Consider the following 67,633-nt stretch of genomic DNA (forward strand, 5'->3'; position numbering starts at 1 on the left):
CATTTAGGAATGGGAAGCAGCTACTCCTCCCATACGGTTTATTGAGGATCTGTTTCAAAGCACGAGTAGCAGTGAGGCCCGTTATTCTTTCCAACATGCAAAAGGCACAAGAAAGTCATAAACGTGATTCTGTGCAAAGTGTCTCTAAGAAAACACACAGCGAGGAAATGACAGAAAAGAGCCCCCAATGGAAGAGAAGGCCAAAGTGTCTTCAGAAAAGTCCTGAAAGTTCGGAAAACGGTTGTACTTTTTCAGAGTCCAGGTATGCTCAGGCGGTGAGAGATGCAAATCCATGAAAGAAAACTCAAGACCGAGCCAAAAGGCTAAAACAATAATTCCCTTTGTGTGCCAAAATTCAGGGTGGAAGTCAAAACAATTTATCTCAGGAGGAAAGCGTGACAGTTAAAGACAGACGTGAAATTCTTTTCTAAAAAAAAAGCCCACCAAAACCAGACGTAGAAAGTGGATAGATGCTAAGAGTAGCTTAATAAAAATATTCTTTTTAACGAAAATAATTTAAAAATGGGAAATTGAAGAATGCAAATCCACCTTGACCGTGACCAGCTACTGCACCCTGCTCCCAGGAAAGCCTCCGAGCATGACAGAATGGCTTCTAGAAGAAGAAAGTCCCCACTAGTTACACTTGCGAGATGTGGCTGGTGAACACTTCGGAAACAGACGTCGAGGACCGATTGTCCGAGTCCTGTGGTGTTCCCATCTCTCCCAGTGGAGCTGGCCTGCACCAGTGGCACTTCCCAGTGGGCACGGGGAGCCAGTGACCCCCTGAGCCTCTCGCTGGCGTTGAATACTTAACCCTAAAAAAGGCATTTACAAGTTGATGCTTTTGTCGTTGTTGTTGTCTTATTTCCTTGCAGTATACTTTTCTACTTCTAGACTATGGAATGTTACATTAAACAATATAATTAGTCATACCTTGCTTCAAATTTCATTACAGTTACTGAGGCTTCATCATAATTTCACACAGCACAGAGACACCAAACTAAACACCAAGCAGCCAGCATTAGATGTATTTTTTCTTTAAGTACCAATAAGCAAAATATCCCATTCCCCCCAGCGATCCCATCAGGAAGGAGGCTCCAAAGAAGGAGGGAGGTTTCCGCTTGACCAGCCGGAAGGCATTGGGTACCACCGCTGAGAGCAGCGTGGTGTGTATGTCTCCCAAGACTTTCCTGAAGGCAAAGCGTTTCTGTATCCTGTCGAAGAAGGACTGTAGGTTAGGTCTGCTGCCGTCTTCCCAGTATTTCTTAGAGAGTCCTAGAAACTTGAGGCGATGCAGGGTAGCTCCTAATAAGACATCAGCCAAAGTGAAGACGCAGCCGCAGAGCCAAAGCTCACACTTCTGCCCTGGAGAAAGAAGTGACAGAGGTAGGATGAGAATAGGTCCTTGGGTGGGCACTTAGAGGCTTGCTCAAAAGCTCCATGGAAGGAATAGGATTTGGATTAGGCTCCCAGTACTTTTTCTCAGCTCTCTGATGTCCCAAAAGACCAAACCCTATCTATCAGGCTGATCATTTTTATATATATATATATATATATATATATATATATATATGATCATTTACATATTTTATATATATATTTATCATTTATAACCTGCATGAAGATACAAATCACTCTGTGAAATGGCTTTTTGTGGTGCAGCGAGCACTTCTGCTGTGTTAGTGCTCAGGGAGCGTTTGTCCTTGGCTGCCGCTGGGCGTTGGGAGCTGTTTGAGAGGTGGCATGGTAACACGTCCTATTTTAGGGATGTGAGAAATCCTCGGGAATCAAAACTGTTTGCTGGCCCAGCCTGGCTGCTCTCCCTGTGTGCTGTCTCAGAGGTCCTGCCTCTGTCCCCCTTCAGCTCTGGGCCCCTGCTCAGGGCCACCAAAATTTGTGCAGAGAGCTGGACTTTGTGGGGAGGCAGAGCTGGGTGTGAGGGAAGATGCCACAGTGCTGATGGCCCCCAATAACAGTGACCCTGATAACCTCACCTGGGATATGTCCAGGAATAAAACAGGCTGGAAGAAGCTGGCTGGGGTCAGGGTAGTGTTAAACGCACCCCTGGTGACCTTTTGGTACTAACGAGCAGGGCAGGGCTAAGGGAAATAATGGAGGTGCAGGTGAGGAAGAAAGCACAAGGGTTACAAAACCTGGGCTCCCCCTCTTCCTCTGCTGGGGCAGTGTGCTGGATATTGCTGCTTGTTGCACCTTGCAGGCAACTGCTGGAGCCAGCAAATCTGGGAGGCCAAAGAAAAACGTGGTAGGCAGCAAGAAGCCTGGCCCCTGCCCTCCCCAAGCTGGAGAGGGACAATGTCCTCCCTTGCTGGATCAACATGCAAAGGGAACCCCAAAATTTTGGGGTGCACAGAGGAGGGGAGGCTGGGAGCTGCCTGTGCTGGCACTGGGGAGACCCGTCTGTGCTCTGCTCCAGCATTAAAACTCCTGGTTTGCCCCAAATCCTTAGTTTTGTGGCTCTGCCTTACAGGTGGGGTGAAAAGCCTGCGTGATGCCCTTTTGAAATCGGGGGGAGGTGGGAGAGGCCCCCACTGCACCCTGTGCAGGCCCTGCTGCAGCTGGGCTGCCAGAGGGGTCAGGTCAGGGGAATTACTGGTAATTAGCAGGCCTCGTTTGTACCCGCCTGGCAGCCGGCCTAGTCCTGCCAGAGGCACAGCCCGAGCGGACAGATTGCCTGTGCCTAATTAGTCAGTAAATATTTTCAGTGGCTAATAAAGTGTGGGGGTGCTGCAGCTGGAGACTGCTGGGCCCCAAGGATGCCGTGAGGGGAGGGGCGGGTGCTGGCCTGCCTTGTTCCTCGGCACCCCTGTGGTGTGCTGGGAGGTTTGGGGGCAAAAGTGGCTTTTCAAGAGCAGCCCCCACGCTTCTGGCACCTCCGAGGGCAGGTAATGAGGTGAATTCAGCTGGCCTCTCCTCTGGGATCTGCTAACGAGGGGGTTTGTTGGATGCAATTAGGTCAACGCACCGTGCTGCTGTGGGCTTCCAGCAGGTCCCCAGCCCCAGGGCTTTTTGGGGTCTCGAGGGCCCCTTGGTGCCGCCCTGTGTGATGCATGGCTCCCAAGTGGAGGTAGCTGTGGAGTCACCCCCTTGTTAGCATGTCTGGGCTGTGCTCCATCCCTGGCACCTCTGGGTGTCCTGGGGATGGGGTCAGGAGCCCTGCTCAAGTGGGACTGGGGGGGATATGGAGGTGGCAGCAGGACAAGTGATGCCCAGCTGTCAGGGCTCTGGGGGGGCTCTCAGTAGTGCTATTTGATGATGGGGGCTGGCTAGAACAGCTCTGTCTCTCCTTCTGCTCTCTTATGTGGGCTCTGTGCCTCTCACACTTCTCAAGGGCCCCCAGGTTTCCCTGCCCTCATGCAGTGGGTCAGAAGTGGCAGTCCTGGGACCTGGCCACTCGGTCCCTGCGTGTGCCATGGGTGCTCACCAGCACCCAGGGGCCGAGGACTACGTCCCTGCTCCTGGGCTTTCAGCAACCTGTGCTCCTCATGGCACAAGAGCTGGGACTGGTCTGGTCTTCCCAGAGCTGGGCAACCAGCGCTGGGTCACAGCAGGGCCTGCACTCCTGGGGATAGAGGGAGCCAGGAGGGCGAGAGGACTTGCTGGTGACACGCGTCTATGTGGTGACACACAGTGGCACAGGTGCCAAAATCGTCCTGTGCTGCCAGAGGTGATGGAGGGCAGAGCAGAGGGGCAGGGGACCAGTAGAATTAGTGGCTGGTTGGTGGGTCACTGGTGGCCCTTTGTTGGGGATGTGCCATCATGCTGCAGTGACCTTGGATCTCCTGCAAAGTGGGTGTGAGGACAGAGGAGCTGCCTGTCCCCTGCAGTAAGCAAGGTGTGCGGGCTCCCAGAGCAGCCTCTGCCTGATCCATACAACCTCCACGGAGCTCAATGTGGTCTTTCACTGGGCGTGAAGCCATCAGCCCTTCCCAAAATCATGCCTGGGCTGAAAACTGCCCCATGCAGGCAGCCCTACCTTGGTACTCCAGCTTCCTCTTCTCCAGCTCCGCCTCAATCTGGTCCAGCACCATTCCCAGCTCACCGAGGATTTTCTTCAAGTAGTTCACATTGTCGTGCTCCAGGATCTTGGCCTGGGTGGAGAGCGGAGGTGAGGGTGGGAGTTGGATGGCCGGGTGGCCATATGTCCCTAAAGCCATTCCCCACCACCTCTGAGCAGCTTACCATGAGCTTCTTCTGCTTGGAGAGGTACGGCTCCGTCAGTGGCGGCTCCTCCTCATGGTCCAGCTTCATCAGCTCCGTGCTGGCGTTAGCCAAATGTCCTGGAGGGAGACACGAAGAGGGGCTGCGGGGGTGTTTCCCCCCCGCTGAGAGGTGCTGGCTGTGTTTGGTGGGGTAGGGACAAGCTGGGGCAGGCAGAAGCTGAGGCTTTTGGAGGTTTCCCTGGTGAGCTGCAGCCTCATAGATTTTTACAGCAAGAAAGTACTGTGTTTGGTGAGCTCAGCGGGCTGAAGGTGCAGTTTTGGAGATATGCTGTCCTGCAGGTGAGCCTGGGAGGCAGCTGAGCTCCCTTCAAAGAGCTTGATTAAGGGGGATTTGCAAGCACAGTTCAGCTGTTTTGTTTGAAGAAGAGACTTTTTGATGCATTAAATGGCTTTGAAGTGCTGTTCCTCTGCTAAAAAGGAAAAAGAAAGGACCAGCACGAAGGCTCCCTCTGGGGCCGCGTTCCCTGGCTCTGCTGGGAGCAGGGCGGCTCATCCCCTTTGCTGAGAGTGTTGCATGGGGCGAAACCAGGCAGAAAACAGGTGCCTGCCCCAAAGGGCTCGCAGAGAGGCATCCAAAAACTGGGGAGAGGGGTCAGGTTTAGGCAGCACAGCTGAAGTTTGGTTCAGCCTGGCTCAGTCTGCTAGCCCTTTCCTAACAGCAAAGCTCTGTGCCAGATGGAGCAAAACTCAGACCTCAGGTCCTAGGCTGCTGCTGGGATCTGGGCAGCAGGGATCAGGGCTGGTTTGTTGCAAGAGCTGGCGATTGCCTAACGCCAGCAGACGTGTTCACACCAGCCTGAAACCACGCAGACTTTGCCTGTTGCAAGAGCTCCTTGCACAGAGCAGCCTCTTCTCCTCTGCAATGCACAGGCAGAGGGATTTGGTAGGAAAAGACACAGGGGAAGGGAGAAGGTAGTAAAACTGCACTAATGGGGGGTTCCCAGTTCTTCTGCTCTGCACCTTCTGCCATTGCCAGCCCAAGGTATGCCCCTGCCCAGAGCGGAGGCCCTGGGGAGCCAAGGTGGCTGTTTTACTGTTGTTGGTAGCCTTGGAGGTCAGACCTGTGCTGTCACCACAGGTGTCCCTGCCCCAGCAGATGGGTCCCTGGGCTCAGCTCTGTGCATCTCCCAGCCCAAATACAAAGCTGCCATCCTGAGCCATGCCTCACCCCACTGCCACAACGGAGCAGGAGAGGGACTGAAAGGAGGGCATGGAGCTGTGCCTGGGCTGGGAGCAGAACAGCGGCTGCGCTGCCTGATTTACAGCCCCCTGGCTTACATCAGGTGTGTCTGCCACCTTTGCAAGTCATCCCGGAGCTGCTGGGATGATTTCCCTAGGGAAGACTCTCAGCATTTCACCACCAGGGTGAATTTGCATCCCGGCAGCATTGCCTGCTCCTGCCCTGCACCCTCACTGCCCACCCAGCAAGGCCCAGCCCTGCTCTCCCCAGTGCACCTGCTCTGCTCGGGAGAGCCTGGCCCTCGGTTCTCCTCCTGGGGACACATTTCCAGGCCCTTCCCCAGCATGGTGGGGCTGCCAAGCCATCCCCTGGGGCCATCAAGGGCAGCACCACAGGGAAGCAGGGCACCCCCAGCACCAGGGCACCTGAACTGCCCAGCCATCGCACAGCCCCTCCTCTGCGATGGTTTGGGGAAAACGCCACCAGCCAGGAGCTGTGGAAGGCGAGAGATTTTGAAACATCTTGGCAGGCCCCGGGCAGCATGGTGAGTCAGGCGGGTGGCGTGAAGCAGTGCAGCAGCACGCTCTGGGGAGGGGACTGGGCTCTGCGTGATGCCTTTATCCAAGGCATGAGTGTGGGTCCCTCCTGTGGGAGGTAAAACGTGACTTTGTTATGGGAACTGCCTGGGGCTGGAGCCTGCTGGAGGGGGGAGATGTGGGGCAGGTCGGTGCCGTCCAGACAAAGTCACTTTTCTGGAGAGGGGCTCTCCAGGAGCGAGCCCAGCTGCTGAGTTATATTGAGCATCATCAATGTTTCATGAGTGCTTGGAGGCTGCGTGCTGGCTGGTGCCAATTCATCCACCCTCTGCAATTCAACCTCGCTCTGCTCCCCCACCTGCACCCTTGGAGTCACTGGAGGGAAGAGGGGGAGCGGGAAGGGAGCACCCCAAAAAGAGCTGCACGAGGATGCACTGAGTGTGGTGACGGCACTGCTGGGGAGGGAGGCAGCCAGGCACCCAGTGCCTTGGGAGAACCCTTGGAGTAGGGGTGATTGGGGGCACCCCAGGGCCAGGAAGCCCCCCCAGGGCACCTGCAGCTCCCGGGCAGCTCTGCTTTGCCATTTTCCCTGCCTTGCCTGAAGGAAGGGCCGCGGTGCCATCCCGCCAGCCCCCTGCCCCAGAGGCGACTTACTGCGGATCTCAGCGGTCGCGTACTTTGGGATCATGGAGTCGGTGGTGAGCTCGGGGTGCAGGATGCAGCCGTGCGTGTAGGCGTCCATGGGCAGCGAGTCCAGCAGCTCCCGGTACTGCAGCACCCGCGAGTGCAGCGGGGTGCCGGGCTCAGGGATCAGCTGGGGGACGTTGTCTGAAAGGGGCAAAGGAAAGCTGTCAGCAGTGCGGGGCTCGAGGGGGTTAGCCCCTGCTGGAGCCCAGTTTGCAGTCCTCTGGTTTCACAGCCAAGCAGGGGAACGAAACATTTCCCTTCTGCAGAAAGGAGCCCAGACCTGCAGACTCTACACCAGTGCAATGAGATACCTCATTTTTTTGAGTCTCCTTGAAAATCCCATTCAATATAGGTAATGAGGGTGACAGAGCAAGGAGCCGAGCACCTCTCCCCTCAACTCTCATCCAGTGCTGAAACCACGGGAGCATCCCTCGTCCCAGCAGCATCCTCGGCCCGTTGTGCTTTCCTCGCTCTCACTGCATGGCGGTTTGCGTCCTGCTCCTTTATTTCATTTACAGCTCAAAATGCGCAACAGATGACACCGGGAGGAGGGAACCATTCCTGTCGTCTCCTCCAAGAATATCAGGCCCGTTTCTTTATGGGATTGTAAAAGTTTATGGCTTTTGATGATAGTTAATAAGCCCCCAGATTTACTGCTGGGGCTCAGCAAGCCGGGCTGTCCGTGTGTTCCTTGCTGGCCTCTGGGGCTGAGCAAAGGGTGCAGCAGCAGATGGACTTTTGCAGATGTGGCTGATGCTGCTCCATAATTAGGGACCCAAAATAATGATTCTGGCACTGCTGGTGGTGGGAGCGAGGCAGGGCAGAGGCCAGCCCAGCAGGGACAGACAGCAGAAGCTTGGGCAGCCTGGGTATTGCAAACCTTCTGGCACCTCTGACCGGGGGACTGGGTGGGGGGTTGGATGCAGACCCCACAACACACAGCAAGGGGAGGTGACAGCAAGAGCAGAGGCACCCGATGTCCCCCCAGCTCCCTTCAAAGCAATTACACGCTGCTGCCTGTGCTCCAGGTCTCCAACTTTGGAGTTTCCACAGGAGGAAAGCTCCCGGCTGAATGCAATGGTGACGCCCAACCTGCAGCCTGCGTGCTCCCTCCTCGTGGTGCATGGTCAGCACCCAATGGGCTGGTACCAGGGCTGGAAACCAGTGTGCCCAGTGCCACAGCCCCGTCCAGCAGCTGGAGGGAGTGACCACGAGGAAACAGGAGCTGCTGGCTGCCAGCCCACGTCCTTCACCATCCTGCTGGGGGGACGGCGTTTGTTCAGCCTCTGCACGCTGCAGCTGATCTGGGTGGTGCAGGTGCTGTGGTCAGCAGCTGATGGCCCATACAAAGGTGGCCCAAAAAAAGGAAAAATATTGCTTATCGTGCTGGCATATAATGGTAGCTCAGCATAACTAGCAGAAAAAGATTCCAGTCCTGGAAACAAGCTCTGTGACTGCTCCTTCTAATAGAGGCATTCCCAAGCCCTGCGTGTTGCTGCAGGGTGGGCGATGCCTCCTCGGACCACCGCAGTGCCACCCTGGTGGTGCTTTTTGTCATTAATTTTGGTGGGCCACGGCTCCAGAGCAGGTGGTGCAGAAGGGGGTGATGGCCCTGGGCCATCCTTCCTCTCCCCAGGTGCTCCCCTCATCACGTTTCTCAGTGGAAAGTTAAGAAAATGCACCTGGCTGGAAGAGCTCGAGGGCAGGAGTCTCCCCAGAGCAGCGGGGAGGGAACACCGTGTTCCTCCACAGCAGCAAAGCTCAAGCGACAGTGGAAAGATTGTGTTGCCAGCTCCTGAAGAAAAATACTTGCTGTGTTTTGGAGGACGAAGGAAGAGGCAGGAGCAGTCTCCCTGGTACCTGTGCTGGCTCCCGGCTGCTGCTGCAAGGGGATATTGCTGCCTGTCCCCCCAAAAAAGAGCACAACATCCCCTGGCAGGGCCACAAATCCCCACCATGCTCCGAGCTGTTCCCTGCCTCGGTGTTAGCTGATGTCCCTCCCCTGCTGGGGCAGCGTGCTGCCAGCAGATGCCTCGTCACCTGCTCCTCGCAGCACCCGGGTGACGGCACCGAGTGGTGCGGGGACTGCGGCCCCACGGGGCGGTGAACCTCGGGGCCCCCAGGGTGTGGGGCTGCCCCCTCCTGGGAGCCGCTGCTGCCGAGGTCTCCCCCATGGGATTTGGGGTGTCCGTCCATCTGTCCCCACGGCGGGGAAGCGCCATTCCTCTGCTGAGCAGCACGGTGAGGCCGGGAGAGGACAGCAGCTGAGGCTGGCAAGGCGCCCTTGCTGGGGGAGCTATTTTGAGATGGTTTTGATGTCTCTGTCGCAAGGGTGATGGATGCTGGGGCGAGCGTCGTGATGCTGCAGCCAAAGCTCCCTGCTTGGCTTTGAAGTCCCCCGGCTGAGTGTCCCAGCTGGGCAGCTGCAGAGTTGGGAGAATGAGGGCAAAGGGGCTCGAGGTGCTGCTTGCCATACAGCACCGCTCAGCATCCTGGGGTCAGCCGGGCACTGCAGCCCTGCCCTGTTCCCCTTCCCAGTCCCCTCCTCTGGATCCGTGTCACATCACCCCACAGTCTCCAGCACCGCTCCCTTTGTTTGACCTCGCTAGGGCCATTTTCCCCACACCCTGCGAGGCCTCAAGGACATTTTTCATGGGAAAACGTGAAAGCGTTGGGAGGGCTGCTCGGTCACTGCTCCTTTTGGGGACAGCTGAAACTTTGCAGGGAGAGACGGCTGCATCCAGCCAACAGCATCTCACTCAGCCCTAAATCTCCACTGCGATGCAGCTCGGCCACGCGGCTCTGCCCCCCCCTTACCTCCCGTGAAGTTCTTCTCCATGTAGTCGATGATCTGGTTGTAGTCGCTGATGATGTTGTCCCTGTGGATGATGACGGGCACCTCCTCCCCCAGGTTGAGCCGCATGAACCAGGGCTCCTTGTGCTCCAGCAGGGGCATGCTGACGTCCCGCTCCTCGCAGGGCAGCCCCTTCTCCGCGATGACCAGCCGCACCTGCAGCGGGGGACGGGGGGGAACGGGCCCAAGCTGGCCCCAAAAGTGCTGCGAGGCCATGGGGCACGCATCGCCCCTGGCACAGCACCGTGCACAACTCGCTCCCCCTGCAAGGAGCCAAGGTGAGGGTTTCCCTTGCTGGCAATGGATGGAAATATCACGAGGGAGACCCGTGCCCACCCAGAATCATGCAGAATTTGTCACTTCTGTGTGGTTGGTGGCCTGCGTGACACACAGATGAATTTAGGGATGGGGTCCTGGGGCCCTCAGCAGCAGGTGGAGGCAGGCAGAGGTGGCAGCTCCCCAGCTGGGGGGGATCTGTGATGGGGCTGTGGGTCCCAGCTGGGCAGGGCACCCTCACACACCCAGAGAGGAAGAAGAGGAAGAGGAGGCGGCTGCAGCAATGCTACGCCTTGTGCCCAGGGGATGCTTCAGCCTGGCTGGAGGAAACCCGGGTGGAAATTCAGGTATGCCCTGCTCTTGGGGTCAGGCTCTGGCTTTGCTGGGCACATTTTGGAAAAAGGCTGTGTTTTGGGGAGGCTTTCAGGCAGCTGGTGTACTCCAGAAAGCCCTGGGAGCAAGGAGAGCCCTGCCTGTGTTTTCTCCTTCTCCCTGCTGGAGCCCTGCCCTGCCTCTTGTGTGTTTCCTCGGGGCATAGCTCACCCCCTGCACCCCTTTGTGCCTCCTGTACCACGGCACTTGGTCTCCCTGGTGTCTGCTTCTCTCCTTTCCTGCCAGGCTGCCTCTGGGGCAGCCCTGGCCCCTTGTGCAGACAGGAGCCCAGTTGGGGGAGGGAGCTGGGCACAGGGCTGGGTGTAGGAATCGGGTCCCTGCTGGGCCCTGGGGTGCTGTGCACAGCTCAGCATCCTCCTCGGAGAGACTGGCTGCTCTTTCCTGTGCTTGGGGTGTTGTTGAATGTGCACTCAGGATCCCATTTACAGGTTCTGGATTATAAAAAACCTGACCATTGTGAACCAAGTATGTCAGGCAGGCCAAAACACCCCGCAGGGATGTCAGAGAGCCATGTTTCTCAGAACTGCTGAATGAAGGCAAATCACTTGTTTTCCTCCAAGCAGCAGCAGCAGCTAAAAATATGTCTTAACAAATATAAGCATTTCTATGAGCACTTCAAAGTTCCTGGGGAATTAGCCATTAATTATTTATGGGGCTGACAAATTAATATTTTTTTTCCTTTTAAGTCAGGCAAGGAAAAGCCTGCTTCCCTCAATAGGAAATTGCTCCCAGCGTTTTCTTCCCACCCGAGGGACAAACCCTGGCTGGGGCCACCCCAGGTGCCCCCTTGGGCTCCCGCTGTTGCCCCGTTCCCTTTTGCCATCGGGACCTGAGAGCGAGTCCAGCAGGGACCAGGCAGGGGCAGCCTGGGGTGCCGGGGTTCCTGAGGGTGCCTGTGACCCAAGGAGGGGTCCCAGCTGCTAGAGGCTGTGTCAGCAACAACCAAAAAATAAACAAAAGCCCCCCCGTTGCCTGCTGCAGCCCGGAGAGCGTCCCCTTCCTGGTGCAGATCCAGATCAGCACAGTGGGGCCGAGCGTGTGCAGCTGCCCTGCTGCATCGGGCGCCTACGGGCCCGTGGTGCACACGAGCAGATGGGGACATCCCTGCCGTGGGGCGCCCCAGGGCCCCATGGGTGCCCCCCAAGTAGCTCGCTGCCCTTCTGGTGTCAATGGCAGGGGAATGACAGAGGGGCCGGCAGGAGGTCAGGTTTGATACGCCGCTGCTGCGCCGCAAAATGAGCGTTTACCACCGCCCAGAAATGGGGTTTCTGGCTGTATCCCCCCCCCCCCCCCCGCGGTGCCTTGCACAGGACTGGGATTTCCAGGCTGCTGCAGCAGTGCCAGGGCAAAATGTTCCCGGCACGGGGCCGTGTCCCAGGGTCGCTCCCTGCTCCGGGAGGTGCAGGGGTCCCGCAGCCCCCAGCTGCAGGGTGGTCCCGGGCTCAGCCTTTGTCTGCACGCCCCGCCACATGAGAGAGGGTCGGGAGCGAACACAAAGCAGAGGCGTCTCCCGCTGCAAAGCCTGGTCTCAGAGCCACAGCAGGATTTGGCTGAGCCCCCCCCTCCCACATCCCTTCCCCAGGGAGATGCTGTTGAAACGCAGAAATGCGGGTACAAAAGAGCTGACCCGGCACATGCCGCTCCCCTTGCCAGCCTGGGGAAAGAGCTGCTGGCTCTTCCCTGAGCCCCCTCCTCCCGAGGCAAGGGTGAGCCCTGGATGCTGGAGGTGATTCTTCCCGAGAAGCCGGCCGAGCGCTTTACCTTTTGAGAGCTGAAGGACTGGGTCCAGTGGTACAAAACCAGCCTGTCCTGGGCTTTGAGAGCGGGATCTGTCGGATCCTGATTTTCCTCCCCATCCTTGCCTTTCCCCGCGTCGTTTTCCAGAGCCGAGATGGGCCACCAGCTGCAGTTGGTGGGAGTGACATTATTGGGAGTCGCCATGACAGCCTGCGAGCGGAGGGGGATGATGGAGGAGCCGCGCTAGCCCAGCATCACATGGGCTCCCGCCAGCAGCATCACTCCCGGGGCAGCTCCAGCTCCCTGCGCCCCGGCGGGCACGGCGTGGGCACGGCGTTGGCGCGAGTGGACGCGCAGCCCCACGGCTCCTGGCCGCGCTCCCCGGGGAGCGGGCACGCTCGCAGCATCGCCGCGATGGGCGAGGTGGCGCCGGGGGCTCCCGCTGCACGCCTGCTGGCTCAGCAATCCGGGGCAGCTCCGAGCCTCGATGTTTCCCAGCAGGGGTTAAAGGGTTTTCGCTGTCGTAGGTAGGGCTGATGGGTGATAAATGGCTTCAGCTGCGGATGCCGGCTTTAAAACGTCCAGCGGGCGTCTTGCCTGCTTTACAGCCTTGAATGGAAAGCAGCAGCAATGGTTCTTTATGGATATTCAGTGCTTTTTGGAGAGCACGAGTCTATTCCTGGCTAACGGGTGTTGTTAGGGGCTATTTCACAGTTAGCACGGTGGGACAAAGCTGTATGGCAGCGGGGTTTGTGCACTTGGGAAGCTGAGGGGTCCCTGTGGCTGTTGCCCTCTGTGCGCTGCAGGCGTCCCAGCAGGGATTTGCACAGAAGCATCCCAGCAGAGATTTGCACGCCCTTGTGTGGCCAGCTGGCACGTTCCTGCACACGCCAGCCTGGCAGCCTGGTGGTTTGGTGGCACTTGGCCTCGTCACGCTCCGTCTCCATCTGGCTGGAGGCAATTCCCCGCGGGTGGGACTGGCTGCCAGAGAGAGGAGCAGTTTTGGGGGGTATCGGCTCTCCCCTTGGTGTCCGGACGTCCTGCTCCCAGGTGATGGGTGCCAGGGCTGCAAAACCTTGTTGGTGGCCTTTGCTGCTGCCAACCGAGCAACTCGGTGGCTGGAGAAGGAGCCGGCCCCAGCGCCGAGCTGCGTGGTGCTGCCTGTACTCGGCTGGCCCTGCTGCTGGCCCTCCGCGGGCAGGCAGCATCCTCTGGGGATCTTGTCACAGGGAAGGGGCATCTCTGGCTGTAGAAAAGGGAAGGAACAGCTTGGGGAACCAGAACCGTGTCCTCCTGCGGGTCTGTGTCTGGCAAGCTCCATCTAGTGGCACGTTTGGTGCCGAAGCTGCTGCGCAGCTGGGAATGGAGCAATGAGCACCCGCTGCATCCCTCGTGTCCTGCGGGTCTGCGGCCCCTCTGAGTGCGTTCATTTACCCAGCGCCTTGCTGGCCAGAGCAAAATCCCAAATCCTTGCTTGCCAAACCGAGCAAAAGGGCGGGATCGGTGCGGGCGCCTTTAGCGGGGCCTGACCTTGCCTGACCGTGCCATCGTCCTGGCCCCAGCTCCACACGGCGCTGCAGAACTCAGCCACAATCTGGTGTGTTTTTTTTTTTGTTGTTGTTTTTTTTTTTTTTTTTTCCTGGGTGTCCTGATTCAGCGTCTGCTGATGTAAAGCTCAGCCAGGGCTCGGTTTGGCTTCTGTAAGGTGAGAAATAAATGTCATCGATCCCAGGTGCCCTTCTGCATCACGCTTCAGCTGAACTGGCCCTGAAATTAGATAGGCAAGTCGCTTGTAAAATGCTGCGGGTGGAGGGGGGATGCTGAAAAAACACATCCTGGTGCTGCTGATGTAGGAGGGATGGTGTTAGGGCGAGAGGGACAATATTTGTGGGCTCCAGCTGGCATCAGGTTCCTCCAGACAAGCTCTCCTGGCCTTCGGGCAGCCCCCTGGGAGCAGGCAGACCGCAGTGAAGGATTGCCTCGATTGCCTCTGGTTTTATCGACGTTACGCTGCTGTGGGTAGAGGAATGGCAAGGAACGGGGTGTCAGAGGGGACTGAAAACCTGCAGGGGAGAAAAGGAAGGGGAAGAGAGCCCGCAGGCTGCCCCCTGTCCAGTCCCATCAGCAGGTGGGTCTGAGGGCTGCAGCGCTGGTCTGGGCAGCGGTGCTGGGCAGACGTTCCCAGACCAGGGGCTGTTTGCTAAAAAAGCCTGTTTCCAGTGAGAGTTTCCAGGCTGCAGGCCTCACTGGATGTTTAAGCACTCTCACAAATAGCAGTTCGGGCAGGATATGCCACCACTGAGCTTTTGCCTCTTTCCCCCCCCCCCCCCTCTAGCTACTAGTTATCCTGCCTTGCGAGGAACTCCATGGAAACATGCCCAGAGAACCTTTTCTCTCACCCAGTCTTGTGGCAATTTGAATTCACCTCTCGCCTCCCTAAACCCCTGGATGTATCTTGGACTTGCTGAACTTCCTATTTCCTTCCTTCCCCAGGCACATCAGGCCTTTGAAAGAGGAGATGGAAACAAAACATGAAAAGAAAATTAGCACTTTCAAAGTGGAAATATCCTTTGAAAAACAGCAGCAACAAATTAAGTACCTACACATCCCTCTTCCTCCTTCCTAACTCGGAGGTAGGTAAGGGAGATAAGGAAGACAAAACTTAGAAATCAGTTACCTTGAGAGTACCAGCCAATATTGCTTGCTAAGTAACTGTATGAAGTGGCAAAGCTTAAGAGCAAAGTAAGGTTTAATGGTATTCTCACATAAATTTACTTGGATTTCTTAAGAACTTTTCACCTGAATTTAACAGAAGCATAGCGCAGAATTTCGGGATGACCAGAATAAAATCAGAAAGCAATCACCTGGAACGTCTGTGACTTCTCTAGCACAGAATGCAAGGCCAACAATCTGTTACCTATTTGTATACAACTACTTGCAGTTCCTTGGCTTGCTGATCACTGATCTTGAAACATGTAAGTAAAACTTGCACTATTTTACTCGAATGCAGCTGTTTAGCACGTGCTTGCCTCTGACACTGAAAGCAGACTTTTGGTTATTTCTAAAAACAAAGCAAAACCAACCCATTATCCTGGGGGAAAATGAGTGTAAATCAAATTATTCAGGCTTTAATTTGTTGGGTTTTGACAAACATTTATTAATGCAAGTCTCAGCAACAATTTTCTTTTTATTTCAGTATTTTCAACCAGATGGAATGTTATAGCTCTACACCACAAAGCCTGTATGATACACAATCCTTGCTTATCCCAGCTCCAAACTGCTTTGTGTATCAAACATGCACAAACTGTGTATAGATGGCTCCACAATCTCCACGTCTGAGACAGCATGGCCCAAGAAACTGTTAGCCTGCTTTGCTCTCCCTTAAATCATTCCATCTGTAAAGCACAAATAACAAAATATATCTTTGCTTCTAAGAGCTTCACTTATCTGCAGAAAAATAGAACTGCTTAAGAGTGAGCTAGTTAGATTACAAAAGGGTCCAAGCACACACCCACGCACTCCAAACCTCCCCCCAAATCTGAGAGGAGGAAGCACTCCCAATTGATCCAACTAAAAAGGAGCCAGGCAGTGTTCGAGGAAAGGTGATGCATCCTATCCAAAACACTGAATGCCTTCTCATTCTTCTTCCTAGAGCAGGATGAGGAGGACAGAGCTGTAGCCATGAAACATTTTGCTACGTATTGGGACACGTTAAGAATGAACTTTCCAAACACTGCAAAATTTCAGAACAAAACCTAAACGGTTCTTTTCCAAAGACACGGTGAGAACAGAGTACAGAGCTTGAATATCCACAGCACAAACCAAAAAACAAATGGAGTTTGTTTGATCTACAGTGCTTTTGTTAAGGTATTTAGAGACCTTAGTGCATTCTTTTTAGAACTAAGCTCAGAAACTATATTCCATTTTTTATTTTATTAGAAAACTAAACTGTATGATGCAAAGAAACATTTGATCAAACACACAACAGCAAAAACATGGCACTGACAAGGCTATTAGCCCAACCATTGCTCCGAACTCTGAATCATGGTTCTCTATTGCTTTCAGTCAAGTGTACATCATTTCTGCCATGTGGGACATCTTCTTAGGAATATATAAGTAGTATTCCATGTAGCCTGAAAGATCTTCAATAGTCACATCATCCACAAAGGCTCGAGCTTGCTCAGAACACGACCTGGGAGAACCCGATGAGGCCGCTCCACACGGGGACCTGTTCTGACGCGAGCGGGCGCGTGCTCCCAGGACTGCCTTCTCGCACTCAGACAGGACGCTCCGTAACCCAGAGAAAGAGTACACCTCCATGGAGCGCCACTGCCTGCACTGGCACTTCTTGTCCGTACAAGGGCACTGCTTGCCATTGCTAAGCATGGATAAGGACTGGAAATCTGAGGTTTGGCTTGAGTGCAAGCTAGTCTCGAAGGACGAGGAGAGACCGAGGCAACTCTCCCTCGACTTCCCCAAAGGCTCTTGAGTGGTGGAAGCTTCCAGAGGTTCAGTTCTGGCTCTTCTGTCATCACTGGCCTCAAAGTGAGAATCATGCCTGTCCTTTGTACCGTGTTCTGCTGGAACAAAAACGTCTGGAGTGACGTTACTCTTTGACACGTCTGACTGGGTTTTGTGTTTCAGCTGGCCGCTGGCTTTCACGTTGCAGTATGTAAACTTGGGGGGATGCAGGACAGGGGACTTGGAACGTCTGCGACGTGGAACTCTCGCCGATCCTCTCGAAGGCTTTCTCACACACCTGTGGGGTTGTAACGGGTCAACAGGTATGTAACGACAGAATCTACGCCACTGCTCAAAAATGTGGCTAACTGTATATATCTAAATAAATGCGTGTGTACATAATGGTGTGTGGGTTTTTTTTTGCTTTTTAGAAAAATCGGATGACTGGTGGCATACAATCTCTGACAGGAACAGTGGAGAAGCCTAAGTGAACTGGAGCTCCCCCAAAGGAGAGATCCATAACAACCTCCCTGTTTTAAAGGTACCTCCCCCAAAATCTTTTGTTGAAGGTGCTTGTCATCCCAAACTGAACTGGAATGCAGAACCTGGTATCGGTTAGAGCTGCTGGCAGAATTACACTGAATATCCAGGTACTTCAAAACAGAAATAAAAGAACCCCAAAACGGGTGAGAGAAAGATGCAAACATTAAAGACTTGAAGAGAAGGATCTCTGAGGAGATTAGTGGAAAAGAAAGGTTTAGGTACCTTCTCTCTAACAAGAGGCAATATTTTTTTTATTTTATTTTTTTTAAGTATTTGATAAAAGCCTCTAAAAAAATCATATCAAACAGTTATGGTAAATATTTGCAATAGAAAGGAGAGGAAAGATATGTTCAGCCACATAATTAACAACAACTTTCAGTAGAAACAGTACACAAGATTTAAATGTCTCGATACACGTATGGTGCAGCTAACGGGATGTTTTACCCATGCCATGCTTCCTTGGAGCAAACAGACTGTTGTTTGGCTCCATCCACTGCTGTTCTTATCGGTGTCCTGAGAATCGTCCCGTCGCCCACAGACAGAGCTGCAATACATCTAAGTAAAGAGGAAAATGCCACATTACAATGGTGCCTCAACATATGGCTTCAAAGATCTGGATGCAGCCTCATAGGTTTAGATGCTTAGCGAGGACGATTCAGTTTGCAGCCCTGACTTCCTCTGTAGTCAGTGGTTAGAAGCAGGATCTTACGGAGATCTGCCCAACCACCCCTTTTCTGTTGACCACAGTTAAGTGCCTAAAAATAGGTGGGATGTGAGGAAACATGGCCAAAATGCCCAGAGGCTGATGTCATGCCCTATTAGCAACAAGATGACACATTAAAGGAATGTAAACTCATGTTCCAATTATTTTTGTCTGACAATAGCTGTTAAAGATAGACTCCTACTCATCTAAAATGCAAAGTCAGGAACCCACAGCAGCAAGCTGAGGAATAGTCAGAGAAGTGGATGAGGTACAGCAACAAACAAGGAGAGAGTACCAATTTGTTTCTCATTAAAACTTCCAGATAAACGTATAATGGGAAAAAAATAAATACTTCTGGCCCTGGAAGTCCAGGCAACAAACATACCTTACCTTGCGTGCCTTACCACAGTGCTCTGTGCCTAGTTCAGTATGGAAGTGCAAGCAATTACAGAGATGCTTAACAAAATATCAGCATATGGATTTGACAGCCAGATATGTGATTTAGAACACAGGACAGAAAATCCTAAGTACGGTGTCTGAAATTCTATCAGGAGAGCCAAGCACCCTGCCCAAAGTTCATCTTAACAGACCAGTCGGCTGTTCAAAACAAGATCTTTTTGGGACTGAAGAGAGGTCATCGGGCATCAACCAGAATTCCACACTGGCAACACATTAAGAGCAGTATGGTTAGTAAGCACTGCTCCTTGCTTCTCTCAGATCTATAGAACAGGTATTTTTTTTCCACATTTAACAGAAGACATCCTCAAATATAGAAAAGGAGTAGCAAATGAAAATGTATTTTTATCGAGCAGGGGAGGTCATGAGTTCAGAGTATTGATGGCTATGGAGATGAGCTCATAAGCCAACGTTAGTGATCAGTACAAAAGCTTTCCCTTATGCCGGCGAATTCCCAAAAGGCTTCAAGTGAACTATCTCACAATGTATTAGCCTACATCATTTTATTATCTCCTGCTGCAAAGGAACAAGCTTATACTACGTATTATCTATGTATTTGGTGCGTTATCAAATGTTTGGGGTATAAAAATGTCCACAGACATTTTACTCTGTTATCTTCTGAAATAAGAAATTATCAGTGCCCGCATTTAGCCCACATGCTAACTGCCAGTGAGGCCCGGCTCTAGAGCAGCACAAAGTTTGGGTACTCTTCTTCAGAGGCTCTCCAGGCAAATGCTTGTGTGCTACAGTAAACGATGATGAGCCTGAAGGCCCCGGCATTTCGATAGAAGGATGAACAAGTCCCGTGTCTCACAGGGTGACTAAAGCTACCACAGCAGGTAGAGTGGGTCCGGGCGAGTCACGTCACGGTTTCACGCTGTCACTGTGCAACTTCAGTGGGATACCGAGCCAAAACTAGCACCAGAGCGCTGCTCTGCTGAGCGGGCAGTGATAACGACCGCGTTGCGTTTCACGCAATGAAGTTCCCTCCCCTCGGAGCCTTCTCCCAGCCCAGGCAGCCTCCCACCGGCAGCCTGCCCCGTCGGCCCCCCCCCGGTCCCGCTCACTCACCCCGCCGCGTCCACCCGCAGCTTTTTGAAGGCCAGCTGCAGGCTCTCCTCCTCCTCCTCCTTGGCTGCCATGGGGGGGCCGGGCCATGCGCCGGGAGCTGCAACACACAACGGGGGAGGGGGGGGGGGGGGGGGGCTCTGTGAGGCGGCACCGAGCTCCAACGGGCTCCCCCCGGGGACTGCGCCTCAGGAACCCCCCGGGGGGGGGGGGGGGGTTAAAGCTCCCCCGGTGCCGCCGCCGCCCGCTCCCAGCCGCCCCCCGGGGCCTACCCCGTCCCGTGGGGCCCCGCCCCGCTCCGTGAGGCGGCCCCGGTCCCGGTCCCGGTCCGGCCGCTCCGCCCAGGCCGCGCTCCGTGAGGCGCCCCCCGCCCCCCCCTCCCGCCTCGCTGCCGGGGCGGTGCCGGGCCCGGAGCACAACAGGAACTGGCGTCAGCGGCGCGGGGCGCAGCGCGCATGCGCCCTTCGGGGCTTTTTTTTTTTTTTTTTTTTTTTTTTTTAAACTCCCTCCCCCCTCCCCTCCCGTTCCCTTCCGGCCGCGGGTTCGCGTCCCGCCACCGCCGCCTCCCGGGCCGGGCCCCGCCGCAGCGCTGCCGGGTGGAGCTGGGACAGGCGGGCAGGTACGGGCCGGGGGGCACCGAGCTGGCCGCAGGAGCTGGGGAGGGGACGGGGGAGGGCTGGAGGATAAACAGGAGGGGTGGGGGGAATAGCAGGGTTGTGGGGGCGGCAGGAGGGCTGGGGGCAGCCTGGCGCTGTGTCCCGCGGATCCGCCAGCCGGGAGCTGCCGGCGGTGGCTCATCGCTGGGTGAGGGCCCGCAGGGAGCTGGGGTCTGAGGGAGGAGGCTGGAGCTGGGCGCGCAGCTCCGGAGGGTTCCGTGGGGCGGGGGGAAGCCTCGCTGGGGTACGGCCCCCGTGCGGTGTGTGCCCGGCTCTGCGGGAGGTCCGAAGCGCTGCCCTGCTGGGGGGAGCGCCTGTGCTGGCTGCTTCCCCTGGGGTTTGCTCCGCCGTGAGCCACGGGCAGTGCGTGCCGCACCGTGCCGGGACCCGTCCCCAAGGCACGGCCGAACGGGGCCGCGTCCGGCCGAGCAGCGCCACGAGAGCCGCCCCCCCCCGCTCACTGGGGCCGGGAGCAGGGGGCACCGCCCCACACCTCCACAAGCAGCTGAGCCTCTGAGGGGCGGGTGGCTCCTTTTCTTTACCCAGACTTCTTCTTTTCCATGCTACAGAAAGCGCAGAGTGTTTCCTGGTGTTCAGACAGAACTTCTCGTTTTCCAGTCTGTGCCCTTGGCGTCTGGCCCTGTCCCCAGGCACCACCGAAAAGAGCCTGGCTCTGACTTCCTTGCGCCCTCCCCTCGGGTATATTTAGACATTACGATCCCCCCGAGCCTTCTCCGGGCTGAACAGCCCTAGTTCCCCACCTTTTATCACAGGAGAGGTGCCCCAGTCCCTTACTCATCTTTTTGGCCCTACTCTTCCCAGTGGCTCCACATCTCTTCGGTACCGGGGAGCCCAGAACTGGACCCAGCGATCCAGGCACAGCCTCACTGGTGCTGAGCAGAGGGGAAGAATCACTTCCCTTGACCTGCTGGCAATGTTTTGCCTGAAGGAGCCCAGCATACCATCAGCATTCTTTGCAAGCAGGGCACGTTGCTGGTTTGTGTTCCCCATTCAGCCCATTCCTCCAGCCTGTCAAGGTCTGTCTGGGTGGCAGCACTATACCCTCAGTGCATCCACATCTCCTGCCCATGCTGTATCATCAGCAAACTTGCTGGGGCTACTCTTTGTGCTGTCATCCGGATCTTTGATGAAGGTGTTAGGCAAAAGTGGCCCCACTATTGACTGCTGGGGTACACCGCTCGTTACTGGCTTCCAGCTTGACTTTGTGCCACTGTTCCCCATCCTCTGTGCCCAACTGTGCAGCTCATCCGGCCTGTGCTTCATCAGCTTCTCTGTCAGGATCTTGTGGGGATCTTGTTGGAATCTTGTGTTTGAATACCTTACTGAAGTCAAAGTAAACATCCAGTGTTCTCCCCTTGTCTGCCAAGCCAGTCGTGTCATCATAGAAGGTTATCAAGTTGGTCAAGCGTGACTTCCCCTTGTAAATTTTTGAAGAAAAAAACCACACTGATGATCTGCTCACAACCCACGCAGCCAGGCTACCACCAAATGGCCCCCTTTTTCCAGAAGCACTCAAGTCAATCCATTGGACTTCTGTCCTGTTAAAAAGCAGTTTTGCAGAGACCTCAGTAGCAAAATACCTCTGTTTAAGGGCTTTGATGTGTGGTAATGGAGACTACACAGGTGAAAAGTATGTTCTTTTCAAAACGTATAAAGTGAAGCAGGTTAACTGGCCAGGCAAACTTCAACAAATGCTGAGCTTGTGGTGTAGAAATGAGACTTTTTTTTTTTTTCTGAAATTGGGATAGTCTTGATTGCCAAGATGTGTAGAAAATTTCTTTTGGGTGGGTGGTATAAGCAAAGTTGAGGATTCTGGTTGTTCAGATTCTTTCACAGTCTTGACCAGTTTTTGTTGTGAGTTTACTGCTTCTGGTTTATTTAATCCAAATTTGTATGTCTGTATATTGCCTTGCAAACTGAAAACAAAATCATGACAACCCTGGAAATGTTTTTATTGGTACTTTTTTTAAAACAAACAAACAACAACAACAACAAAAAAACTTGTAAAACTGAGGAGTACAGCATGCAAAAATCATCACTTCTGAGTCCTGCTTTACTTTTTCTTTCCAACAGTCCAGTGTGTGTGAGCAAAAACAGATGCAGCTTAACTCACTTTGACTATTTTGGTATAATGTGAATGTAATTAACTTTTTTATTCAACCTGCTTAAATTTGGACAACTTATATTTAATTTTAATGTGTTTTAAAAGCAGTGTGTTCTTTGTCCTTTGGTCCTCCATGGTAGCAGTAGCTAGTCAATCACAGAGCACATCAGGAGGCTGTGAGTCTGATGTGACTCACTGCAGTGTTTCATCCAATTGTAATGTAAGAGGAGAATTTCAACCAAACACCTGGGATCTAGAAATAAGAAAAAAATGTTTAGCTTAACACTTTATCTTGGCTTAAGAAAGGTCTGTTTTTTTTTTTTTGTTTTTGTTTTTTTGTTTTTTTGTTTTTGTTTTTTTTGTTTTTTTTGTTTTGTTTTGGTTTGGTTTGGCTTGATTTTTAATATATATGTAACATCAACTCCCGTAGTTGTATAAAGTTGGCTGTTTCTAATGTTTTTTCTTCTCACCTTTCACCTTTTCTGGAGTTATCCTGGTAGCAGCTCAGACAAATGGAAGAGTCTGTCTAAACTTTATGCAGGATGTTCTTGCCACCAGATTTTACTTTAAATTGCTAACTCATCAATGCATTTGTATGAGAGACTGTTGCATAGTTGGGTATCATAGAGTTTGTTCTGAATCAACTTTCAGAAACGTTCTGTTAGAATGACCTCAGCTTTGTGCAGTTTGCTGTTTGGAGCTTACTTTCATGTATTGTGATGCTGCTGGGCAACTAATGTTTTTAATGAGGTATCAGTTCTTAGTTTGGTATGTCTCTTTTCTGATTTTAGCAGTATATGGTGACTCTGTCAGCATCTGACCGTCCCAATAATGAAAACAGAAGCCAAGGATGGAGAAGAGGAAAGCCTGCAGACAGCGTTCAAAAAGCTAAGAGTTGACGCAGCTGGGTAAGTAACAACACAGGGAGGTACAGAGTTAACATATTACAAACGGACTGGAAGGGAACAACCTCTGTGCTCAATCTGAAGGAAGGAGGTAATTCCAAAAGGTTAGGCACTGAAAGCCTTCATTCAAGTTAAATGGAAATAAATTCACTAGCTGTAGACTGCACTTCTCAAGGAATTGTGATTCGTTCGATCACTATTAGGTCCCAACAGGCTTGAAACAAACCTAATAATAAGGAGCAACTGACAGCACATTTGAAATGAATTTTGGCATGAATCTGGCTGCCAGAGGTCATATCCATAGCACTGGAGCTGTACTCAAAGTTAGCTTACTGCCATGGCTTTAAAGGCCTGTCATGAGAATAAACTCCAGTCTTTTCCCAGGAGAGAAATACTCTTTCCATATCAGTAAAGGAGGGCACTAGCTGCAATGCATGATTCCCACTCAAACTATTTTCATTGATGTTACTTACAAATTTTCTGTTTATAACCAAAACACTAAATGGGAAGGAATGCTTTTTGTGTAGTCTTGTTTCATGGGAGATCTCAGATGTGGCACTTAACCCTGACTGTCCCAGGAAGAAGAACACAAGCAGAATGTGTCTTCTCTGTTAGAGACAATCATTTTTTTATCTAAAATATACAGATGGCTTCTATATAATGCTTTTTTTTCCTGCTGACAAATGGGTGTGATTACATATTTATTAATATATAATATTAATAGATATATATTAATACTGTATATTAATAGAGTACTGAATTTCAGTAAGCTATTGGCAGTGACGCAGTTATGCTGGTGACGGAAACAAAAGTGTAAGTAAGGCAGTATGCAAGTATCAAGTTGGTAATTGGAATTACTTTAGAAGCTAAATGGCAAGTAGAGGGACTTCTAAAATTATCTTTCATTTAAGTAATTAAGCTCATTAGGAATCTATCACCACCGAAGTGCCTCTTGATACTTCGGTATCCTCAGTCCCCCCCCCAAGTCAGGCATACTTTAGTTATGGTAGTTTTTACTGTCGACCTTCAATTTACTACTGTGTTGATGTTTGTTAAATGGAAAATAGCAGGTGCTTGACTGATAGGATAGTCTCTTAAATGTCAGTTAATGCCATCCTACGACGGCGTGCAAAGACTTATTTTCACTTTTCAGGGGATCAGCCCTGCTTAAAAAAAACAATTTAAGAAAAAGAATTTGGAAAATAATTTCCTTGTCCATTCCAGCTTAATATGTAAAAGCACAACATGGCAAAATGATTCCTGGTATTCTTATAGCTCATTGAAAATGGTGGTTTGGAATGGTTTTATAGCACCAGGAAAACTAGTAAAATTTTTTTTAAATGATCCCTAGCTTGAATAGAAGTTGAAAATCTGTCACGATTCTGTTGCTGAAGTGATTGAACTTGCAGTAGTATGAAGAGCTTTAGTTTACATCGTCCTAGACAAAGACATGAGTGTTCTTCAGATAAACAAAGTCTATTTATGTCCAAAGAACATTTATTTTTAGGAAAGAATAGCTTATTTGTCTATGGAAAAAGAGGCACATTTCTTCAGTAGTGTTTTTCCCCCTCTCTGATATTTAGCTATTTTGTGTGCTTCATCACCGAGGTGAGGAGTTTGGATTTGCAATCTGTTTGGTTTGCTGTATGACGCCACCTTCAGCGAAAGCTTGTTATACAAACTTTTGGCATAGGAATGCGTCAGACTTGGGTCATCTTTGTGGGCAGGTTTTTTAAGACGTCATAAATAATTTGGAGTAGTCTCTTCTGGAAAAGAAGTTTCATAAGCTTTTTCATATTTATAATATGAACCAATCTAGGCTGTTATGTTTTCATTCTCTTTTTCACAGATCTACTGCTTCTCTTCCTGTTGGTGAGGGGACAAGTCCAAGAGCAGTAGTTAGAACAGCAGCAGATGAAAACAAGCCTAAGAATGTGTGTACTTCCAAGGAAACCTGGCATGGGTAAGAGAAGCTAAGGATTGTCAGACTACTTCAAATGTGATTGCATTGGAAGTGAAATTTAAATAGGCAGGTTTTCCAGTAACTGGGCCCCTAAAGAAGGGACCCACATTTATTTCATTAAAAACACTATTTAAAAATATTCCGCACTACCCTTTTCTTGTCATATGTGACTACTGTTCTTATGCACAATTATATGAAGTGCAAGGAAACGCTGTTCAGCTTTGGGTACATAAACATTATAGATGTTTCTTAATATAAATGTGAAGTGCTGTTTTTCAGGCAATCTTTTGCAGTAACCATTCAACATGGCAGGTGTCGGTATGCCTTGGGAACTAGATTAAAGAATTTGTTTCTTGAATGTCTGTGCAGAACTTGACACATCTACTGAAACAAAACTATCCTCTTGCCTTGAGTCATTGGTTTTGTGCTGTCATCTTGCGCTTTGTCCTTCTCTTGGAGGTTATTTGTCTCCCATGCTTTACTCATTATGTAATCCTTAAGACAAGCACTTCAGGTTTTATTCCCAGGTGTTTCTTTCATATTTTATAGTGGTGCTTGACTAGAACAATGTCAAACTCCAAGACAGTGGAATACCCTGAGCAAATACTCTGATGTTAAAGCTCTTGCATGCAACACTAGGCATCTTGCCTGACGTTACCTATAATCCAACTAGCCTTTTAGTGAAACTTCACCCACTTTTATCTTTCCATGGTAGGCCTGTGAAGAAGCCTTCAAGAGGAGTTGTGAGAACCCAGCGTCGCAGGCGTTCCAAATCCCCAATTCTTCATACTCCAAAGTTTGTCCATTGCAGCACAAAATCACATTCCACGTGCAGCCAAGTAGTGCACAAGAGCCAGATTGATGCCCCAGATGATGGCACAGGGTTTGGGATGCCAATCCCAAAGGAAGCTTGTGCACATGAACGATGCTGTATTGCTCCAGATGTTGGTCAGAAGGGAGATAATGTTGATTCTTCAGGAGCTTCTGTTTTGCGGTCTACATCAGAGAACAAACAGGAAAACTCTCCCACTGCCATGTCTCTAGAATCCAAAGCAGGCCCAGAGACTACGCAGCTCTCTGACTTTCAATCTGTGTCCAAGCTGAACAAGAGTAAGCCATGTGCCTGTGCAGATAAAGCCTGTCAGTGTAAACGATGGCAAGATATGGAAGTGTACAAATTCTCTGGCTTGCAGAACGCTTTCCCATTGGCACCTGATAGAAAAACAGTTGCTGAGGATCACTCTCAACCTTTGCCATCAAGAACTCCATCAAGTTCTCCACGCTCTTGCTCTGAGCAAGCCAGGGCCTTTGTGGATGATGTGACTATTGAAGATCTTTCGGGATACATGGAGTATTACTTGTATATTCCAAAGAAAATGTCTCACATGGCAGAAATGATGTACACCTGACAATGAGGAGCACTAAAAACAAGCGTGTGGGTGGTTTTAATGTGACCTCAGTCACATTCCTGTGAGATGCGATCCAATCATTGCTCACTGTGCTTGCAATAAAAAACTTTTCTTTGCATCCTAGGTAAAGTTCATTATTGCAGCTGTACAAACACTTCAGCTTAAGCATTATAGTTTATACTTGGAATAGCTATTGAAGTAAACAGTGAGCGTGTTTAAAGAGTATCTGCCTATACTTGAGAGATCTACTGTGGGAAATTCTACCTCGTTTTCAAAATCCTCCTGTTTCAGTTTGTTGGAAGGGAAGTGTATCTAGGTCTCCTGGTAGTCAGAGCTCTTATGAGAGAAACTTGGTGTAATTCAGCTTCTTTGAATCGACTTTGGCCTCAGTTTGAAATGCTTAGGCTTGCATTTTTGGACAATTGTGCCTCTGATTTTATTTCATAAAGCATGATCATTTCCCATCTTCTGCTTGGTACAAATCCTACTCCAGGCAAATTCAGGAGAGAATCTGCTTTTCCTGGGTGGAGACATTGTTATTCCTTTGTGCCTGAAGAGAGGCTTTATTATGGTCACCTAAACAGTCACCCTCTTTCACCTGTCGTTGTTCAGTTAGTCAGGTGAAAGTAGGTTAACAGAGGAAAGATTTGCTTGCTAGACTGCCTGATCAGAAAGGAGATGTGGGCTATCAAGGGAAGGCCTTATTCAAGAGGTTATCCTGATTTCTGAAGTGTTTTCTACCAGAAAACATGAAGCAAGTGTAACTCCTCACTGAATGTCCCAAAGGCCTTAGAGGCTTGTCTTCAGGGGCAGAAATATCCTGCTTTCTTATGGACAATTGCTTCTCAAGGTAACAGAAGTAAAAATAAGATGGAGCCTGTTCAGTGTATTTTTAGGAAGGCCAAAACAGCATTTTCTAGCTTCAGAATAAAATACTTCTCAAATAAGTATTACTATTCCCAAATGTTTGCCAGTAGCAGCCGCATCACCATTGCATGTAACGTGGTAGGTGCCATGGTGATGTGAAGACCTTTTTTGAATATATGTTATTTTAACATTTCTTTGATAATCACCACAGACCTGTACTTGCTGGGTTTAGGATTAAAATGCCAGGTGCTCGATACCACTTTATAGAAAGTGGATTGAAATCCAGGAGGTAGTGTGAAAAATACAGAAAGAGGTGAACTGGTGCAGACTGGGATGGGAAGCGAGTGCTGCAGGGCCACTAGAGGTCACCCCATCCCGAGTAGGGGCTGGCTGGGTGCGGCTGACTCCTTGCCTCCCCAGCCTTCAAAGCAGAGCGTTAATTTTTTTATGCCAAAAAGAAGAAATCAGAGGAGCTCTGTGTGCTGCCTGATTACACACCAGATTTTAGTGTTTCCTAAAGTTTGATTGCATGGCTGATTCAGTGCTCAGCGCAGGCTCTCTAAATGCCAGCATGTGCATAAATTATTAATATTTAAACAGCGGTCTATCAGTTCACAACTGTGCTACGTAATTAGGAAGAGTTCCTAAGTAAATAATTACGTGGTCCTGAACTTGGCATCCTTCTAGGACAGTTACAACATACTTGGGCTGGCAAATCCTGGAACACTGCAGAACAGCGGGCTGCGGGCAGCTGCGAGTGCTGTCTTAACACTTTCAGCCCTGTTACTACATGCTGCTTGGCTCTGCCCAGGAGACGCAAACCAAAAAACCTCCGGCTTTGCTTGGAGAAAACATCAATTTCCAGCCCTGCGTGGTGCAGAGCAAACCTTGAAAGCATGACTAAGTAGTCTGAAAGTTTTGTTTTTTTTTTTTTTTAATTTCTGACATGAAATTTTACATAAAATTGTCAGAAATTTTAAGATCTGATGTTAAAATGGAAAAGGGGTGTCTGGTTCTGTCAAGGGGTGCTTCTGAGTTGTGTCAGTCCCTTATCCAAGGAGCCCATTCCCTCGTTTGGGCGGCTGAGTAATTTTTGAGGCTTTTTGTAATCTCCTTCACGGCGGCGGCCCTCACCTGTGCCCGCACAGGAAGGTGCACAGCTATTCTGTCTTGTAGGTGACATTTACACACATTTAGCTCGTCCTGCAGACACATAGACTTTCTTTAGCACCTCTCCGGCTGCTCGGGAGGCTGTCCAAGGTGCACCACTGTTACCTGAGCGTTGGAGCTTTGCCCCAAAGGGGGGCTCAGGGCTCCGCGTCTCGCCCCCCAGCTCCTGGGCCGGGGGAGGCTGGGGATGGAGCCAGCCCCGAGGGGCGCTCCCTGCCTCCGGGAGGGGGCCGGGCAGCAGCTCGCCCCTTCCCAGGCGCTATTTTCGGCTATTTCACTTTCCCAGCCTCTCCTCTGCTGGCTGCCCGCCCGGAGGTGGGGGGGGGGGGGGGTGGAGGCCTCTCCCTCCTCCTCCTCCTCCTTCATAAAAGGGCCCCGAGGAGGGGGCCGGCCCGCGGGGTTATTTTTGGGAGCAGCTCCCGGCCTCCGATGGCCTTGTTAGGGCAGCGCTGACCTCCCTCCGGGCGGGGAAAGGCTTGGGGCGGGGGCTTGGGACCCCCCTCCTTTTTTTTTTTTTTTTTTTCTTTTCCTTTACCCCCCCCCCTTATCTTTTTTTTCCTCGCCGGCCTCCCACGGCCAGGCGAGGCCCGGCAGCAGAGGCCGGAGCCTCCCAGCATGGGGCAGCCTCGCCCCCGGCTCCTGCCCCTGCCCGGCTGAGGGGGGGGCGCTGGGGGGCTCCCCCCTAGCCAGGAGCCGGTGCCATGAGCGGAGGCAGGTTCGATTTCGATGATGGAGGCGCCTACTGTGGAGGCTGGGAAGGGGGCAAAGCCCACGGGCACGGCATCTGCACCGGCCCCAAGGGTCAGGGCGAGTACTCGGGCTCCTGGAACTACGGCTTCGAGGTGGTGGGCATCTACACGTGGCCCAGCGGCAACACCTACGAGGGGTACTGGTCCCAAGGCAAGAGGCATGGCTTGGGGATTGAGACCAAAGGGCGGTGGGTTTACAGGGGCGAGTGGACCCACGGCTTTAAGGGACGGTACGGCACGAGGCAGAGCATGAGCAGTGGAGCCAAGTATGAAGGTACCTGGAATAATGGCTTGCAGGACGGCTACGGCACCGAGACGTACGCTGATGGAGGTAAGGGCGACGGCGGGTACCAGCGCGATGTCCGCCCCGCGGTGGCAGCGGTGACCTCCTCCTGCCCCATGAGCGAGGTCTGGGTGGGCACGGCACCCTCTTACCCGTCCCACGGGAGCTGGTTAATAGCATCGGACGGCGCAGGCTGCAGATCCTGGCTCTCCGGTGGTCAATTCTTCCAGCTGGTGGCTGAACCCGAGTTAAATGCCTTGCTGCTTCGTGCCTGCAGCCAGCCCGTCGCTTTCTGGTCAGGCAACACTTTGTCGGTGTTTTCATGCTGGATATGAGCCACCCCCAGCATCGTAGCGTGCTTTGCTTAGGTATTCAATGCTGCTCGCGTGCCTTCAACTGGATGCCTGAACATCTGCTTTGGTGAAATGTTTGTGCTCAAGTTATCAAAGCTGTTTAAAATACGTAGCCACGTGTCTTTCCCTAAAATAAACCCCTTTGGTTACTCTGAAGCTCGCAGTCCCCTCGGTAGTGCACAAATGGCACCGAGCAGCCGGATATTTGCTGTACTCTGTGACTGCTTAGTCTAATCGTGTTTTTGCCTTAGTGGCAACTTTGGGGTTAGAACCATTACAAGAATCTCTGTGCAAGTAATTCTGTAGCTCCTCAGTGCTGTAATGTTCCAGGCTTCCATATTTAGGATAGCTAAATAGAGAGGGTGATTTGAAAGAAACACGCTTCAAAATATGTATCAGAATTACATCTATATTTATCCAGGACGTGCAAAGGAGTCAGTTTGTAAGGAAAAATAACAGTAATGGTATAAATATTCAGACTGGAGAGCATCGGATTTATAGACATTAGAAAAACAGACTCATTCAAGGTAGCAGCCCTCAGGGTTGTGCTTTCATATATTTCTCAGCAAGTTGCCTAGGCTCATGGCTAACTTTTTTTGGGAATGTAGTCTTGAAGTTGACTCGCTTTGTTTGTGCCCTTAGGCTGTAGGTATAGACGCAGACCAGAAGTGGCTCATCCCTCCTGCTCCCTAGGTCTTGGCCTCTATCTGCTGTGGGCCTCGGAGCTGTTAATGAGCCGGGCCTTGGAGCTGTTAATGAGCCAGGCCCCGCCGCCTGCACTGCGATGCCGAGGCCTAAAGCATGCTCTCTTTGTCCTTGCAGAGCACTCTTCTAAATGCCTAACGAGTTGCTGTGAGGTGTGTAGGTTACAAGTGAGGTGTGTCTGGGTGATTTGTAACGGGCAGAGATCAAATAACTGTGAGCAGCATGTGAAAGACCTTCGCTCGGCAGCTGTGTGACTTTAATTGTGGAGATCTCAAAGTACCACAGATTCAAAGCCTGTTCCTCACTGCTTACTAAAATACAGCTTTTTTCTGAGGGTGTAGGGCTGGTGCCTTTCGGGATCATGCCCTGTGGAGGATATTGGTGAGGGAGCACGGGGAGGGCTGCGGCAAAGGTGGTGGTGCCAGCATTGGGCCTACGGCACGGGGACAGGTGAATCTTGCTGCTCCTGCATTATCTCCTCACCTGCACGCAGCCACCGCCTGCACCATCCCGTTGTGGCCATGCCACTAATTGGGCTTGTTAATATTTGAGTTTGGGGTTGCCTAGGTAAAACCTCAGGGCACTCTGTGGGTGGATGGGGTGAGATTGGCGACCCCCTAGAAGGCAGTGGCGCCAGGAACAGGGCCCTGGGCACAGGTGGTGCCGGCCAGCTTGTTGGGAGCCGTGGGTCGTCACGGGGCTTGTGTGAACTTCAGGTAGATGGAGCCCCTTCTGGGCCTGTAAAATGCACTTACACTTGAAATATACATAAAAATACACGTATCAAGGTTGAACTTTAAGAGACACTTGCAGGGTTGTCTGTGCTTTGTGTCTCGTGGCTGGCTGAGGCTGGTTGCTAAATAAAGCCCAAACCTAGGGAGAAGCTTTTTGAAATCCCGTATGGATTTCTGGTGCCTGTTAAGGGGTGAGCTCCCGATATAACTGAGCTCAGGCACTGCCTGGGTTGCTCCCGGTCCTCTCCTCTACCAAAGGCCCGTTATGAAAGCTGTGGGAGGCTGAGAGCTTGCAGAGCTTCCTTCTGTAATGCTGACTGCAATTGGCCATGAGGCTCAGAGCTCCTGGTGTGGATGAGCAGAGTAATGCTCCGAAATGTTTCTGTGGGTGTCCGAGCTCAGTCGTGTGTGCTTCTGTCACCAAGAAGGAGCCTGGAGCCCTTTTACAGGGGCAAGATGTGACAGCTAAAGTGAATGGTGATTTGGGCTGTGCAAGGCACGGCGTGAAGGAACTCATCGTTTTGCCACGTAAATTCAGAGCAAAAACCTTGGTTTCTGCTTCTGAGTTTTGTCACCACTGTAAGAAGTCCTTGCTTTTTGGATACGTGTTTATGGTGGAGTGCTCGATCCTGTCAAATCTTGCTGTAGAGAAAAGTGCCACTGCTGTTGCAGGATCTTATTGCTAGCATATGGCCTGGGCTCAAAGCTGTGCTTTGTTCTACAAATCGCTGTTTATATATGCCTAGAGAGAGGAAAACCCTCGCTTGCAATCAAAGCAACCTAAACCCAACTGATTTTTGATGCTACGGTTTGCTCTCTAGGCAGCTAAGAGAAAACAGCGGTGCACATTAACCGTGCAGAGACAATTAGACCAGAGCTCACAAGACCTCAAGACCACAAGGGGAAGGAAGCAGAGAAGAGGGCTCCAGTGGGACCTACAAAGTGGGGTGGCCTGGGGCTGAGCACCCTGGGGTGGTAGCACCTCTCACAGACCCATGGGTCTGTGGGCACCTGCACAAAATGTTGAATTATCTCCATGTGACTGAGCCCGATAAAGCAGCTCATCAAAGGTCACGTAACGTCAGAGACGGAGCAGGGACTCAAATCCCTGTTTTCAGGTCCAGCACCCAGACTCCCTCCAGCCCAGGCTGCCTCCCTAGCAAAGCTGCTGCGTGGCTGACTATGACCCGTGAATTAATGCTGTGTGTTTTGTGTTTATTTTCCCTCTCTGTTTCTTTCTCCCTTTCTCTTCCAAGAGAAGTCATTAGGTAATGCTGTAACAGCCTTCCCGTGGTGGCGTTGGCACCCAAGAGAAGCACTAGGTTTTCACTGGCGTGTCTCGCACGTGGCGCTGTGCGATGCTTTGATGTGCCTGGCCTTCTGCACCAAGTTCTTCTGACACATCTGTCATCGCAGTGTCTGGGTAGAAGCAGGTGCTCGGAAGGCAGTGAAGCTATTGGAGTTGTTGGCATTATTTACCTGGCTGTTTGTATAATTTACATTCATCACTCATTATCCTAGCACCTAGGTGCTGGGCAGGGGAGCTGTGATGCTGCTGGCAGCAGGCTCTCACACCCAGGGCCCCATCCTGCTGATGCACAGGGAACAGAAGTGCTCAGAGGTAAAGTCTGGGGACAACATTTCCATCAGCACCACGGTTTGATCCTTCCCATGCTATGAACACAGATAGGACCCACCCTGCTTGCTCAGGGACAGATGGAGGTGGGGAATCTTCTACCTGGGCATCACAGAGAAACTGGCACGTTTTGCCATTCCAATAAGAAAAAAAGCAGGCAATAAGGTGTTGGGAGTCCTGTGCCTGTTCTGCTTTCTGCTTTCTTTCAGATACTTACAGGTATTGCATCCCCACCCCATGGGCTTCCTCTTGCAGCCCGGTGCCTACCTTGCTCTCCAGAGCTAACACGTGCTGATGAATCAGACAGGTGGCCGTGTGTCCCCCATTCCGTGTCATGCTGTTGCCAGACTGCTTCAATAGCCCCAGTGTAATTCCGGCTCAGATGTGTGCAGCTCTGCTCTGAGACCAGCCCCGTGGGGTTTGTACAGTCCCAGCCCTCTGTTGGACTCACTGCACGGGTATGTGTAGGTTAACTGGGTCTGGCACTGCTCAGACCTTAAGATTTCGAAGCAGTCTGCTCTCAGGGTGCTTTATGGTGTAAGAAAAAAAAAAAAGTGGGGGGGGATTTTTAATTTTATTTGGTGCAGAAAGTGGAGCGTGGCACCGTGACAGCTCCTCCGGCAGCCTCATGGCTGTGCTGACAGATGCCCCACAGAGGTAGGAAAATAGGCTCTCTCTTCCCACTGAGGGGAAACTGAGTCATGAAAACGTGAAATCAGCTGGGCCAGGCTGCCTGTGACTCTGTGGTAGCTCTGATGGAGCGCGGTGGTGCCTCCTGCCTGCCAGGCTCATCCTGCCCACGGTACCCATGCAGGGTGGACGAGGAGGTGACGGCGTGTCCCGGAGCATTGAGCTGCTCCCAGCATCTCCTGGCTGTGCTCCAGGCTGGTGGCTGGGCATGAAGCCTCTGTCGGGCTCCGTGCATCACAGCGTGACACAGCCGCACCAGTGAGCCCTCTGCTCGAGCTCCTTGAGCTCTAGCACCCGCTTGCCCACGTTTGCTTTGTAGGTTTGTCACAGTGTCGGTGCTCTCAGTTCTGCCAGGTGGCGTTGGCAGGTTTGGTCACACCACGAGCTGCCAGGGCCTCGTTTCTTGACCCACATGGGACACCCTCTGCGTGGGCATGTGGCCAGGGATTCACGCAGGTGCCTGTGAGAAGCAGGCTTCCAGCTCTCTGCTACCCAAAGACCTGCCGTGCCCTGTGGCTCTTCCCGTCCCACCTGGCCAGGAGGTGCCCGCGGCACTGCTGGAGGGAGGTCGGGGACTTGCTGGAGGACAGGGGCTGCCCTGAGCTGAGCCTCCAGGAGAGGCTGAGTCCCAGCGAGACTTCTCCAGAATTCCTTTCCCAGGTGGTTAATTCGACGGCGCTATCAGATGCAGCCTGCAATGTGCAAGGTTGGCCTGTCCTGCGGGGAGGGCTCCGGTGTCACCCCTATCGAGTGTCAGCCCTGCGCCGGCGGTGGGGCACCCTGGTCCTGAGCTCCGCGTGGGGAAGGGGTGGGGAGGGAAACGGGGCAGCGAGCGGTGCTTTCGTGCTTGGAAGGCTTGTCAGCACTGCACGGAGCAAGGGTTGGGAGCGTGGCAGGGTGAGGAGCACGCCCGGATGCCTGCACTGGGGGGGGTGAGGCAGAACTCGGGTGATGATCCCAGCTCCCAGCTCGTGCCTCCCTGATTTTTCCTAACAGACTTAAACTCTGCTAGGAAACCAAGCAAAGGCACCCGGCTCTGGAAAACTGTCCCCGTGGCTGGCTGGTGCGGATGCTCTGCGCTGCCCGGCCCCTCCCTCCCGTTCCCAGGGTAGCTGCGGTGCCGAGATGCCGCGTGCCCGGGGCAGGGAGCGCTGGCGGGGGGTGGCTGCTCGGGGGCAGCAGCTGCTGCCCGCCCGGGCACTTCTTGCCTTTCCTGGCCCCGGCGCTGTAAGTTAACACCCCGCAGGCGGGTCTGGAGAGGATTTCAACGAAACCTGAAGCCTGGGAGTAGAGATTATGCTGCAGAAGTGGCCTGGGAGAGCGTAAAATATGCACTCCCACCATCGCCAAAGAAGGAGCTGCGTTTGCTCTCCGGGGACTAGGGTCATCCCTGGTCTCAGTAACAGCATCTGAATGTGGAAATGAATGTCTGGAAGCCGGGTGCCCCCCTCCTTGCTGGGCCAGCCGAGCCTGGGTCCCCGCTCAGCTGCACCCCCTAGGGTCACCCCCCCCCGGGGCAGCACGGGCTGGCTCCCCAAACCTCAGTGCCTTTTTTATCTGCTGAACAAAACCCAGGTGTTCTCAGACCCGTGCCCACCAAAATGCCCCCTGCACGGCTGGCTGCTCGCAGGGAGCTGTGCCCAGCAGCGTAAAGAGCAGGGCGCCTTTCCAGGGAGCTTTGTGCCCCCCCCAGCACAAGGCAGCCCCGTCCAGATGCCGCAGCAGGGCTGATCGATGGGAGCGGAGCTGAATGCTGCTTTTGTTTGGGGTGGTTTTGCCGGTTTCTGAGGCAACTGTAGCTCGAGGAGAGCGAGACGGGGAGGGCAGCGGGCCGGGAGGCGTCCCACGCTGTCCCGTCCCGTCCCGTCCCCGCCACCCCATGGGGCTCGCTGGGGACACGCTGGCTCTCGCAGCCCTCCTGGCAGGGGGGTAGCGCTGGCATCTCGGTGCCGGGGGCGAAGGCTGCCCCCAGCAGCCCTGCTCCTGCTGGGAGCCCTTCTTGGAAAGGGGGATTTGATGGGGCTAATTGAAGTCTCTTGGCGTCCTGGTGGGGAAAATCAGAGCTGTTGTCTCCGAGTTGCTGTTCCAGCACCTGCGGAGGTGCAGACCTGGAAAGGACCAGGCTAGTGGAGGAACAATGTGCTTTTCCCAGTCCTTTGGGGTCCCATACTGGAGTGTAGCCCTGGTCCTGCTGAGCACTGTTCTCCCCGTGTCCCCCTGTCGTATGGCACAGTGTGTGCAATCCTGAGCTGGGGCTGGAGAAGGGGGCAGAGCTGGAGGAGCCTCAGAGACCTGCTCCTCTCCTCCCTGTTTTACCCATTTCTTGCTTTGTGGCATGAGCCTTGGTCCTGGGACCACAGGCAAGCTGTGTCAGGGCCAAGCAGACGCTGCTGCAGGTACCTGGCAGCCCGTGCTATGGGCACGTGCCCGTCTCGGGGGTCTAGAGCTGGTCCTGGCAGGCTGCGAGTGACAAACAGCAGAAGGGGCTGGAAGGGACTGTCACCGAGCCAAGAAGAGCCGTGCCACCACCGCTCACGTGTACACGTGGGGCTGCTGCCACCCCTCGGCACAGCCCAAACTCCAGCCCCGTGGGGCTGCCTCCTGCCCCCTGTGCTGATGCCAACCCAGACTCCACGTCCACCGGGCGGCTTTGGGTTTGCACCAGCACCTTTCTGGCCTGTGCCCTCTGTCCTTGCTCCCTCAGGGCAGCGGCTTTCACAGTGGATTTCGGGTGGATTTGGGGGTCCTGTCTCCGAGGGAGGGTGCGTGTGCCCTGCAGCCCTTTGCTGGCACACGCAGGCGGGACGGAGAATGCCGCCGCTTCACCGCCTCCCTCTTCTCTCCCACAGGAACCTACCAGGGCCAGTTCACCAACGGCATGCGGCACGGCTACGGCGTGCGGCAGAGCGTGCCCTACGGCATGGCGTCGGTGGTGCGCTCCCCGCTGCGCACCTCCCTGTCCTCCCTGCGCAGCGAGCACAGCAACGGCACCCTGCCACAGCAGGACTCCCCCGCCGCCCACCCCGAGAGCCTGCCCGTCTCGCCCACCATCACCCGCGGGGGCTTCGCCCTCAGCCTCTACGCGGACGCCGAGGCCGGCAAGCCGAAGAAGGGGGGGCTCTTCCGCAGGGGCTCCCTGCTGGGGAAGCTGAAGAAGTCTGAGTCCAAGTCGTCGCTGGCCAGCCAGAAGAGCCGCGTCAGCTTCCTCAAGAGCGAGAGCGGGATCAGCTCGGCCGCCAGCGACGCCACCTCCACCGTCAGCCTGGGCGAGGGCGCCGAAGGCGAGGAGTACCCCCCCTTCGAGTCCGACATTGACGCCACCACCACGGAGACCTACATGGGCGAGTGGAAGAACGACAAGCGCTCAGGCTTTGGCGTCAGCGAGCGCTCCAGCGGGCTCAAGTACGAGGGCGAGTGGCTGGACAACCTGCGGCATGGCTACGGCTGCACCACGCTGCCCGACGGCAAGAAGGAGGAGGGCAAGTACCGCCACAACGTCCTCGTCAAGGGCATGAAGAAGCGTGTCATCCCCCTCAAGAGCGCCAAGATCCGGCAGAAGGTGGACAGGAGCGTGGAGGGGGCTCAGCGGGCAGCGGCCATCGCCCGGCAGAAGTCGGAGATCGCGGCATCCAGGTGGGTGCACGGGGCTCTGGCGTGGAGGTCCTTTGGGGTGGCGGTGGTCCCCGTCCCACCGGTCCCTCTGGACCCGACCGGTTGCCCCCTGGCCGTGTCCCGGCAGCGGGGTCAAACATGGCTCTCTGCGATTTCTGCTTCATTCTTTTTGCTGGTGGAGCAAGGCCAAGGGCCCTTGCAGCAGCCAGCGGACATTTGGGACCTGCCACAGAGCGGGGAAAAGCTTCCAGCTTTTTGCTGTCTCCATCTCCTTTTTTAGCCAACCTCAGGCTTTCGGCCCCTGGAGAGTCCTTGTGGCAAACGCACGCACGGTGTCACCGAGCCGCAGCCTCTCTGCCTTGCTCTCACCCCATGGCCTGCTGCAGCCCCCGGCCCCTCCCGCAGCCCCGTCCCGGCCCCTCAAGTCCCTTGTGCAGGGCAGCTGCTGGCTGCTGTAGAGCAGGAGCTGCTGAGCCGGGCGACACCCAGTGCCTTGCCAAGCTGCCAGTGGTGGCGTGAAGGGGGCAGGATGGAGAGCAGCGGGGTGTTGGCACTGGTGGCTCCAGCAGGCACACAAGCAGGGTGCGTCCCAAGCACATATTGCCTGCAGCAGAGACTCTGCCCCAGAGCCCCCGGTACAGCTCAGGGGGAGCTCCCAGGCCATTTGTCGGGTCGGGCTCTGTGAAGGCAGCGCTGTGCCGGGGCTCTGGGAGCCGGGAGCAGATCCCACGGGCGGGAGGAGCGTGCGTGGGGCGTGCGGCAGCACGTGGCCGCCCCGTGTGCCCCCGTAGCCCTTGCACCCATGAAGGTGTGGGCACGGCCAGGTATCGCTGTGTCCCCTGCACCGCCTGGTGGGCTCTGCTCTGAACTAGTTGTGTCAGGAGCTGGCTGGCGAGGGAAGGGCTGATGGCTCCAGCATCCCTCCCAGGAGGAGATTGGAGAGCAGCTCTGGGGCTGGCAGGAGAAAATCTTCTCATGCTTATATCCCCCCCACCTCTGCACGCATCTGAGGGGCAGCACCACATCACCCTGTGGCTGGGGATGTTGCTGCCCATGTGATGGGGACCCCATGGGACTCGGCTGGTTGGGCTTAGCAGGACAAACACGGTGCCCCCCTGCTGCCGTGATTTTGGGGCCACATTGTGGCATCGGTGCTGTCCTCAGGCTGCTGGGAGGTGACTGTGGCTCCAAAACTGGTTTTTTGTTTTTTGTTCTTAAATGTTTCTTAAATTTTGTTCTTAAGCCAGGCACAAACCATCTTGTTCAGGGTTTAATCACCCAAGTTGCTTCATCATTGTGCAGACATGGGGAACAGCTGCCCAGGGGAAGGCACTTTTATTTCCAAACCTCTGCCCTCCCGCACAGCCCAGACATGCCCAGCCTCTGCCTTCCTGCCTCCAAAGCTTTACAAGGAGCACAACTGGCCTTTACCAAAGCCTCGCTGCCTCAGCAACCGGCAGGGAGAGGACAGCCCGATGTCAGAGGAGTCACGCAGGGACAGCAGGGACACAAACCCCAGCCCGGGCTGCTCCTGGCTGGGAGGCTCGGCTCAGCCGACGCCGCAGGAGCAGCACGTGGCCGCAGCACTCGCAGCCGTACATAAGGAGGCTGGAGTTGCAAAAGCTGCTCCCTGAGAAGTCGGTCAGTTTACATAAGCCTCTTTTTATTATACACTATTTACACGTTGGATCAAAAGCGGCTCGGCTGTGTTTTCCATCAGGGGCTGGAACGTGCCACTGCCCTTGCTGGGGACCGCATCCCTCCCGGCGCAGCTGGGAGATAATTTCCTATTAAGGGAACCTCGGAGCTGGAGGAAATCGGAGGTTGCAGCACTCCGGGACGCCCTCCCCTCGCAGAGCTCCTGGCAGCACGGCTGCTGTGCGGGGCAGAGGGCGCAGCGCTCCCCTGGCAGCCCCGGGATCCCACGAGGAGCACGTCCCCAGACCTGCTGCGGAGCGGGGACTTGTCTCCTCCCTGCTGTAGGCTGCACCTCACCCTTTCCATCTGCCTCAATGCCGGGGTTGTGCTGCTCTGTGCAGAGCTCCTCTTTCCTTCCCTGTTCAGCTCAGGATCAAGAGCAAACAGACCTCATTTTGCCCAGAAAGGGTCCTGAGGTGAAATCCCAGCTTCAGCACCAGCTTTCTCTTTGGCCTTGAACCTTGCCTCGGTTTCTACACCCGCAGCAGAGAAGAATTGCCTGCAGATTGTGAAAACAAACCACTGCAGTTTACACAAGGGCGGCACTATCGCTAGCATCTCCTTAGCTCGCAGCTACGAGGTGAAGTTTTCTAGACCTTGTATTGCTTCCTGCAGGGCGCTCTGTACCTTATGCCTTTGAGACCGTACAAATCCCCTTTTGGGGAGGACATGACACGTGTCTGTGTGCGATGATCACTACAGAATAATTCCCAGGGGGTGCTCCGTGTGCCTCTGCTGCTGCGCACCGATGTTTGATTTCTGTTTGCTGCCGGCATGTGGGGGGGCCCTTGCAGGGCTCAGCTAAGGTGCTCTCCAGCCTTCCGCTGCTGGGGAGGGCAGTGTCAGTAGGGGAGCAGAATTCGCTCTCTTGCACCATAAAAGGCTCTTTAAGACAGAAATCTGGAGGAAAACAAGCCTGAGCTCTGGGGCTGCCTCCACCGGTGGCGCCGTAGGAATCTCAGGCACGCGGCCGCGCTGGGGATGCGCGGGCAGGATCCTGAATGAAGCCAGGCACTGAGCTCTGCTGGGAACGCCTGAGAGTAGCAGGGACGGGGCTGGTTGGCACCTCCAGCCCCGCTGCCCGCTTAATTTGGGTTTTCTGCCTGGTTCTCCCCAATCTGCTGCTGTCCTGCCCTGCCCGGGTCCCTCCCAAGCCGCCTGCTTGGAAATCTGGCTCATTCCAAAAAATATCGGAGAGGGCGGGACAAAGCCTCCGAAAACAGGAGTGGGAGATGGGGGGTTGGATTGAATAGCAGGTTGAATAGAACAGCTGGCTGTGCTTTGGAGTTTGATTGCTGAAGCTGTATGCCCAGGAGCTGCCCAGCTCACAGGAGCAGCTTTACTTCTTGCTGGGGCTTTTGGGGGACAGCATCAGTGTCAATCCCGCTTCTGTCCCCGTGCAGCAGTGCCTGCCGAGATCCCCCTGTGCAGGAGCTGTGCTTCCCGCTGCCTTGGACCAAACCCAGTGCAGGCACTTGCCGTGCTTCCAGGAAGGCATGGATCTGGCCAGGCTCTAGCAGTTTGACAGGCGTACGTCCTGCTAACAGCACCTAAAATATATCTGCTGCGTGTCATAGCACCAACGGGAAGGGAAGGGGTGAGGGACAAAGACTGCCGCTGTGCTTCACCTGTTCATATGCTGGCCCTGAGGCTGAATGTGTTATGACTGGAGAATACACCTAGAGAGGAATACGTCGTGGGTATTTTTCTAAATGCTCAGAGGTCCTGCAATCCTGCTGCTTGGGTACCGAAGCCTCGATGGCTGGGTTTCAGGGCACGGCTCCCGAATCGCTTCCCGAAGCCACCCTGCCCAGCCTCTCCTGCGCTCCCAGCGCTTCCAGCCCGGCCGGGCGGCTGCGGGGGGGACGGGGCAGGAGGGTGCAAGTGACGCGCGGGCATTGCTGCAGCCGGCGCAGCGCCCTGCCTAAATAAGGGAAGGCAGAGCAGGGGCTTATCAGCGCTGCCCCGCGCGACAGCTGGGAGCCGCCGGCAGCCCCCGCCGCCACAGCTCGGCCGCACGCTCGCAGCCATCAGGTGCTTTGTTGGGCACAGTGCTGCCCTGCCTCCTGTGCTGCCTCGAGGTCTGTGCCTCCAGGGAGGCCGGCAGTCCCCGTGTCCTCCGTGCCGGCGGTGCAGCCCCGTGCCCATGGTGCAGCCCCGTGCCCGTGGGGTGCACGCTGTGTGCCCAGGGCTTCGGCTGTGCCGCCGCAGCTGCCCAGCTCGGCATCCCTGAGGCTGGCAGGCTCAGATCCAGGCATTGGGCATGTCAGGAGGCCGGGGGAGGCCTTCCCAGGCCTCCAGGGTTGAGGCTGGCAAGCAGGAGAGCAGCTGAACCTTCCCTGCTGGGCGTTGGTGCTCAGCCTGGCACCTCGGCAGGCGTTAAAGGAAAGGTGCTGGGAGCTGGGGCGGCAGCGAGGGGACGCTGCTGGTGCTCCTCCTCGCGCTCACTGCGTCTGTGTAGAGGGTGGCATGTTTAGTTCATCCTCAGTTAACACAAACAGTTGTCTTAATTAACTCCTCTGTCCCGTGTGCCTGCTGGAGGTGATGCTGTCAGAGATGCTCCCGGTTCCCAAGCATGTGGTTTGACCACGCCGAGCACTGCCCCAGGCTGTCCCCACACCCCAAACCAGGACTTTGGGGACTCTCTGTCTTTTGCATGGTGGAGCTGGGGGACCTCCAGCTCCTGTAATGGGGAGGCAGTGGGGTGTCTGGGGCTCGCTTTTGCTGCTTTTCATTTTTTCTGCTTTTCATGTTGGCTGCCCCGAACAGTGGCACCAGGGCACTGTCCCCATGGAAGAAGACCTGTGCGCAGGGCGTTGGGTGCTGGGGAGCGAGCAGCCGTGCGATGCCTTCACCTTCGCTTCATCCCTTCCCCACAGAGGCCTCCTCTCCAGCCGCAGCTGGCTGCAGCCGGAGCACTGACACATTTTTGGCCAGGCCTGCTTATTGTGCTGAGATGCATCGGCTTCAGAGCGGGGTGCGCGCTGCTTTATCTATTTTCCACCAGCCTCGCACGAATTTCCCGAGGCTCGGTCATGCCCTAGTAGGGTAAGAGGGAATGCGCGCTTCCAGTAGCTCCCAGGAGAAAGCATCTGATGGTGGCAGAGGGCTTTCTGCAGGGCTTCCAGTGGGATTTGGATTCGGGACCAGCACCGCCGGGACTTGCTGGGACCCTGAGCAAGAGCAGAGCTGGGGATGGCTACAGACCGGGGAGCAGGCCAGGCAGGGAAATGGGCTTAATTGGGATTAATGGGCTGCTCGGCCTGCCCTTGTGGGAAATCCTTATCTCAAAGGCTTACAAACACAGAAGAGGGAGAAGTGAAGTGAGGCTTTAATCTGCAAAACGACTGGAAAATGGCAGCTTCATGCCCGATTGATGCGCTCCTGCGCGGAGCGGGAAGGACTCGAGTCCCCTCCACATGCTTGAAATCAGCCGGCAGGGTGCCAGGCTTTCAGATCATCGCTTTCAATCAGGCTTTGCTCAAGGGTTATCGTCACTTATGTGGAATGTGAAACAGGCTTATCTCGAAAAATAAAAAATATTGAAGTAAACTGTCCCATTTAAATATGAAGCCAGACATAGAGAAACGCTCCCTCCTCCTGGTGCGTTTTTTCAGCTTATGCTGGTGCTGAGCCAGAGCCCTTTCGTCTTCTGCGTACGAGTTTTTGTAGTTTTGCTCCTGCAGAACCTGCTGCCACCCGGTGTCCCAGCCCCTCGTGGCCGCAGCAGACGTGCAGGAGCCGTCCCAGCTCATGGCTCGGTCCCGTGTTTCTTCTGGGCTCCAGCCTGTGGACATCAGCTTGAGAGACCCATGTGCTCGTCGAAAAATGCTTCTGCCTTAGGTTAGATTTAACAAATAATTGGGCTTCTAACCAAAGATAATATTTTAAGAAATCTGCCTGCTTTCATTTCCTTACCAAAATAATAATAACAATAATCCTGCTTTTATTTTTTTGGCTGGGGAAAAGGACTTCCAGAACAGAACCTGTACATGTATTTCCTCGCTTTCTTGGTTTGGGTTGCTGAAATCCGGAAAAACATTCAAATTACAAGTTGTTAAAACTTCTCACTGAAAAAAACAACAGCCTGATAGAGAGAATGCCCACTTTCTGACCCAGTCCAGGGCTGGCAGCCAGGTAAAACCCACTCAGACTGTGAATGCCACCTGTTTGGCAGAGCTCCGGGCTTGGGCTGGGCTTCCTCGAAGCAAGCGAGCCCTGCTGTTCCCTTGGGTCAGCCCACTCCTCTGGCTCAGCCAGCTCCACACCTGGCTCTGCCCAGGCAGGATGGAGAAGGACAGACCAAAAAACACCCCAGGTATCCAGCTGGCAGCTGCAAATCTCCTGTTTTTCCCCAGAAATGCCCCTGCGATGCTCTTGCTGCAGGGCCGGGCTCTGTAGGCTGTCATTGTCTTGCAGACAGCTGCAGGTCTGTCTGCTGGGAGATTAATGTCACTTTAGCTGTTCTGAGGGGAAGTATCCTTTGGTGAAAGATGCAAGTGGCTTTGAGCTATTTAGGGCCGAGGATAACATTTCGGCATTTTAAAAATCCACCAAGTAATCAGAAAGGCTCATGCTCGCTGAGCTCGTTGGGTTGCAGCGAGCTCTGCCAGGCACCCCTAAAGCTGAGAGCAGGGGAGGATGCTCTTCTGCCCCAGGAGGCTGTCGGTGCTCCTAGTGCTGTAGGAAGGAGGAGAGGTGCCGTTTATCCACCCAGGTACCCGGTGCCACCACTGCTGTACGGCGAGTGGCAGTCCCAGGGCATCTCAGGAGCTGGCTGCCAGGAAGGAGACGGGCGGCAGGGTTGTTCCGTGAGGCCAGGATGCTTTCTCTTCTGGGATTTCCTTGAAAGCTGTGTGGGGGTGTTTCTTGTAGGAGGCAGCTTGTGTTGCTTTATGCACAATGTAGATCACACCCCACAGTCCAGAAAATAAACCAGCACAGACTCAGCCCCGGCGATGTCGGAGTTTAAACCGAGTGGGTTCGTGCACACGAGTGATGGAGCCAACAGAGCAATAGGGCAGGGGGCTATACAGCTGGCCTGAGAGCAGGACATGCAGTCAGGTAACTGTGGGCAGGGAAGGAGGGCTCAAGAGATGAACCAAAAAGGGGTTTTCAGTCCCGTGGGGTGGTTACAGGCAGATGAGGGTAGCAGAGGTTTGCTGGTGTCTGCGTGTGCGTGGAGGTGGAGAGAGAGGCGCAAAGGGGACAGGCTGGGGCTATGCATGAAGAAAAGGATGGTGCAGACAGAGAGGTGGCACATGTGCAATGGTGGTGTGGAAAACAGAGGAGCCAGCAAGCGTCTGTCCTGCTCGGGTCTGTGTGTCCTGCCCCCTCACCACGTGAGCACAGAAGGGACCACGTTGCCATCAGCAAAATCATGTCTGCGGCTTTCCCCGTATCCCTCCCGAGTGCCACAAGCATCCCTGCCAAGACAGACCAGTATCTGAGATTCCTCCAGAAGGACCAAATGCCCCGAGTGTGACCGTGGAGTGTGCTGGATTTGCCCTACGTCAGCACTACAAGCCCTGCACAACAAATGGGACCTGGCTTGAGGGCCCTGACCCACCACCCAGCCTTTGCACGCCCCCAGCGTGCTGCTGTGCCCCCCCTGCCGGGGCAGCAGTGCTCAGGGATCTCTCTGAGTGATCCCCGCTGGATGCTGAAGCAGGGTTTGGCTGGGGAGGGAAACACCAGCTTCCAGGAGAGTGGAGTGTAGCAAAAGCCTCCTTTCCTAGAACTGGTGAATTACATTTGGCCATGTTTTTGGGTTGGGGTTGGGTTTTTTTGGGGTGGATTATGATCTTGAGAGTGACAAGTAGAAGGTGTTCAGTTGGTCCTTCCCGTAAGGGTTTGCTGGATCAAGGGGAAGAGGGAGACCCCAGGTAGGGAAGGATGGTGCCGGATGGGCTCGTCTTGTTGATACACGGACGTGCAGTAGCTGGGGCACAGGGCTCAGCTCTTGCCCTGTTGGTAGCCGCAAGGTCACCGCCGCACCTGTAGGTGCCCCAGCCCCATCTGCTATTTGCAGCACTCTGCACTAATTCCAATCTCGTTTGCAGGCTAATCCATTGTGGATGTGCAAAACCCCATAAACTGCCCGAAGAGATGAGCTTTGCCGCCTGGGCTTCGGGTCTCACCTGTTAGTGCTGCGCTCAGCTGTGGCTCGTGTGTCCGTGGGGGATTTCGGTAGCAGGCAGAGGAACGAACTGGGCAGTGCTCCTGGGCCGGGGCCAGGAGGGACAGCAGCGGTGCTCTGTCCACACGCTAACACAAAAACGATTAGAGCATCAGAGCTGTGCCAAGGGAGCAAGCGGAGCAGCTGCCGCATTTAACCCTCCTGCATCCTTGTGCCGGCAGGCAGCGGCCCCACAGCAGTCGCAGCGAGCCCTGAGATGGCTCCGGGTGGCACCAGGGAACGCTTGTCCCTGCTCCGTGCTGCCTCACCTCGGGTGGGGAGTACCAGCACTGGTTTCTGAAAGTCCCTCCTTGTGGTTCTTGTCCCCACTTGGGCACGTTTAGTGCTCACGGTTCATTTTCCAGCATTGCTGTGGAAAGGGGCCTCTGAATCCTGCTGCTGGGGGCCATAAAATTCTCCCTGATCCCCTCCATCACCAACCTTCCTCCTCTGCTGGTGTTTGCGTGGGCTGTTTTCTGCAGAAGAGCTTTAGGGCTACGAGCTGGCAGCACAGCAGGGCAGTAAAACAGTGCTACCTGGAAAGTGTCAACTTTGTATGCATATAATAAAAATCCAGCAATTTGCTTTTTGAAAAAGCTGATTCTGTTTTTTGGGTTTGGTTTTGTTGTATTTTGTTTTGCTTTGTTTTTTACCATATTTTAACCTCAGAAGAAACTTTTCCACATATTTGTATCATGTGTAATGTTTAAAGATCACCCTTAGACCTGTCTCAGCTTTCTTTTACCGCTGCAGACCCCGGGCTGCGGGCCGGGAGAGGTTTTTGTTGCTGGTTGTGTGCCCTGGGCTCTTCCTGGCCGCCTGTTGTTTGTCTGCTGCTTTGCTGCTGGGACCAAGTTTTGCTCTGCATCGAGCTCGCGCTGCCAGCCACGTGAGTGAATACAAAATTCAGAAGTACTCTGTGAGAGCTAGATGTTATTGTTATGGCTGGGCCCTTCCCTTCAGGCTGTGCTTTGTCACGACATTACTGAACCCTCAGCAGGGATTTTCGGATGGCTCTGAGTGCTCTGCCTTCGTGCCCCAGGGATGTGTGCCTGGGGAGCTGTACTCAAATTGCTGAGCAGTGTCTCCGTGTCCCAGGCGTTCACCACCCAGCTGCCGCTGTACTAAATGATCTCGGCAGCAGCAGGACCGAGCACAGGGTGTCAGCATCCCTGTCGGGGCCAGCTCTGGGCCCCGTGGCAGCAGCCCTCTTGCACCACTGCCTCTCCTGGGACACAATGTGCAGTGTGCTGGAGGTGCCAGACCTGAAGCTGCAGCTGCATTGGCCTCAGTCCCCACAAATCAAGCGCTCCTGGGCAGCTTTGCAAGCAGGGGACGAGAGCAGAGGTCAGGTATGTCTTGGAGAGTGAAGCTGCCGTGAAGCTTGCATCCCCAGGGATGCCAAAGTTGGGTACCTGCCCCCACAGCCCAGGGCTGGCACCGGCTCCTGGCTCTGCTGCAGGGTGTGCAGGAGGGCTCATTGCAGAGCCTGCCAGGCTTGGCCCCGTGCTGACTCCCAGCGTGGCTCGGCACCTGCAGCATCATCACAGCAGCTCCTGCAACGCGGGGTCTTCCCTGGCCTCACCGCCTCTTGGCCTGCGGAAGGGTTCTCTCTGCTTGCCAGGCACTGCTCCATTCCCTGCGGGGGCTGACAAGTGGCCAGGAAAGCCTCAGCCCGCTCAGCAGGCGGCTGAAAAGGAGGATTTTATCCCTGTATGGTGAATCCCATCCTCCCAGAGCAGCAGGACAAAGGCAAGGGTCGGGGCAGATCCTGCCGGGGTGACGAGCTGGGCTCCCTACTTGGCGAGCCTGTTCCTGGGGCTGGCGTCGTGCAGGCTTGTGCTTGGTGAGGCGTGCCGAGCCCCCTCTGATCCCCAGGCACGGAAAGCACAGAACCGTCCCCACAGCCCCTGCCAGACCACGGTGGAATTAATCATGCTGATTATATGCTACCAAAAAAGGAGGTGCTGTCTCTGTTCAGAGCTGCTTCAGACCTCCTGCATGCGAGCCGTGGCTTAAAATTGCTGTTTTCTGCCTCATCACGTAGCCTCTCTGGATGTTTCAGGAGCTGCAATAATTCTGGATTAAAAGACCAAGAATGACAGCAATCCCAGGCAGCTCAGCCCGCAGAGAAAGCGGGAGATAATGTGTGAGTGCAGCCCGGGGGTGAGCCACGTCTGTGGCACGGGGATGGCATCCCAGAGAGACGCGGTCCCAGGCGCAGCAGCTCTGTGCCCTCCGCTCTATCTCAGGCCCCTGAGCGGTGTTTTCAGCTCCCCGTCAAGTCACACCGCTGCCTCTATCAGTTGGGATTCGTGCCCTGTGTTTAATTCCTTCCCCACAGCCACCCGAAATGGCGTGTGCCTGTACGCACGTACGTGAGCGTGCACCTTGTGCCTTTCTGAGCTTCTCAGAGCGGCCTTCCCAGCACCTTTTCATTGCACCCATCGAGTGTTCAGAGTAACACAAGTCTTGTCTGTGTGCTGCATCTCCATTAGTGCAAAAGGACTAACCCGGGCACCGTGACTCATCGCAGCAGTCCAAAAATTCCTCTCGAGCGTTTTCACTGCGGGGATGAGAACTTCCAATCCGCGTCTGAAAATGGTCGCTGGGTGCCATTAAATAGCTCGACAGCCATCGTATGACCTTATTAAATTCAGAAAGAGTTGGTGAGTTAGTGTTTGAGGGCTGCTAACAGTGTGTCTACACCAAAATACGCAGGTTTGCACTGATGCAGTCAGCGTGTGCTCTGTTACGTGCAGCAGGGGAGACCCAGGGAGCCTTGGGAAGCGTTACTGAGAGCATGGGGAAAGCAAAGTCTCCTCAAGCTGCGGGTGGAGCGGAGCAGCTGAGCACACGGTGCTTTGCCCTCCCGTATTTTGAAGGTGCTGTCTTGCTGTTTGAAGTCAGCTCCCTCCCAGACTGCGAGCAGCTGGGCTGCAAAGCTAGCCCTGCTTTTAGCGTAAAGATCACAGGGCCCTGAGCACGAGGCATGTGAGGAATACGACAGCCGGCCAGCGAAATAGCTCAGATAGCTTTAGGGAGCAAGGAGGAGACGTGCCGGGAAGGAGCAGAGAGGACTCAGGGAGCCAGGCTGCAAGGAACGCAATGGCTCTGCCTTCCCTGGCGCTTGTGCCCCGGTGAGAGCAGCTCCTGGGCTGCTGCAAGCAAAGGAGCCCTTGGATGGGCTGGATTTGTTTGCTGGAGAGTTCAAATAGAGATTTGGTGTAAAACATGTGCAGTGTGCTGCTGCTGGAGAGGTGCAGTAGCTCGCTCCGGGCCAGTGGCAGTGCAGCGGTGCTCAGCCATCGCTTTGTTACTCCTGTGCACCCCAAAGACCCCTGGAAAGGTGCTTTAGGCATTCCTCTGAGCCAGGATTTCTGTGCAGTGCAGCACGGTGGCAGTCCTGTTGGCAACACCTGCTGCCTTGCTGCAACACCTAAACATGCTCCTGTCTGCAAATGCACCTGCCCTGTTTGCAAATATCCCTGCCTCCTTTGCTTGCACGGCTAAGTGCAACTGTCACACCTTAGCCTTAAACTTTTGTGCCCCTTACTTGTCGAGAATCATAGAGCAGTTTGGGTTGGAAGGGACCTTGTAAAGATCTAAAGATCACCTAATTCCAACTCAGACACCTCTAGACCAGGTTGTCCAAAGCCCCATCCAGCCTGGCTGTCTCTGGTCTTTGCTCCTTGAGTGCAGGAGCTGATTTGATTCTGCTGCTGGCCGGAGTCTGCTGCTTGAGCCAGGCTGACGTCGGCTCAGACGATGCTCACTGCCATCTCCTCTTCCCTCTGCAGGACAGCTCATGCCAAGGCCAAGGCTGAAGGGTCTGAGCAGGCAGCTCAGGCAGCTAACAACGAGTCGGGCATAGCCAGGATGATGGCCAGGGAGCTCTCCCCAGACTTCTACCAGCCAGGTAAGACCAGAGGCATCTTCTAAGAGGGATTTTGCACTTTCTTTGGGGAATCTGTTCAAAAGTTTCAGCCGCTTTATAGCTCAGCACGCTGCTCTCCTGTCTATCCTAAATCCTCTGTCACACAGGTTCAGCCAGCCCCTTCATGGGGGTGATTTGCTCTTTTGCACTGCTGTTTTACCTGCTGTGAAACGTTACAATACGGAAAAACCCACAGCCCCTCAGCTTCCCTGTGTGTTCCTCCCCACCCTGAAGCCCTCCCAGCACCTGGCAGGGCAGGCAGCAAGCTCAGGTCTGCCTGCAGAGCTCCTGCAGATGCGTCCCTCGAGCCACTGTGGCTTTTTCTTGGAACAGCTTTGCACGTTGACTCATAGCCAGTATCCTGTGGGACCCCACACTGCACCAGCGTACCATCAGCCTTGGCTAATTAGCGGCTGTAATATCCTGTAAGAAAGTTGATAATGCAAAGTACTACTTCCCTTATTTCCTATTTATTTGATAGCATCACAGCTAATTATTTGGCTGAGAAAACACTCAGGAGGTTCCTTCTTTGCAACCAAGCACTGGGGACCAGTGGATAGAAGTGTAACGAAGCAGCACTGTGAATGCCATTACCTTTCCCTAGACCAAGCTAGGCAGAGCAGTGTTCTTCTTGGAAAGCTTCCCTTTCTGGAGAGGGAAGGTAATAACAGAGCAGAAAACAGGGATCCAAATGCCTACATTTTTATTTTATCTTTCTTATTATCTGGTTTTGTTACCTGGAACAAGCGTCCCACAGCCATCACAGTGGCAAAACTGGGGACAGGAGCCAAACGCTGTGACTCCGGCTCAGCAAACCGTGCTGCCCACTACTGCTTTGCCTTCAGTGCCTCCAGGTCACAGAACTACACCCCAGCCCAGGAGCAGGGAACAGCACACACCCGGCGTTTGGCTGGGGAAGCAACCACATTGACAGATCTGCCGAAATTCCCTGGATGCCCACCTCGCCCTGGGGAGATGCAGCTCTGCAAGGGCTGCCCCTTCCTCCCCGCCGCACCGCGGGGCTCTCAGAGCCGGCTTGGAGCTGGGAACCACCGCAGCGCCTGGGCACGGGCACGAGCCAGCGTGTGACACTTCACTTAACAATAGCTACACGTCACTTGATCCTGGCATAAGCCCCTCAGCTGCCAGTCACAGATCCGCATTCACCCTTTGCACACTGGCGTATTTATAGCCCGGAGGCAAAGGAAACTGGAATTCCTGTTGGGAGGTTTTTGACATCTGGCTAGATTACTTTTTCCACCCGTGGCAATTGAATGAGACAAATGAAACTGGCTCTGCAAAATGCCTGAAGCAGCCTGTCCTCTGCTCCTGGCTCCTCAGGTGCCTGAATGCTCTCACTGCCCATATGTGTGCCTTTACTTGGTCCTGGCCTCATTCTGTGGCCGTGTATGAGGCTGGTGCACATTTATCTTCTATGATCCTTTATAATCTTTACATTCACTTTGTAATCAGAGCACAACAAGGGGAGATGTCTCTTCTTGCAAGGCAGCACCATCCGGGAGCAAAAAGGCAGAAATCCACCCTGGGATTTTGCTAGAACTTGTGACATCTGACCTCCCAGCCAGGAGAGCCTAGCAGTGTTTGGCAGCTGCATTTCTCCCTGCTATTCCTGTGTTTGGGATGGGACAGTCCTGCTCAGCAAGCCTCACGTCTTTACTAAGTATTTAGCCCTGGGTTTCATTTCGAATATCAGCCTAACAGCTTAGAGGGGAGGGATGAAAGCCAATGAATGTCCTTGCTGAAATGTGCTGGGAGGTGAAGGAGGTGAGGCAGAAGCAGAGGCTGGGGAGGGGAGGAGGACTGGGCTGTGCAGTGCCCTCCAGGCAGCCGGGGCTTTTGGTGTGAATTATTCAGGAGGAGAAGAAAGCACCAGGAGATAGCAAGGAGCCAGGGCTGCAGGCAGGCTATTCTGAGGAGTCTGAACAACTGTTGAAAAGGCTTCCAAATAATCTATTTGCGGCCAGAAATAAACGGCCCTGAATGGGTTGCCTGCTGATTGACGGGAGTGTGCAGGCAGGGCAGAGCAGCTAAAAGCAGTGCCCTCTCTCCCCGCTGCCCCCTCAGAGCAGAGTCATTGCCCTGAGTGGGCAGGAGTTAGCAGCATGCAAATCACACCACTGATTTATTAGAGGGGATGAAGTACCAAGCTCCAATTTCCAGACCAGGCTCAAGTCTGTGTTAGTCCTTGGGGTGGAGGAGACACAAGGAGGAACTGTGAGGCAGCTGGGGACAGTGCAGCTCCAGGGTCTGTGCTGTTCAGGAGCACGCACCAAGCCCTCTATGTCTGCACCCCTCAGCATTACTTGGATTCAGCAGAATGGGGACAATGCCATTTCCAAACCCAGGTGCTTTGCTCTTGGACATGCTGCTTTGTGACCCCACGATGCCCATAAGGAGCAGGCTCATGTTATTCTCATTTGCTGTGGGCATTGCGGGGGTGCACAGCGACCCCTGTCCCTGCACAGGTCCCACTGTGCAGGGCACTGTGCACGGCTGTTGTTCAGAAAAACTTTCCTGGTCAGTCCCTGCTGGATTTTGCTCTGCCAGCAGCCCAGTGTGATGGGCTGCCCTCAGTGTCAGGCTCTGGCTGATTTCCTCAGACCCTAGCTGAGCAGTGATTTGCTCTGCAGACATGACCCAGGGTTAACAAGAAGTAAAGATTTAATGATACACGAATAATTGAAGTGACGGCAACGTTGCTAAGAGCTGACAAGTCAGCATGGGAGATGAGGCCAGAATGAAACCCGAAGCCCTGAGTGACCTTGTGTGATAGTCCCGGGTGATTTTGCTGGTGCCCGGGTCAGTGCCTAGAGGACTGGCTCTCACTGCCAGCCCTGTTCCACGCATGAAAAATATGCTTTTCCCAAAGAGAGGGATAAAAGATAGATCATCTGGGGGTACCTGAGGAAGCAGAGCACCTCTGTGTATAACTTTCTAAGTGCTCACACTATTAGCCATACTGAAATTTCCCAGATGGGAAAAAACAGAACAAAACAAAAAACAAACAAACCAAAGCTTGGATGGGAGCTTGATCCCCTTAAGGCCCAGGATAATCCTTCTGCGTGGCTCCAAACCACAAAAAGCTGGGCTGCAGACTTTCACTGGTTCTTGACGCAGCTGGAGCTGCAGGCCTGCTCCTCCCTGCAGGACAGTGCAGGGCGGGCATCCACCACCACAGGGAATCCCTTCTGGAAACAGGCTCAGGCAGGCAGTGGAAAAATGCAGCCTCACTCCCCTCACTTGGGAGCTTGTCCTGCCCTGGAGAAAAGCACAGGATGAATTCGCAGCGATAAAAACGCAGCTTGAGGCAGCCGGAGTTGTTTGGGGGGGGGCAGGTGACAACAGGGTGCTGAGATCTCTGTGTTTGGGCTGGGGTGCTTTGCTCTCCATCCAGGTGGCAGAGGTGCATGGCGCCAGGGCCTCGCTGAGCCCCTGCCCCAGCCTCCGCGGCCCCCCCGGACCCTCTCCCACCAACCCCTCTCTCTGCAGGCCCCGAGTACCAGAAGCGGAGGCTGCTGCAGGAGATCATAGAGAACACGGAGCACACCATCAACATGGAGGAGGCGGCGCCGCCGCCACGGCCCGAGGGTGCCCCGCCGCCCCCCACACCCCCCGAGAGCCCCCAGCTGCACGAGGAGGACGCGGCCCCCCGCCGCCGCCACAGCCCGGCCCCCAGCCCCGCCGCCACCCCGCCGGAGGCCAAGCGGGCCAAGGCGGCCGCCCGGCAGGACGGAGGCCTGCGGCCGGGCAGCTGGGGCGAGGCGGGCGGCGGGGCCGCCGATGGCGAGGCCAGGCCGGCCTCGCGGGGCGCGGGGAGGCCGGCAGAGCAGATGGAGATCGGGCCGCTGCAGCGCATGGCGCGCGAGCCCGACGTCGAGCTCTTCAAGGGCTACCACAGCTACGCCGTCAGGACCTCCTCGGTCTCCCCCACCACAGACTATGAGGAGGAGCCGTTCCCCGAGCACCACAGGCCACCCTCCCCGGAGAGCCGGGGGGAGCCCCAGCGTCACGGGGGCACCCCGGTCCCACCACGGGAGCCGGAGGAGAAGCCGGCGCCGCGAGCGGAGGCCAAGGCAGAGCAGCCGCGGCCGAAGGAGGCCCAGCCGCGACCCAAGGAGGCGAAACAGCGCCCCAGCCCCGAGCGCAGGGTGGCAGGCAGGAACGAGCCCGCTGACAGAAAGACTGAGGGCCGGGCACCAGGGAGGACGGAGCACAAGGCGGGGGCCAAGCGGAGCCCGGCCCCGCTGCCGCCGGATGCAGAGGAGTGCGACGAGGTGATGTGTGGCACATTTTGGGGCAAGGCGGGACACTCCAGGGACAGCAGCAGCTCTGTTGCCTTTTCTGTCACAGGAATTGTGTTATTGTTTTTTTTTTTTCCCCCTGCTTATTCTCTCCCCAGGATACCTGAAGGGCCCAGAGACTGTGGTCTCAGGGCTGCAGTGCTCCTCCTTGGGGCTCCTTTTGGGGTTCTGAAGCTTTTTGGAGGAAATTCTCCATTTTTACCTCTCCCACCACCTTTCCACCCTCCAGGGTTTTGCTCAAGATGGGCTTTAAATGTGTTTTGGGACATGCATTTTGTTTGGGAAGGTGCAGGAAAAGGCTGGTCTCCAGCCCCTGGCCTCACACAGCCCAGAGAGTTTGGGGTCAGCCCTGGGGCTGCCCAGCCTCCAGCCCAGCTGCCTGGGGCCTCAGGGACCTTACAAATACCTTAGGAAACTTTTCCCACACTGCTCAGTCTGGAGAGTCCCTTGGGATCTGGGAGGCTGCAGAAGGACATTTCCTCCTGTCCTTCCTCTGTCCCCAGCCATGAGGGTTTCCATGGTGGATGCAGTGAGATAAATCTGCAATTCCAAAATTTGAGGAAAACAGACATTTTTAATTACATTTTTCTCTTTTTCTCTCCCCTTTCCATGGGTCTGAAAAATGTGGGGGAACATGTAGGACAGGAAAAAGAAGCTGAGCATTTTTTTCCCCATTAATTTTACTCTTACAGTAGGGGCACCTTATGAACTGATCCATGGTATTGAATCACCATTTGATTTCCCAGGTGTAAAAAATAGTCCCTCAAATTCATTTTGGTGTGAGCGAATACAGCTGTAAAACCACGTTTTATTAGCCTGCTTGTTCCCACAGTCCTGATGTGAACAATCCCAGTGTGACTTTAGAGAAGCACTGCTTGGAAGTATTTTGTTCTGAGATTAGAAGAATCTCATACAGATGGAATTGTTCATCTCAAATGCAGAAACTTTACAAACATAGATGACGTTTGGGGTGATGTATAGGGTGAAGAAAGGAATTGGGAGGAACAGGTTGAAATGGCAGTGTACATGCATGTGGCCAGAATCTCTAGTTTGATTTAGCCTCAGCACAAGCTAGCAGTGAAGGAGTTTGCAGGGAGGAAATAGGAGCAGGGATTGATAGATTCAACTAGTTTGAAATTCAGGCCAGACACTTGTGCATTGGGAGTTGGTGTTACTGATATTTTTGAATAGGAGAATCAAGGCCACTCTGTTTGTCTCCTCACCATGAAGCTGTGGAATATAATACTCTGGTTTGGGTTTTTCTTTCAGGGACCTAACACAATCGTGATCTGCATGGTCATCTTACTGAACATTGGTCTGGCCATCCTATTTGTCCATTTTTTGACATGAGGTGCCCTTCGGACAAGGTAAGAAGAGCAATGAGATTTTATCCTCAATTTGTAGACCTCACTGTGGATAGTTGACTAGTTTTAAAGCCTACACAATTCATTCACCGATGGGTGCACTGCTGGTGAAAACACACAGGCATTTACTCAATAGATGCAATTAGCTTGCATTGAGATTCTCAGTTATCCCTTGTTTGTCCCAAGAGTGGCTTGTGGAATAATTTCAGTGGATAGTTCTTGATTTCTCAAAGTTAAAAGGTCAAACTGTTTTGATTGGCTACAATCCCACGGTTTTACCTTCCCGGTTGGAAGGACATGGTTCTCAGAGCAAGAACTCCAGTACAAGAATGTGTGATGTTAAATTTGAAATTTGTTTTCTGCAATTAATGCTGCAAGAAACACTTTCAATTTACTCTTCTATGGCCAGGTAACTTGTGCCTTGCAGTATTCCTTGGTATTCAGCGCAACAAGAGGCAGGAACACACAAAGAGAATGTGAACCTGTGAAATTTGCAGCTCTATTCGCACCAGTGCTGGTTCTGCCACTGTTAGGTAGTTGAGTTTCTAAAGATCAGTGTGAGCTGAGGTGTGTCTTACTAAGGTTAAACTGGAGCTCAGGTTTTCCACCTGAATTAGGATGAGGGCTTGCATTTGGATTTGGTGGCAACAAAATCATGTGAGGTTTCTTGTGCCTGAAGAGTTCCTAAACACAAGAATGTGTCACCTTGGGCTCAAGATTTCTGTCACCTTGCATTCAAATATTGGGGAACAAGAAGCAAACATCAGGGCTGAACATGACCACTGGGCCTCACATGAACATAATGTGAGATGCGTCTCCCACGCTCCAGCGAGGGTATTGGGCTGCCTTCCTCGGGCATGAAATAGCTCTGCTGAGCACTGCTTTCTTTGCTGTATTATTCCTCTCTCAACCTGCAGAGATGAAAGCTGTGCAGACAGCAGTGTCTGTGTGTCAGTCGTGTGTTTTGCTCCTCTTTGACTCTCCCATTCATTTGTGTCTGGGACAGGCGTTGCTGCTCTTGGAGACCAGAGACCTTGGTGGGGATTAAATCTCAGTCACCCGGAAACACCTAAGAGGAGGACTTGAGATCCCAAGGTTGCACTGCAAACATGAACCTTAAACAAAAGTGCCTGAAGATCAGTTCAGTCTCCCTGCTCCCAGGCTGTGGCTGGCCTCTGCAATCTACCAAGAAAAAAACAGGATTTCTGCAATTCAACCTCCTTCTCTTCTTTGTGTAAAATAGCAATTGCCTTAAATTGTTCTCACCAAAGCCATCAACTGTCCTGTCAGGCCAGGGATGAGGGATTTATCTTTAGCTGTAGGAAAATGAGTGAGAAGGTCTTATCCATGCACTGTGATATGTTGTGTAACTCCCTTGGTTTGACTCAGTGTCAGAGATTTCCCAAAGAATGTCATCCATGGCCTGAAAATGAAGCAATAGACAACCAAAATGACTCATGAGAGCCGCGCCACGGCTAGGGCTGGACACCGTCGCCCTCCGCGCTCAGATGTCATCCAAAGGGACGAGCAAAAAGTCTTTCCTTTCCCTGTCGTCTGGAGCTGTATTCCGCCTATGGAGGACTGAGAGAGAGGGGAGCAAGTTGACGTTGGGCTTGTTGAAGTGTAACCAGAGGCCTGCCCGTGCCCGCCGACGTGCCGTGCTCAGGGGCTGCGGGGTGGGGTGCGAGGGGCTGGCTGATCCGAGGCTGTTGGTGCGCCCAGGGGTGCTGCGGGTGGAGATGGTGCCCATTTAGGGCCCGAGCACCATCCCAGCGCTCTCCTGTCACCGGCAATGCTCCGTGCGGAAGCGTCTTGCAGTGGGTGACTTCCCACTGTAACGGGAAAGGAAATAGATGTGCTAAATTTGCCCCTTTGCCCACCCCCCCTTTTTTTTCCTATGAAAATGGTGCAAGTTACAATTTAAAGGAGGTACTTACTGACAAATACCCCCGTACACCCGCAGATTCCTCCCCCTCGAAGCGCTGGACTGCGAGGGGGCTCGAGTGCTGCTCTTTCACTGAGACAGAGTGAACAGACTTTCCAGCCAGAGGATGCAGGGTGGCTGTCGTGGGAGAGGTGAGGTTATTCCTGAAAGAAAAAAGGTGCAGAAACCTGAGTGACTCCAGTGCGTTTGGGTGGCAGGCTCAGAAATACACAGCAGCCAGACTTTCAGCAGTGGTAGAGCACAGAGGGGCAATTCTTGCTGTTGTTCTTGTGTGTGAGGCTTAGAAGCCGAGGCAGTTTGTACCAATTCTTGCCAAAGCTGCAACAGAGAGTGACCTTTTGAAGGAGATGTTTCCACCGTGACCTGCTTTGATCCTTAGCAGTGCGAGCTTAGAAAGTCGGCACAGATGAAGTTACAGTTTAGTGTGAGGCTGAGTGCTTGGACATGTTTCTTCCTTCTTTTAAGAGCAATATGTATTTTCTATCTCTTTTTAAGTTAATCGGAAATGTTATTTATAGCTGGTTGTGCACCTCTGTGTATCCTGAAGTCCCACAGCACAGGACTGGGTGGGAAAACCTGAGGGACTGGAAAGAACGGGAAATGTTGGGTAAGGAAAAAAACAGATGGCCAGTCTGCTCCAAAGGTCAGTCTGAAAGGGCTTCAGAGCCAGGGCAGCAGACAGGCAGGAGTTTACACGGACTGGAGACACAGGGCAGAGCCTGCCTAATTTATCTACTCTAATTATGATATAAGAGAGTGAGAATAATTCAGTAGTTTTCTTTGTGAACCAAGTTTATTTTTTAACCTTATTCAGCTCAGGAACATTGCCACAGTAGCAAGTACATGGTGTTCACTGTGGGAGAAGCGAATGTGATCCCTTCCTAAAAGCAACGTGGCTGTACCAGTCCTGAGAAAGCTGTGCAGCATCATCTACACTTCCACAGAGCGTAGTTTAGTTGCAATTTGCTTCTTTCTTTTTTTTCTTTTTCTTAAATATAAATGTATTGCAAACCCCAGGCTCTGCTGCCTTTGGCATTTTATCCCCGTTTGCTGGCCCTCACCTGCCAGCTCTGCAGTTTCAACATGCCAACTGCTTTTATTAGCTACCAAGACAATTTCCGTTGAGAGACCTGAGGGGCTTTTATTTATCACTAAGCACAAAGAAGGATCTTTTTTTCAACAATGCTAAGGTAATTCTCCCCCCTCCTGCCCCAGTTTTTTTTATGCATGTGATGTGCACTCGGTAATGTGCTTTCCTCCTATTAACATTCTGAGAAACGTAGGTAGATTTGCTTTTATGTGACATATAAATATATCCATATCGCACTGAGACATGGATATATAGACATATATATATAGCCCCTTAGGGATTTCGTTTTCTTAGATGCAAAATAACAGATTTACCTCAAACTGCATGCTTTCAAAACTGAATAGGATATTGTGTTATACTTTTCAGGTCTTACAAAGATGCAGATACATTTCACTCTTCACACAAAATTACTTTCATCACAGATTTTGCAAGCTGTGTACTACAATCTGTGTACTGCTGTCCGAAGTTTTCTGTCAGTTGTTCTGCTGGATTACGTGCAATAATAAACAGTTATCTGCTCACTGTATCAGTGTTTATCTTTGTGGGGGTTTCTTCTCGGTATGACACACTCATTCCAGTCTTCAAGGAGAGGTCACGATGATGAGGTCCAGAATTTCAGAAGTGACAGCTGGATGGGTTTAGCTTTCTGCTAAATAAATAAATAAATTTTGAATATCTATTTCAAAATCTGCATTTTTGGGTGATAGGGGGGTGTTGTGCAAAGAGAATTGTTTTCATTTATTGTTTTTTGAAAGGTTGGTGCCAGATGCTTGAGGACGTCACCAGCTCTCCGAGTGACCTGCGTGTGCATGAAGCCAGCACGGGGCCCACTAACCGCAGGGAGGAAACCCTTGCAATGAATAACAAGCACGCGCTGATCCGGACCTTGGCTCATAAATAACTCCTTGGCTGCATTTTCTCTAGAGGATGGCTCAGCTCAGAGGGGAACGCTGGGCTCAGAGGTGGCTGCGGCTGAGCTGGCAGAGCCCCAGACGCAGGACGAGGTGAGCAAGACTCAAGCCTGGGGTGCCTCGGGCTGGCCGTGGCCACAGGAGCCAGGCTTTTGGGGAAGGTGGGGCTGCCCTGGCCTCTGCATCAAGGGCTTGGCACTGGTATTGCTGAGGCCCTCCAGGACCACCACCAAAGGGAGAAAACTGAAAATCACCAGCCAGAGCCTGGCTAGTCTTTGATACATAGGTACAGTGCGTGTGCCAGAACCCTCTAGAACCCTGCAGGAAGGAAACCAGTTGCAGACCACGCTGCTCTGCTGCTGTTAAAACCTCGACCCAAATGCAGAGATGCCCTGGGACCTGTGTGTCAGCAGCGAGCGGAGCCCCATTGAGTTGGCCTTGATGGGAGGAGGCACGGGGCCGGAGGAAACGCGCCTCGCTGGCCCAAAGCCTGGCGGGGCGATGTGGGCAGCCGGTGACAGGTCCCTTCGCTGCCTGCCTCTGCCCAGGGCGGCTGCCAAGTTCCTTCCCAGCCACGTATTGCAGCCTGCTCCCCTGGCGCCACAGTTCTGTGTTTGGAGAGGAACAATTCTCACTTTCTTTCTAGCCCACTGGCTTCAGTTCTCTTGTGTTGATTTAAAGACCCACAGATGTGATCGGGATGCCCTGTTGGTGCAAAATCTCACGTGCTCTTAGGCAGCATTGAAGTCACAGCAGACCCATGAGCTCACAGCCACCTCCAGCCCCTGAATATTTTAGTGAGCAGCCGAAGTGATGGGAAAGCCAGGATGGGGAAATGGTAGTGGGGAGAAGAGCAGATTAGGGGAAGGATGGGAGAACAGAGCCCAGCACCAGGCGGGGGCACAGGGGCCCAAGGAATGCAGGATAGCCAAAACCTTCGATCCCTTTTCTATTTCTGGAGCTTCTCACATGAGTGAAGCCAGGCTGTGCAGAGGGGCTGGCAAGACGCAGGCTCAGCCTCCACAGGCAGCAGGGGCTCCCCAAATCCTCTGCAGGGTGCAGGAGGCCTTGTGGTGGAAGATTTCTGTGCCCTGATAAGGAACTGAGGAGACAAATTTGGTGAGACGATGGCTTTGCTCTCCTCTGGGCTTGTTTTGCTGCTGGTGTTGGAGGAGCCAGCAGCATCTCATTCAGCCAGTCACGGGGGGGAGGCGAGGGGCAGCAGGGTAACCGGAGCCCTTCGCACCTCATAAATCTCCGGCTGGTGAATGGAGCAGATCCTTGGCCCATGCGGAGGCAGCAGGCAGGGAGGCGGGTCTCTTGCTGAAGCCATGATGTAGTGCTTCAAAAATCTGAAAAATACCAAAAAGAGGAGCACACCCTTTCCCCGGGGTGGGGGCACCAGCACTGAGACTCTACCTCAGGAGCCGCTGCTTTTGGGGTGATGTCCCCAGCACCGTCCCCGGCTGCAGGGAGAGGAGTCGGACATGTGAGAGCCAGGAGAGAGGCCCTGGCCTGATCCGGTGACAGAAGGGCACACGTTAGGTAGCTTGCACCAGTGGGAGGGAAGGTGCAACCCGAGCCCCGGTGTCCTTTGAGAGTGACGTGCCCAGCCCGGGGACGGGATGGTGGCACTGCCCTGCCTGCAGAGAGCAGGAGCATCCCCCACTCCTGGCCCTGGTCTCAGGGCTAAGGTGGTCCTGGCTGCGAGCTGGTCCTGGGGAGCACAGAGGGGTGACCCTGCTCCTCTGCACAGGGCAGGGGAACTAGTAGCTTTCCCAAAAGCAGCCTGGGACAAGTTGCTTTCATTGCTTATTTCCTCCAAGCAGCCACCCAGGTCGTGCTGGCTGGGGCAGCCAGGCTCGCTTTCACCTGTGGCCATGCTGCCCACAAGCCGACTGCCAAGCAGCCAGGAGGACACCAGCCCTTTGCTGACCCTCTGAAAATCCCATCAGCGCGGGGACCACCCTAGGACCTTCTCCCCAAGAGGGAAAAGCTGCTGTCCCCAGTCCCAACCGCTGGCACCAGGTGTTCCCACTCAGAGCAGCACCGAGCAGCCCCCAGCGCACTCACAGCATCCTCGGTCTCTATAGAAACAGCACGCAGAGCACCAGTCACCGGGCTGAAACTAAAGAATTCAGCAACTAGAAAACATCCTTAATACTTCTGCCCCATCACCATACTTTGCAGTTCTGTTTCCACCCCCATGTAGCAGCTGGGAAAGTGCCCCTGGTTTGGGGTCTGCAGATAAGCCAGGGCAGGGCTGCCCGCAGGGGTAAGAGCCCCCGCTGCGGGGGGTGCTTGCACCACGTAGTGCTCATCCTATAGGGCTGGTGCTTGCAAAAATTGGCAAACTGGGGATATTTGAGTAAATAGAATCAACTAGAATCACTCCTGGGGGACTGGCAGGCTTTGATCAGCAGTGAATCACAGCACGCTCCCCGAAATGGGTGCTTTGCTTTAAGGAGCGCGGAACAGCATCCTGTGAGCGAGCGGAGAGGAGACAGCTCCGAGAGCCAAAGAGCCCTCCAGAGGCCTTGTGAAATACACATTGCAAAACAAGCAAATAACTTCGAAGTGATTACACCAATATTGCTGTAGCACTATCCCCCCAAGCCTTATTAGCAGCTCCTTAATTGGAGCTTGCTTGAACTAATTAGTTCAAAGAAGCAGCCAGGGGCCAGAACAGATTGAAAAGGGGCCGCCTTTAATTCATTCCCTGATGTGTGGTCCACCCTCACTTGTGCCTCTAAAAAATGTAAGCAGTTGCTCAGCATGTTCTGTGGTGAGCTGTCACTAGTTTAAAGGTACTGCTATTTTGGTTTTACTCATGTGCTCTTTACTCCTTCCTTGCAGGCTTGTACCAAAAAGCAGAGCCGGGCTCTTGTAACCAGCTCTGGTTGCAGCGTGGTGCTGGGTCCTCTTCTGCTCCTTTTTTCCTCCCTTTTTGTAGGGAGCCACTGGTGCTCTGTGGGCTGCTCCCCAGCACGGCCTGGGGCTGGCTCCCGAGGTGCTGGCAGAAACCAGGAGGCAGAGGCTGTCCCAAAGAGCCCCCAGCAAGGCCACTTCTGATACCAGCTGCTGTGGATGCCCAATTACCTTCCTGAAAGCACCCCTCCCACCAGGCAAACCTAGAGATGATGTAAGAAGGCAACCTGGCTGGTGCTTATTTCAGCAACTCATTTAAATTCTGGTGTTTTGCAGCAAAGAGTCCTTGCTGCAGACCCTGCTGCTAACCCTCTGGAGGTGACTGCTCTGCCCACAAGCACTGCGCTGGGGTCAACCAGAGCCAGGTAAGCATGCTGGATGTGGTGTCTCTGATGAAAGCCTTGAGCTTCAGCCACCATGGGGTTTTCTAGCCCATAAACCTCCCATGAGTGCTTCCCCTGAGCCACTTCACTCCTGTGCCCCCCTTGGCACACACACACCCACGCTCCCACCCAGTGGCTCTGCAGCACCTGTGAGCGTGGCAGAGCCGAGCACCCCTCTCCTGCCACCAGACCCCTCTGCTGCATAACCAAAGCAAGCTGCTGGCATTTTACCAGGTCAGTAAGCACTGCAAGGGCAGGATTTAGAAACAGCAAGCTTTAATTAAGAAGCTAACAGGTTAGATCAAATTGAGGAGCAGCTTCAATGTGGTAAATTATTTAGGAGTGATTTTTAGGATCTGTTTGGGGACATTTGTAGACTTACAGCCTGCTCTCATGCTAGTGGCAGTGACTAAGTGCTGAGGGCAGCATGCAGCTTTGGGCTTTGCGAGCAGGCTTGAGGGATTCAGGGTGCAAGGTATGCTCAAGTTTGAAAGGGGCTGGTGGATTTCTTATAAGGAATTGAAGCTTTGCTCAGACCACGGATACCCAGAGGAGGAAAGTCAGAGTGACTGGGAGCCTGTGGAGAATATTGGGCCCCTGAAGTGTCAGTGCATCCTTCTCTCTGCTGCCCCAGAGCTTGCTGTGCTGTGCTCCCAGCTGCTCCTCGTGCAGTTCCAGCCAAGCTCTGTGCAGCTACACAGACCCAGCACCACCAAAAGTGGCACCATGGCCACAGTTCCTGGAGACAACTGGCTTGTCTGCTGAGACCTTGCCCTGAGAAATGGCACGCACTGAGGAACGGAGAGCTCTTCAGGGAACCGCGAGCTGCTGCTGGAATGCGAGCTCCCAAAGGTCCCTGCAGGGCTGGCACTGATGAAGAAATAACATCTATTTCTCTCTTCTCACCACCGTGCCCAGGAGGAGCTCCCTGCCCTGTTGCACACCAGGGGTTGCTTTCCACGGGCACTCTCAGCAGCTTTGACCCCTGGTCTGGCCCAGGGGGTCGCTGTGGTCTCCATGGGGTGGGTCTGCTCAGCCCCACTCTGCCAGAGGGGACAGAACACCATGGGGATGCCTAGGCTGGGGCTCTAGCAGTGATTGTGGAAAGGCTGAGCTTCAGAACTTTTGTGATCTCTTTGTTTCACCTAAACTAGGATTTTTTTTAGAGAGAAAGCATTGAAGTCTGTCCTCCTCCAACCAGATAAAGGCCAGGCCAGATTTCCACCCTCCTGTTTTCACTTTGCTTATTAGATACTACTTGCACAAAGGAAAAAATGCTTGTGAGTCCTCACCCTGCAGTGACTGGGATTTGGCTCCTGTCTCACTTCAGAGCTGGCTGCAGGGCTGTTCTGGGTGAGCAGCAGGCAGGTGGCAGAGGGAGCAGAAGGAGCAAGTAGGCAGAGGCATAAAGGTGACTGAGTGCCTTTTGGAGAAAGGAGAAGGACAGGGAGGTTGGCTCTTTCCAAATCAGAGCCCATCTCTAGGGTTTCCAAGTTCAGGGTACTATGCAATGATAGCCAGAGGAGCAGGCTGTCCCGGTGACTTTGGCTGCCTGTGGGAACAACCCAGTCCAACCATCAACAGAACCTCGGTCCCAGCAGGAGCTGCCCCAGCTCCCTCAGCTCTGAACCACCTCTGCAGGTCTGTGGCTTTGCTGCTGGTGGTACAAAACTGCTTCAGCTGCCTGCTCCAGACTCCCTCCAGCCTAATCCCTCTGGGAGCCATCAGCTGAAGCCTCTAGCAGCAGTTACTCCTTGTAATTCCTTTCTGCTGGCAACTCCTTTCCTAACAGCATGCATCTGCCTGTCTTCTCAAGCAGCATCTCCTTAGCGAGTTGAGTGCTGACCTTCTTCCTTCACCTAAAGCCCTCCCAACATTTCAGCATAAGTGCAGGGAAAAGGAGCAGGAGCTCATTCCTCCTCTACTGAGTTTAATGCTCCAGTGCCTTTACTGGAGATCTCGTGGTGCTGAGAGAATTTATCTGCCAATTACTCCTCAAGAAATAACAAAGGATCATGCACTACTTGGCAGATAAGGGCAGAAAGGGGAGAAGAGGACAGGTCTTTTTTTTAATTGAATCTCAAGTATGTTGAACAAAAACTTCAGAACCATCAATTAGCTGTTGGCCTGGGGCTAAAATTTAATTAGGAGAATAGTGCTTTCAAACTGTCACTGTCTGGGAAGGAAGAAAAAAAAAAAAGCATTAAAGGGAACAGCAAAAAAATGGAAATGTGATGGGGAAGACAGAAAAGAGTTCGTTGGGATGCTTTAGTATTGAGCTGTTCCCTGTACTGGCAGAGATCCAGGCTGCCAAAGTGCATGTCCATCACCTCAGAAGTGCCCTAATCCTAATTTTAATCCTAAATCTCCATCCTGTGTGGCTGGGGAGCAGGAATCAGGCAGAGGGGGCTGCTCTCTGAAACCAAAGGTGCTGGCGTGCTCAGGGCCCTGTGCCCCTGCTGCTGCAAGCTATGTTTGGCTGCAAAGATGAAGAAAATTAATTCCTGTGCAGGCTAGGTAGGGCACAGGTTTAAGCAGAAGAAGCTATTAGGTTTTGAGGAGGTAATTCTGGAGCAAGGACTCACTAGAGCAAGAGACCAGCGTAGCTCTGGTCTGTGCGATGCGTGGTTCGCACCTTGGGGCTGGGTAAGAGCTGACACATCCAGAGCTCACTCCTGGGTTTCACCATGCCCAGGGGACCAGGAGTTGTTACCTGGGTGTTGCATCGAGGTGCTCTTGTGCTTACTGATCTGTTTCTTTTTCTGCAGATTTTTTTTTTGTTGTTGTTTTTTTGTTTTGTTTTTTTCCTCTGAGCTGCTATGGAAGAACTTTTTCTAATGGGGAAAAAAATCCATCTACCAGAGAAAAGATTTTACAGCATATTCTTTCACCTCTTAGTTTCTTTTGCTAAATAGAATGCTTCTCTTGTGCTGTAGGAAAAGTATGTCTTTTTTTGAAGAAGCGGCTCCCAGATTTCTTTGCAGAATTTTCTTAGGAATAACAAAGAGGAACTTTGTTCTTGAATTCCCAATATATGCAAAAGAGCACAAAACAATGACATGAATCCACAAATTCCAAACATTTCATAATATTTCATAAATATCTGCCAAATCAGTGTTCCCTCTCCTTATCCTTTAGGTATTCTGGAGCAAAGCAGGCAGTTTAATAATCCACAACATAACAACCATACATGCAAAGCCACCCTACACCAAAATGAAATAGATCCTGAATGCTTCCGTGCACATTGGTGGGAAGTGAGGTCTTGTTCTCGCTCGCCCAGGGAAGTTATTTTCCATAGACACAGAACAGCTACTTGAAGTCTTGTGCTCTTAAAAATATCTCACGGATCTTTTCCCAAGTAAGATGTAAGCCTCTGATTTAACGCTCTGGGTTGCTGTAAAGCAGTGTTGGGTGCTGAGGCTGAATTGGCTGCTCAGAGAAGAACTGTTTACAGTCACTTCAGGGTTACTGGTGGCTGACTCTTATTTTATTTGGCAAGAGCCTTGGCATTTGGCAAGAGCCTTGGCATTTGGCTCATCTGTAATCTCTTATGTTTTACTCCCAGTCCAGATAGTCTCTTGTGAGTCTGGGGCAAATGTTCTTAGACTGGTTTCTTGAATGTGTCAGGTTATGAATATCCACTTTGCTTACTAGATGACAGCAGCAGTGAGCATTGTTAATGCCTTATAGGCAGTACCACTTATCACAAAACACTTGACGAACTTTTATGAATTATTCTTAGGAAATAAGAGAACTGTTTCACCTGCCATTGAAACGCAGCTGTAGCTGGGACAACATGCTGCTTGATGGTATGCAGCTGCACCATGCCAGGGCTTACAGGACAGGGCTACCAAAGGCTATCCAGCCAAAGCAGCTGCAGGAATGTAGACCAAAAAAAAGGCAAGATTATTCAAAAGAAATTCAGGCCACAGTGTTGGAAGTATTATTATTACCTTAAGGAACACAGATTATTAATTTGATCATTTTTTTTCTGTAACAAATCCAAGTGGTCTGGACCTTGGGTTTGCACGCTACCAGCACAGCAATATCTCCGGGAGCACAGGGTATGGTTCCTGATGCCCAGCTTCAGCCATGCATAATGCACAAATCTCCATCTGAGAGAGTCAGACTGGTCTCTTCAGGGTCATGGAGAGAAAGGGTCACACCTAGGGAGACATTCATCTCCTCTCCTTCCTCAGACTGCTACTCTGAGATGAGAGGAGCTGCTTCTTGTGCCCAGCTGTCCCCATTACCTCTGACAGTGCTCCAGAGGAGCAGCTCACATGGGTGTCTACATTATAGGCACCTGCCTTTGGGAAGGGGATCCTCACCCCCTAAGAAACCTGGTCCAGTTTTTTTTTTTTTTTTCCTCCCTTGACTGCCCTTCTCTTCCTGGATTTCCTTCCAGTTCTCTGGCCCAACTCAACAAACAGCAGCACTTGCACGTAACACAGAATGGCATTGCGCTGCTATATTTAACTACAGATTCTTTAAAGATGCTAAGCATTGACCTGCACCTAACATGTCAACAAACAAGAATAAATTAGCATTAAGGAAAAGCAAATTAATTCGCCTCTAAGAATCTGTTTTGTTAAATGCCCTGGAGAGGTATTAACTCAAGCTTGCTGCAATGCCAAAGCAATTTCTGTTGGCGTTTTCCCAGCACGGTGCATGCAGCCACATAGCTCCTGCATTGTTTCAGGGTCCTGGTATTTATTTGGCAGGCCTGCTTTTCCTTGCAGGTGCCGGGAGGCTGTTCAGCTCTTCTTGTTCGGTGAGGAGATCCGAGCTGCCATGAGAGCAGTCCTTTGTGATGCTGTAGTACACCGGGGCACCGTGCAGCGTGGGGTTCTCGGTGCTCTTCTGCTCGCACTCCCAGAGCTTCCTGAAGGCAGCCCTGAATTTCTGGGACATGAGGTTGTAGATGATGGGGTTGATGGCGCTGTTCAGGTAGATGCACGTCCGGCAGAAGAGCAGGAACCAGATGTTCAGGTACGGCGGGTCCATGAAGGAGTTTACCACCACCAGCGTGCGGTAAGGCATCCACAGGAGCGCGAAGAGCACCACCACCACTGCCAGCATTTTGGTCACCTTGTTAGAGGGGATAGGCAAAAAGAGAAATAGGCAGATGGTGCTGAAGCTCCAGCAGAGCCTTCCCACCTCTAACTGTGCAGGTAATTTATAGCATCGCACATATCCCTCTTTAAGCATTTAAAATAGGGTCACAAACCATGGGACTGTCTATTCCTCACTGAATCCATTTTTGTTCATGAAATAATATTGCATAAATATTGCAACCTTTAAATGACAGATTTTCACCTACCACTCGATAGACTTTGAAATATCAGCACAAGCATCCATCAGCCTGGAAATGAGTTGGAAATAACCATGGGAATTTCTGTACCAGTAAACAGGTACGAAAATTGCTCATAATGTTAAATCAGTGAGGAAATTAACTTGTGTCAAAGTGGGATCCTAAGTTTTTTAGGTGCCAGGGGTGAATCTCAACTCCCTGTCTGGGATCTCCTGTTTTGCTATGCCTGCTGTGCTCCCAGGGACAGGCTCCTGGTACAGAGCAGCACTGGGAGCAGACGAGACTGCCTGGAGTCCTACACAAATTCCTGACTTGCCCTGATAGGGGAGCTGCTCAGCTAATCAGTATGGGTTATTTTAATTTGCAGCACACTAGGGAAGAACTACATTAATGTATTAGGAACAAGAAGATATTGAGAATGCAGGAGCGAGCAGTAATTGCCCTCAGCTCAACTCAGGCTTGCTTAAGAAAATGTGTTTTTGTACTGAAACTCCAACGATCCTAATAATTTTGACAGCTACATGTATTTTGGGTAGGTGACAATCATCCTTCTGCAAGTGCTTACAGAATA

The 67,633-nt window shown here is 53.2% G+C and overlaps 5 protein-coding genes across 10 annotated transcripts in view; 2 read left to right on the top strand and 3 right to left on the bottom strand.

Annotated features, from left to right (window-relative positions):
* Positions 1–1,021: 1,021 nt before the first annotated feature.
* Positions 1,022–12,251, bottom strand: GDAP1L1 (ganglioside induced differentiation associated protein 1 like 1; the record flags this gene model as incomplete). 4 transcript variants are annotated; one of them, XM_082773610.1, is made up of 6 exons in its annotated part: positions 11,929–12,251; positions 9,462–9,654; positions 6,612–6,785; positions 4,201–4,298; positions 3,995–4,109; positions 1,022–1,365 (listed from the first exon to the last, which is right to left on the bottom strand). In XM_082773610.1, exons 1-6 carry the CDS (start codon positions 12,106–12,108, stop codon positions 1,022–1,024), a joined length of 1,104 nt encoding a protein of 367 aa, XP_082629736.1. In that variant the 5' UTR covers positions 12,109–12,251. The 4 variants fall into 4 exon arrangements, with proteins under 4 accessions (XP_082629736.1, XP_082629735.1, XP_082629737.1 ...); XM_082773609.1 differs by having other exon boundaries at positions 6,612–6,805; positions 9,422–9,654; XM_082773611.1 differs by lacking the exon at positions 6,612–6,785.
* Positions 12,252–14,635: 2,384 nt separating this feature from the next.
* LOC309884361 (oxidative stress-responsive serine-rich protein 1-like) lies at positions 14,636–20,427 on the bottom strand. 3 transcript variants are annotated; one of them, XM_082773253.1, is made up of 4 exons: positions 20,334–20,427; positions 19,139–19,235; positions 17,353–17,463; positions 14,636–16,663 (listed from the first exon to the last, which is right to left on the bottom strand). In XM_082773253.1, exons 2-4 carry the CDS (start codon positions 19,207–19,209, stop codon positions 15,970–15,972), a joined length of 876 nt encoding a protein of 291 aa, XP_082629379.1. In that variant the 5' UTR covers positions 19,210–19,235; positions 20,334–20,427; the 3' UTR covers positions 14,636–15,969. The 3 variants fall into 3 exon arrangements, with proteins under 3 accessions (XP_082629379.1, XP_082629380.1, XP_082629378.1); XM_082773254.1 differs by lacking the exon at positions 20,334–20,427 and adding an exon at positions 19,517–19,535; XM_082773252.1 differs by lacking the exon at positions 20,334–20,427 and adding an exon at positions 19,408–19,530.
* LOC309884360 (oxidative stress-responsive serine-rich protein 1-like) lies at positions 19,647–26,316 on the top strand. The gene is made up of 4 exons (XM_082773251.1): positions 19,647–19,754; positions 22,708–22,824; positions 24,671–24,784; positions 25,500–26,316. Exons 2-4 carry the CDS (start codon positions 22,748–22,750, stop codon positions 26,191–26,193), a joined length of 885 nt encoding a protein of 294 aa, XP_082629377.1. The 5' UTR covers positions 19,647–19,754; positions 22,708–22,747; the 3' UTR covers positions 26,194–26,316.
* Positions 26,317–28,770: 2,454 nt separating this feature from the next.
* On the top strand, positions 28,771–58,046 carry JPH2 (junctophilin 2). Its single transcript, XM_082773250.1, has 6 exons — positions 28,771–29,310; positions 36,230–37,013; positions 48,669–48,787; positions 52,316–53,100; positions 54,397–54,494; positions 55,498–58,046. The coding sequence occupies exons 1-5, from the start codon at positions 28,932–28,934 to the stop codon at positions 54,475–54,477; spliced, it is 2,148 nt and encodes a 715-aa protein (XP_082629376.1). The 5' UTR covers positions 28,771–28,931; the 3' UTR covers positions 54,478–54,494; positions 55,498–58,046.
* An 8,415-nt stretch (positions 58,047–66,461) lies between these two features.
* LOC309884443 (thyrotropin-releasing hormone receptor-like) overlaps positions 66,462–67,633 on the bottom strand; it is a gene marked incomplete at both ends in the record, with an annotated part of 7,844 nt that continues 6,672 nt past the window's right edge. The window contains one exon of the mRNA XM_082773398.1: positions 66,462–66,839. Coding sequence (XP_082629524.1) covers positions 66,462–66,839 — 378 coding nt within the window. The remainder of the gene's footprint in view (positions 66,840–67,633) is intronic.

Source organism: Aythya marila (genome assembly GCF_965140915.1).
Source record: "Aythya marila genome assembly, chromosome: 16".
In the NCBI taxonomy this organism is placed as follows: Eukaryota; Metazoa; Chordata; class Aves; order Anseriformes; family Anatidae; genus Aythya; species Aythya marila.

What these genes read in the sequence shown, in the direction of transcription:
- LOC309884361 (XM_082773253.1), bottom strand. Translation starts at nt 19,209, where the DNA reads ATGGCAGCCAAGGAGGAGGAGGAGGAGAGCCTGCAGCTGGCCTTCAAA. An exon ending in CTGCGGGTGGACGCGGCGGG is followed by an intron (nt 17,464 to 19,138) that starts GTGAGTGAGCGG and finishes CTCTTTACTTAG; the next exon opens with ATGTATTGCAGCTCTGTCTG. An exon ending in TCCAAGGAAGCATGGCATGG is followed by an intron (nt 16,664 to 17,352) that starts GTAAAACATCCC and finishes ACAACCCCACAG; the next exon opens with GTGTGTGAGAAAGCCTTCGA.
- LOC309884360 (XM_082773251.1), top strand. Translation starts at nt 22,748, where the DNA reads ATGAAAACAGAAGCCAAGGATGGAGAAGAGGAAAGCCTGCAGACAGCG. An exon ending in CTAAGAGTTGACGCAGCTGG is followed by an intron (nt 22,825 to 24,670) that starts GTAAGTAACAAC and finishes TCTTTTTCACAG; the next exon opens with ATCTACTGCTTCTCTTCCTG. An exon ending in TCCAAGGAAACCTGGCATGG is followed by an intron (nt 24,785 to 25,499) that starts GTAAGAGAAGCT and finishes TTTCCATGGTAG; the next exon opens with GCCTGTGAAGAAGCCTTCAA.
- JPH2 (XM_082773250.1), top strand. Translation starts at nt 28,932, where the DNA reads ATGAGCGGAGGCAGGTTCGATTTCGATGATGGAGGCGCCTACTGTGGA. An exon ending in TCGGAGATCGCGGCATCCAG is followed by an intron (nt 37,014 to 48,668) that starts GTGGGTGCACGG and finishes TTCCCTCTGCAG; the next exon opens with GACAGCTCATGCCAAGGCCA. An exon ending in ATGCAGAGGAGTGCGACGAG is followed by an intron (nt 53,101 to 54,396) that starts GTGATGTGTGGC and finishes TTTTTCTTTCAG; the next exon opens with GGACCTAACACAATCGTGAT.